Genomic DNA, 72,089 nt, shown 5'->3' on the forward strand with positions numbered 1-72,089 from the left:
TATATCTGATATATATAACTGAAAAACATCAGGTTGTCCTTTGTAGTGGTCTTTAGTTAATATTTAATAAAAACATAACAGACATAGTATAATTAAGACGCTCTTCCCTGAAAAGTTCTTCCACAGGTTTACGAAACTACCTATGACCGCCCCCACACCCAAAAGCTGCAAGCCTTCGGCTTTACAAAGCTGCAGTTACATGAGCCAGTGCGCAAACTGTTCAGTATCTATCTATTTGTCAAGCACACCGGGCTCATTCATTCTGACATCTGTTGTTAGCTCTCCTCCCAACAAATCTGGTGAAAAAACATGTAGCAACATGTAAGAATAAAGGAAAAAGGATATATAGAAAATGACTTACCGAAGGAGCTGAACTACACACTTAGAGCAAAGCTCAGTGGATGTCTCCCTCTCTTACTTCCATAAAAAGAGGAGGGATAATATGAGAGGAAAAATAAGGGAAAAAAGTGCCAACTTAGAAAAAACATCTTTTACCAAAATTTTAACCCTAATTCTTTTCTTGAAAAGAAGGGGGAAGAAATGGGTAAATGGGGAACTTCTTCAGAACTTTTCCAATTTTCTATAACTTCTGTATTTTTTTTCCCTTTTAATACTAATCAGCAACAACCCTTGTGAAGTTATTTACAGTTCCTTACCAGTTATGAATAAAAACTAAAAATGAAAGACTATGCTCTGAAATATCTTCCTATTTATATCAGTATCTCTGCAGTCAACATTGTTATTCTTTACTTGAGCTATTTCCAATTCAGATTAAAGTGAAAGTATATCCAGTCCTCACTAGTAATTTAAAAATCCTCCACTCGTGTGTGCCAGGTTTTATATATTTTGGAACACATGCCAAAAAGTGGCTGCTTAAGACAGTGTGTTTTAGGAGAGGGAATTGTGTGAGAAAGAAAATGAATAAAACAATCACAAAAATATTTTATTCTTCTGATTGAATTTTTATCTCATCTCATTATCATGCATTTGCTTTTTTTTTTCCTAAAGCCAGTGATACTGAATGCTGATAAGATTATGTTGGTGCAGCTCCAGCCCATCACATAATTTAAGAAACTTGCACACGTACATTTTAAATAAATAAATCTGTCCTGTCTTGAAAGTATTTCAGAACTGGGCTAAAGAATTAATCTGAATACTATAAAATACTATAGAAAAAGGTGATTGGTGGCAGATGATAAATTACCGAAATGATTCACTGTTGCTCTTGGAAAGCTCTACCTTAATCTGCTGCCATACCTGGATATTTGTTGGCCATGCTCCTATGGCAATGACCAGCAAAGTCAAAACCAGCACCTTAAAGGCAGTCATTGAAAATAAATTTACTGTAACAGTGGAACAGTGATACGAGAATTAGTGCAGGAAAAGGTTTTCCTACCATTTCATGACAAAACCTATCATGCATATAGTTAAGGTCATTGACAGTGTTCTGTGCTTCTAGGAAGTGAAGTTCACTGTCACTCAAGCATCTGAAAAACAAGGAGTGAAGAATTAGAGTACTTCAGATTTATATGTCTGAAAAGCTAGAAGATGTATTGTCAGGATAAAAACTGAAGCAACCTTAACTCTGCCCCTACAAGTGGCCACTTGAAAGAGTCACTGCATTCATTATTGCAGCTCTCGGCTGCAGCAGGTTCCCAGGGCTGCCTTGAGAAATGAGATCCAAGGACCAATGTGAGGACTGCAACTGTGATAGTGAGAATTCATCTAAAAACTCTGGTCACCATTTTACCTCACTAAAGTTGTCTGTGCTGAATGAAACATATATATTTAAATTAAATTAATGTAGTTGTATTTTGACATGGATATGCCAAATTCACTGCTTTTATAAATATTATGAAAGTGTAAATACTTAAGAAATATTTTTGGACCTATTACTATCCTGAGAAACATGTTAATCTATATATATAAACGCAAAATGACATTACTACAACTATATATCAATATCTAAGACATCGTATGATCTTTCATACTGCAGAAATCAACAGTGACATTAAAATGGATTGTATTGTTTCTGTTGGTGAACTGTAGTATCCAACACAGTAATCTGTTTTCAAAAACTTGTTTTAATGTAAATCACCAATTTAACCAGAAGTATAGCTATTAAAGTTAATACTATTGGGAATCCTCTGTAAGTAAATATAGGGAGAAATTCATTCAAATAAACAAGTTTACACCAAAACTTTGCACACAACTGTTCAAAATGGCTGGAAACTTATAAAAGTCGTGTATTGTTTTATTTAATAAGAACAGAAAAGGGTTTACTTCTTCAGCTAAAACATTCTCCCGCAATTAAAGCAGATCACTATGTGATACGGAAGCGACTTTATTTTCCACTCGTTCCATATTTTCATTTTTCCATTTAATTTTCATGAGCCCTTTAAAAACGTACAGTTTCTGTGTTTGAAAGGATTATAAATTTCATGGGTGAAGAACCCCTGACAAACATGCTGGGACGTATTATTGTCATGTCACTTCTCCTTATATTGACAAGACAGTGATGAAAGCCGGATGTTCTTTCGCCAATTCAGATCTACTGCAGTTTCTAAAACATGAAAGACAGCTCGATACGAGACTTAAGTCAAGGTGTGCCAAGACCTCTGAGAATTCAATGAACAAAGATTTCCTCTGATTCTTAGGTATCAGTATTTGTGAGACATTTCTTCTTTACGTTGAAACACACACTATATCACTCGATAGCTATATTACACAGAGCTAAATCCTGAAGCTTTTCTGAAAAAAATTTATGAGAACTTTATTTAGAATAATTTGAGGATACCATATAGTTTAGTTGAATTATGCTTGTCACAAAAATCAAGAGTTGCTCGAAAGACTAGATCCACATCTATTGGAAGATGGGCCGATTGCCATCACAAATAAAAGTGATCCAAAGGCTTCTCTATTTACAACTGTCTACCCCTGCTCGGGGCTATTCCATGAGCCTGAGATCGCAGGGATGTTGAAATGCAATCTCTTTTCACTGATCACAAGTTCCTGAACTGAGAGGTGCAGGAAATCACAATGGCTTTCACCTCAGGACCACTGGGATCGGCAAGGATTAGTAGAGAGCCATAACAATGATTAAAGAACTGGGAAACCAGCCTGAACAAAAGATTTAAAAGCTCAGACTGTTTATCTCAACAAGGAAAGTTTAAAAGACTCAACTAGAGCCTAAGTATCTAAAATATATCTGAGACCAAAGACGACAAATGCAGAGCTTTACATGTATGCAGGAATACCTAGCTGAAAAAATATAGCCTACAGGAGCAACCACAGTTCTTCAGAGCCAAAACTGGATTTTGTGTTACGTACAATTGGTTCAAAAAGGCAAGAAGTCAGATTGGGCATAAACAAGAATAAGTCTATACATAATGTGGAGCAATCCTCCTCTTTTTCTACTAGCTGATAAATCTCAGATAGAACACCACACATCAAGAAAAATGATAGGATTCCTGAAGAGACTAATGCAAGAATGAAGAGCATGAACGTGACTTTTCAATAGGCATGATAGCGGAAAGGATTTTCAAGTCTAATCCATTAAGTTTGTAAGTAATTTAAAAGGATACTTAAAACAAGCAAACAAGCAATATACTCAGTTGTAGGTATACTGCCACAAACATACATGAGCTTTCAAAGAACCGAGGGACATATGCCTGCAATTGCATCACTCAGTGACCAATGGTCTGCCATGCTGCTTCTTTCCCCTATCCCGTCTGACACCTGCAGCCTACACGGTGATGGGATACATTCAGGATTCCTAATAGGATGAGAGTCAACAGTGCTGGAAAATGATATTCACATGGTATTAATGTATCTTTAACTGGAATTCTTGCCTTCAGAGCAACTCCGAAGAAATGCCACCAAATGATAGCTTCTGCAGCAGGAAGATCTGTATTTCTGGATGACTTCCATTACTAGGGTCTCACCACTCAGGATCATTACAGGTTTCATTTTTCATAAATTTCATTTTGAGTTTGGCAGGAGATAATAACATCCAGTGAGCTGACCCAACCTTAGATAATTACTATCAAAATTGGTCCTGCAGCTTCAATTGGAAAAGTTTTCTTCTTCACTTCCTGCCTAAAACTACTGTGCTGCATGGGTGCATTTCAGCAGTGACTGAAATAACTGCAAAAAAGTGTAAGTCGAAGACTGAAGAATTAATTCTTTGCAGAGTTCTCAATTTTTTCTGATAGTGAAATATTCAGTGATTAAGCTGTGTTTGTATTTTTACTTGCATTCACTTTGACGACTAAGTTGCAATCCTCATTATTCAGAATGTAAATTACAGTGCTTAGTTGCAAGTGGACATAAGTCCACTTCCATAAGTCCATAAGTGGACATAAGTCCATGGTCTACTTCCACTGTTAGGGATTGGTCATCATCCCAAAGTTGATGCCATTGACTTAAGTTGATACTGAAACAACGTAAGTGCAGTCAACATGAGGACTTTAAAATACTGTATTTTGGTAGAGCTTGCAAACAGGTTCATATCTAAACAGAATTAGGGCATTTAAAAGAGATTTCTAGGCTTTACCCCACTGGACTGCCTGAGGCAGGATTTCCGGAAAAAAACAGGTGAAAAATTTCTTGAGATTGCTGGGTTAATTTAGCATACAAAGCATTCCTACATGGTCCAAGAAAAAGACGTGTCATTTCAGTAAACAATTTCAAAAGTATTTCCAGTATTTGAGGACTGCTAATAAGGAAATATTTGAATTCTGCAGGATGCGTAATGTTTCTATTTTCTGTTACCTGAGGTGATGAGACAGGTGGGGAACATTCATAAGCACAAATCAGATCGATTACGTTTTTCTCCCAAAGTTTGGATGACTATTTCTCTAAAATAAAAATCTTTAAAGACACAGAAGGATTTAAATATGCAAGAAGGAACATCAGAATACCACATGCTGTATCACAGCCATAGTATTTGATCTGTAGGTCAGAAAAGAAAACCTACAGAAAAAAGCTTGCTGACAGGACATTTTCTTATTCAGGCAAAAAGTGTGAACACATTATTAAAAATGTGCTTGCCATGGCCCAAAGAATCTTTTGCATGTCATAGTTCTTTCTGAACAGAATACTTTCAAAGCTCCATAGAAGAAATTGCTGAGTATCACTGAAGTTCCAGATGAAACTGCAGAAATAATTACTCAACAGATTCTGAAGATTGCTAAAAAAAATGGGTTGGAAACAAAAGTAATGAGTCAATGTGAAACATTAATACAAACTGGATAACTTTTAAAAAGAGGGACTGAAAACATCTTGACTAACATAAAAAATGGATGTAAGATAAAATAGTTCTTGGTCATAACATCCATACAATCCATAGCAGTGCAGAAACATCTTTTCAGAAAATACTGGAAGGCTTGCCACAAAAGTGTTCACGTGTACCCTTATTCAAGCAGACTCAAGATTTTCTGTCATTTCATCTGAATGGATACTGCATTACTAAAATCTTCTCTGGAACTCACTGGTGCCTGCTTTGAAGTGAATATTAAAACTGTTTTTAAAACTGCAGATAGTTTGCAATTGCTGTTGAATTTCAATTGTTATCCTATCCACGCATCCAGAGTCCAAGAGTACTAAGAAGGCTATTTGAAAATCCAGTACAGAAAAGCAGATTTCCATAGCTCATCCTCAGTGTTACCCCATGATGATTTCTTCATGATTCTATGAAGCTTGTAGAAGGTGATCAAAATATCACATAATGTTGTTTAGTTGTGCCAGAGCTTTTGAATAAACGAACTTTTGAAAGAGATTACAATTAGAGATACTCATTAGAGATGGCTAAGGAGTTGTTAAAGAAACTGGAAGGGACCCATAATACTATTTCCATATATCTAACTCTCTTACTTACACAGCTATGAATCATTTGATGTCATAGCACCAGGACACAAATGACCTTCAGGATTCAAACTACTTGCTTCTTAGAAGGAACTCAGCTATAGAGAAGCTACAGTGTATTATCAACAACATTAACAGAAATAGCTTTTTTTTATAAGTTCTCCTACTTCAGTGCATTTATCACTCAAATAATGGTAGGAAATTCATGGACAGAAAAGGGTGCGAAGTTTTAATTTTAAATCCAAAATGAAGATCATACAGGAACTTACAGTGTGTCAGCAGACAACAACAATGTAGCTAGAAGATGTTTTCCACTGAGAGATTTGTTTCTGGATAACAAAAAATCAGGATTGGAAAAATGTAAGCATGGCAAAATAGGCTCACACTGAAGAGAAAAGTTTTTAACAAACTCTGAAAATTTCAAAGGAAGACAGAAAACAGCCTTCTTTCTTATTGTCATAAATATTATGGTTACATTCCTCACTTTAAAATGAATAGCATTTCACTGTGTTCCTCCCAGAACTGGAAAAAATACCAGGAAACCAGAGTGACTTTCAAAACGTAGTCAGTCAGTGCAAGCTCCATGAACTGCCTCTCCCCTTTATATCAAAGCTTGCAGGTTGTACAAAAGCCATTTTTGCTGTGCTGCTAATTTAACTTTCAGTGCGTGATGTCTTGGGTATATTGATAATCCATATTTTCTTCTCTTTGTTGTTTTATAGAAATAAAGTATACAGTGCTTTCGAAATCCTTTTCCACATCAGTCCCAGCAAAGGATCTTCATATTCTTGTAAGATGGTTCTTCTCCTTTCAGGTAGCAGGACAGAATTGATGAGGTGCATGAGCAGCTATCAACACCCCAAGAAAGCTGTTAACAATTTTTGGCAGCAGTATCCATTAAATAGGTTCTATCTTGAATGAAGTATGGGCCAAGAAAGCTGAATTGTGCTGCTGGTAAGTCAGTCTATCCCACAATACAGACTCATTTTTTGGCTCTCAAGAAGATAAAGAACTGTTCGCTGGGACTTTTTTGGCAAGCTGTATTGGAATGGTATTTTGGCAAGGATACAAGATAGACTTGAATGCTCGTTCACTCTGAACATATCTGGAGATGAGCAGTATCCATCTCCCAAAGAAGTCTTTATTTATTACTATCAAAACTTACTTGGCCAAAGTTCCCAGTTCACTTTAAAGGTAAGGAGGGCTAGAACATATTTGAGACAGGAATAAATGAGCTCAGACACAGCATTTTTTTCTCAATTTTAAGCACTTCATTTATGAAGGTATACTTATCAACTGTAATTCTTTTCAAGGTTCTGGCTCTGTCATTGAGACAGGCAGAATGAAGACAAGAGACAGGAATTGCCTGCTTGCCCCAGTCAGGACTCCAGAAGAGAAATGAAGTTCACCCAGAAGATTTCTATGCCATAACTCATAAGATAGATATTTAAAAAAAAATTTTAAAAATCCTCAATAACAGAGGCTTAACTTTCCAGTTATTCAAGAAATGAAAAGGGAGTTCACTCCAAAGCCCTGACAACTGGTCAGAATATGAAGTATGGCCATGTTTTTAAGTCGATCTTGTGCAGAAACAATGTACACCATTTCAATTGAAACAGCCGGGTTGAATCTAAAGGGCAACATTTTAGTCTTAGCTTGTGTTTTTAACTAATTTGAAACCATTGTGTTGCAGCACGTGTGGTGCTGTGTTTTTAGTCTATTTATCTAAGCCAAAGAGTAACATACTTATAACCTTAGATCTAGTTACTGATTTATCCTCCTTGGTTTTTTGTGTCTTGAAATGTAGCTGACACTGGCGCTGCCCTGTGCAATACATTTCATATACATAAGAAGGGATGGGTCCTACTTCCAAGAGCTAGTGCTGCTGGCTAGGCAGAATGGGGGAAAGACAGACAGAGGAAGGAACCAAATTAACACACTGGGAAAAAGAAGCAGAATCCACCTCCTAGATTCTAACTTAGTGCTCTATGCACTCCAACGTATTTATTTACAGGGCTCTTCCTTCTTGGAATCAGTCTGCTTATCTAGAAAAATTTGCTTCGCTGACAATATATTTCAAGTAAAATGCTTATAATTAGCAGTCTCGTTTAATTTTAAAAAGTCTACACAGCTTCTCTTCCATTTTAAAATTTGGTCCCAAGAATGAAAGGGATGATGGGTATTTCTCTCCTGATTACTAGCAGAAAAATAAATAACTCCATTTGGAAGTAACATAAAGGAAGTAAAAGACAAATTTCTGTATCAGGCCAGAGATACACCAATCCTGCCTCATGGTGTTGCTTTGGGTTGGTCTGGCTCCTGGAGCAGCACACATTCCATGAATCAAAACAAAGGACCTCACGGTGCTTCACCACTTCCGTAACATTGTCCTTTTAAAGAAAGATTGGATGAATCTGTCCATTGGAACTAGACTCAGCACCATTATTTCATTTTCTAAATTTTTGACAACATATGCCATCTCCTTCCTTGAAAATACAGGTTTGTTTTTAAGGTGCTTTTGCAAAGACCATCTGACAGAGTCTGTAAAGAATTTAAATCTCTTATCTTGTTTTAAAATACACCTTTGATGCTTCAGTAATAAATTTTAAGAGAGTATTTAATTAGAACTATTTCAGGAAAACCTGATCAAAATGAAATATAAAAGATAAGGGCTTTTGCATTTTATGAAAAAAACATCCAGCTAAGATGAAAAGTGCTTTCCTTTGTACATTTGATAATAAAATAACCTTTCCTTCTTTCATTAGTAAACCATGACAGTGTACTTTTTCTTAACACCTTTTAACGTTAAATTTTTTATGAAAAGAATTTGATAAATGTCATGGACAGGTAGGACCAGCTGACAGCAGGTATAATGAGAGACTGGTGCTACTATAGAAGCTCTTGCATGTAGCATTCCTAGCGTATCTTTAGTATGACCTATGGCACCTCTACTACAGAGTTCTGGCTCTCCAAAATACAAGGCAACAAAAGAAAGTGTTATTTTCAATTTAAAATCTTTCTTCACAGTACTGACCACTACAAATACAAAAAGGGTGGTTGGTGACCTACGGATGTGCTGCAAAGCTAATCCGTCACCAGCAGAGATGAACAAAGCAATCAGCAGACCACAGCAAAAAATTATATCCTATGCTTTGTACACTGCTGCAGACACAATAACAGCTGTCCTTAATAGAATAAGACTGCTGGGAGAGATCGCCATTTGTTTCTTGATGTTAGTGTCTCCTTCAACAAAAATAAACAGTAATAACAGAGGCAGAAGCTTTGTTGCTGAAAAGTGCACAGGCTCTCAAGGGGATTTGGGAATTAAGATGTCTTTAGGAGGTCTTCCTAAAACATAGTGGCTCTTGAAACCTCAACAGTTTTTCAATATATGAGATCTCAAAAGAGAGGGAGAGAAATTCTTTCCAGATATCCTGTAAAAGCCCAAAATAAAATACTTATACTCAGTATTAAGAAGCAGTTGTTCTTGTTGTGTTTTTTAAAAACATTAGTTTGACTATTGTCATGATGAATCAACAGTCTTCAAGTTAAATAGTCAAATAGTCAGTAACCACTACGACAATCAAAACAGGAAATAATGCAGAAACCAATAAACACAAAATAAGACTTCTCAGGCAAGATAACAGACGTTCAGACATATATTCAAGGACTCTGGTGTGAGTGGTGGAGGAGTTTACTGATAGTGCTGGGTCTCCCTCTTGCAGCACAGAATAGCTCTATTGTTCAGAGATGGCAGTAAAAAGAAAACACTTTCACAAGATTGCCAGTCTGGATGAGTGCTCTCCCTAAGGAAAAAATGTCATATAGATTCATGTACTGCACCTGATTCACTTCTGATAAAATAGATTTTAGCCTGAAAAGCAAAGGAGGAAGCCAAATGCATAGACCTGTGGGTTGGTACACAGATGCCCCAAGAAAGCTTCATCTTCTGGAAAATGCCTCCCTGATTTCCAAAGGAGAGCAAAACAAACTCTCAATGCATAGTCATAGCAGTGAGGAAGCGGAAGTGGTTTGTTTTTTTCATTGACTTTTGATCAAGACAGCAACTTAAATTAAAACTATACTGTATTTATTACCTTTTCATCATGATAGAAATATATACACAATGTGATCTCAGTATTGACAATTTGTCTTTAGTGTCAACAGAGTATTCTTCACAAAATGATTGGTAAACGTGTTCAAAAAGGGTCCAGAGTGATGCAAATGTATTTGATCTGGGCATCTGTGTTATTTTGCCATCACTGGAAAACTAACAGTACTACAGCTCCCGATTGTTTGATCACTCTACCGGATACCATGAAGCGTAATTGATAAATGTCAGATCTGCTTTGTACATGAACAGTTTTTACTGTGAAACATTGCTCTTTGAGCTCAGGACAAGAGTTAATTAAAAAGTTGGTACCAAAGATAACATCCTTAGCAGGCAACATCTATTGATCTCTTCAGCAGAATAAGAGACAGAGAGACTGATACGAGATTATAAAATGTTCACATAGAACAAGGCTGATTGCCCCAACCTTTCCCCCATCTTACATGCTCAAGATTGGATACTACAAAATATTAAAAGTATAAAGAGTAGCAAATCATCAAGAAACAATACCAAGCCAACATTGCTGTTTCTCTGTGTTCTGCTATCCCTTTTCAAATTCTATAGAAAAATCTCAATTTCTTTAATGTGTTTATCTTCCTCTTTCCTCCTATGGCTAGTAGTTTCATGTAGAGATTGGAAATTTATTAAAAGCTTTCACTGCACTGTGAAGTCTTATACGTCTTCCCGCAGTTAATACTCGGAGTCCTGATGCATTATTGCATATCTTAGCTTTTCTTTACTTCCTTATCCTATTCTACTGTTTAGTATGGATCTGAAAAAGGTAAGTAGACATAATAGCAAATTCTTCCGTAGACTGTGCTATTTTATTTTCAGAAGCAATTTCTTGGCATTCGTCTGCTCATGAACATTTTTTGTAAAATTCGGAGTGTATAGGTTGCTCACCCAACACCTATGTTATTTAATTTGGGAACATCTTAGAGATACGAGAAAGCACTTGTATAAAAAAATTTTCTTTTTAAAAACAAAAATTAGATGTTGGTATCACTGTTTCTGTGCTTAAAAGTTTGAAAGACCTGCAGAACTACTCCAATGGACCTTTCAAAAGAATGGATCATATGATTAAGATCGATCTCTCCATTTTTAAATTGTTTTTAAAATCTTGCATGTTGTTCTGAGCAAGAAAGCTACTCTTGTCTTGTGTTCTCTTGCTGAACTCACTGCTTTTTCATTACACTTAGGAACATCCAGGACTACTGGTTAGTACACTGCATGCACCCTCATCATGGGCTACCAGTTTTAGCTCTCCTCTCCCTCGGTTCAGACAAAGGCTCTGTTCACTCCTGTTGAAACGCAGGGGTCTGCTCCCATTGAACAACCCACGGTTCAAAGACAATGCCACGTACATTTTTTTTTTTAAATACTTTAATCACACGCTGCCAGCTTATTCCATGCCCTTAGCCTCTTTAATAAAGCTCAATTTGAGAGCAGTCTTAGACCTTAGCTTTCAGATATTTTCTAATTTCATTTTATTATTATTATCCAGTTATAAACCACACATGCTAAGAGGATGTAAGGAAGACAGTTATTAGGTCTCTCAATTAAGACTGGCAAAGAAAGTCCTAGAGAAGGTCATTTGCTATGTGTGTTTGAATTTCCAGAGAGTTATAATGAATGCTTTTACTTTCTGGGTCAAGCAAGTAACAGTTGACGTTACTTGAATGAGGTGGATCAGGGTTCAAAATAAATCCTTCTTCACGGACAGCAAATAGTGCTTTCTGTTACTGTTCTATTATTCTCTTGTATTTTAAAGACATGTTGTTGGTATCTTTTCAAAAATAAGATGAGACCTTCCATTTGCGAGACCTTGTTTTCTGTACTGGCCCTTCTTGGTATGACCTGTGTGGTGCTCTGTTCTCTTCCCTAGACAAAAAATGCTGATAAAAGCCTATCTCTTTATAGGATATTGTAATTATTTTACGTTGCAGGATCTTGGAGCAGCACCATCACAGCTTAGTACTTATATTAATCTAAATTAAATTAGCTATTGAGCCTTCCAGCTGGAAATCCCTTATTATCATTGACTTCCTGTTGGAATTATGGCGTAATTTGGAAGAAAAACCAACCCAGAGCCCAGAGCATGAAGCCTGTTGGGTATTTCAAGGCCACGTCAGAATGGGGAAGAAGTGATCAGCCATGAACAACATGGCTAGAGGATAAAACGCAGCCAAATTGATCTTTCTTATAACTTAGTCATTGCGTATTCATGGAATCAGGGGACAAGGGATCGGCACTTTTTAGGATCAAGACTGTTACACAAGCTGACTTAACTATTTTTCATGAGCTATTTCAAACTGAATAAAAACCCAAAGATATAAACCATCATATATACAAAGAGAAGGAAATGGCCCGATTGCTGCATCACAAATAAGTAAACAAACCCATTTTTAGAACATTCAAAATATCGAGGGGTCTCTTAAGGTTTTCAGACAGGGTACAGTAGATGTTGCAAGGTATGTGAAGAGACAAGCGTGCAAAGCAGATAAGAGAGTTGCTTGGATAGCAGCAGAGGACTACAGAAACTTTGTTGGGGACAGTGTTTGTCTAGTTATGGCCTGAAAAACCTGACCATCTTTTTCTACATAGCATGCAAATATATTATTCAAAAAGAAAAACTATATCAGAATTTGTCTCATAGTTTTCTGTTATCTCTTGTTATTACTAAAAATGATGTTAAGTGATTTCAAAGGATTTTCACACGGATTCTCCATTACATGTCAACGTGGTGATCTTTCCTACATGTTTTCTATGTCCTCTCAGGCAACAGATTTTTTTCAGTGCTGTATCTCTTGGAAGAATTTCCAGAAAATGCAATCTTTGTGGAGTGTGTTAGGAATTTTCTGGTTCCCCTGTCAATGATCTCAATTAGAGACCATAAATAATTCCATTTTTATTATCTTCCTTGTGCACTTTTGAATTCCCTAAGGCTCTGTTTTGAGTTCTAAGTTTTTGTGTATTTACATGCATCCCAGGGGTGTTATTTTCCAACAATCTCACTTCAGTTTTCATTGTTATGCATATGATGTAAAAAAAATTTTTGGCATTTTCTCTGATCACTCGAAAGCGATCTGTGCTCACACTTTTGCTTTAAAGCTCTGCCATCCAGCACATCTTTTTTTTCCCCTTAATCAGTGATAAGACTAAAACCCTTTTTACCAGCTTTCTGCAGCTCATAAAGTCTGTTTCCTTCTCTCCTATTTATATTTCTTATGATTTAATATCAACTTAAAGAGCACCTCTGCCTACGAATGTTGGATTTTCTGGTTCCAGTTCACCTTTTAAGTGATCAGATCAAATATATATTGCATAGCACCATCTCAGCAACATCTTTAAATAACTGTCTGACACACATTTGAAGATGCTGTTGCCCTCATGACTTTGCAAGATACAAAATTAAAGTGATTACTTTTACTTGCAGGTCTTGGTAGCAGAACAGATCCATGGATTACAACAGATCAACTGTGCATATTAGGCATACTGAAATCCATTGATATGACTTCAGTATATGCTATCAAAAATTCCATCAGCCCATACCTTTGCTTTGACTTAATATTTGGCTAGATACATGAAGAGGTCATGGAAATAAGTAATTTCTATTTGTCACAAAAACCCTAGTTAATCATTTTACCCCCTCACTAAAGGTGTAATCCAGTCCTGCCTACCAGAGATAATGTAAAACCATCAGAAATGGTAAACATGTTATCACTAATAATATGCATAGTTTCATTTTCATCTATCCACAAAAACAAATCTATCTACATAGATTCTATATCAAAACCTAGCCCTAATCAATACATATAGTACTTTTCATTAAACAAAGGATGTACAAATATTTTTATGTACAAATTTCTAATAATAAAGGGCTAGATCCAGCGTTATGGAAAAAACCCAATCAAACAAAAAAACTAGCATAGTATTACTGACTTCAAATTCTAACACACACTGAGAAACCAAGTATTAATATTTACTTGCATGATATGCAGCTCTATTCTTAAGGAGGATACCAAGAAAGCACAAAACCAGGTACAAGCATATTGAAGCTGAAGATGATTATTCAACCTTAGTGGCTAACTGAGGTAGCAGGTATGTTGACTGGTAATATCATGGTTATATTATCTATTAATTTATAACAGAAAATAGCACCTTCAGCTCTGTAGAACAGATAATCCAAAGAAAAATGGAAAGACGTTATACACAGCCATCTTCAGTTTCCTTTTTTTGCACTGTACATTGGACACACCTTGATTTTACTTCTGTACTGTGGCTATAGTGAAATTGGGCTAAATGATGAGTTTTTCTATGAAAATAGACATGACTGCATATATCACTGCCTTCTACACATGAAAGAAAAATATTTGTTACTTTTGGTACAAACTGCTCATTTCATAAAGCACAAAAACCCTTGATGCTGAACTGCAGAATCAATCTTTTGTGCTCTTCTCAGTGATTGTGCTGCATCAGTTTGATACCTGACATACACATCCTACTCAAGGTGTTGCATAAAAATAACTCTTTTTATTTCCAACACTGGAAAAATATTTGAATTCTGGAAATAAATAATTTTTGTTTAATTGCTTTTCGGATTTCCATAAAAGGTAATTTTTTGCCAATGAAATCTGCCAGGTTAAGAACAGCAGAATATGAATGGCACTTCTAAAAGTGACTATACAAAAGTGACATGCTCTTACATATGTGTACCTCATTGTTTTTACTGGATTTTATTCCTGTTAGCTTTGCAAAGCCAATATACCGATGGGAAAAAGGAGCTGGATTCCGGTTAAGACATTTACAGAACTGTTAATTACACTCTGAAAGCAAAATTTTTATTATTTATGAACTGTGAGCCAGAGAGAACCTATCTGACTTCGGGTTTGCAAGACTGCCAATTAGAAACAATTTTTTTTTTTTTTTTCTTTTCAGATGAGAAAATGTGATCTGGAAATTACTGAGTTACCATAAATTTGGAACACAATGGCACAGTTTTTCAGAGTGATTCCTTCATAGTATCATTTAAATTTATTTCTTTACCTAGGAAACAAGGTAGGCACTGCGTCTGTAAACCAGTACTTCTTGAACTGTGAGCATACTTCACCCTGTATGCCCTCTCAGTTGTGAAATTCTGACCCGAGACAGGAAAGTCATTCCGGCACTTACTGAGAAGATCAAAATGTAAAGTTAGCTATCCTAACTCTATACAGACATCAAAATAAGATATTTTAATTCACAATCTAATTGTTTAGATAACCACCTTGCCAGCAAAAAGACCACACAAGCTTACACAAGCAGGCCAAACTCTCAGAGCACTCAGAGTGTAAAACAGAGCAACTCCCACACATGCTGTGAAGTTATATGCCTATTTTTCACTTGCTGAAACCCCTATTCAGCTTGTAGAACCATCCACATGGACTAAAAGATTTTTTTTTAAAATATGTTTTGTTTTAAAATGACGTTATAATTTGGATGCAGACATATTTATTACTGCTAAGTCTTGGATGTATTTTGCTTATCTCATAAAAGACTTGCAGTAATTGCCATTCAGAGAACGACATGGAAAATATAGCACTTTCCTCATTTCCTCTATCTGTTGCACAATATTTTCATCTGTCTACCACTGACGATGTACTAATGATAAAAGAAAAAGCTTAACACAATAAAAAAGTAGAGGTGCCTATTCTGAGCTGTGCATGGATTTGAAAAGAACACAAAAGAATAATACGTAAATGCATCTGTTATGGCAAATCCATTTCATAGACTAAAATTCTGTACCAGAAACTATTACAAGGGGTATTCAGAGATGCAATAACATTTTAAACACCAGGATACACCATAAAGTATTTAAGAGAAATTTAATCCAGCCATAATACATAACCGGATAAGAAAAGCTAACTGTGCATATATAATCAATAATGTGGTGTGTGCCAGTTTAATAAGATATATAAAAGCTTTATATTCTCTTCCAAAGTCTCACTTTAAAAAAAACTCAGCCACTCTTTTGCTAAGCTTACCAGTGATCATTAAACATTCTGAACTTAGAAAGATGCCACCTTTTACATAATGTAAAATAATTACTGAATTACTCTATTTTTCAGAACTCTCCCTCCACATAATTTGATTAAGCATTATTATAAAATGAGTTTTGCAATTAAACTTACTGCAACAAAGAAATAATTTGTAAAGGCTGACAAAAATTTGCAAGCATTTTTCTTTTGCCCCTAAATTGCGCTCATTACACAGTTCTAGTTATCATCTGGGAAAACCTCAAAACTGTCCACCTCTTAGTATGTATAAATTATTACATGGTAAAGCTAAGTATTTAAAATACTGTCTTACAGGACCTCTGCCCCAAAGAGGCACACCTACAGAGTTCTACAGGAGCAAAAGTAAAGGAAGAAAGACTGCTAAGTTCCCCTGGAGCCAGCAGTGCTACACCTCCATGCTGTTACCTATTGAGATTAAGAACTCCATCAGCAGGCTCCATCCCTACAGGTCTGCGATGCAGGTGAAGCACTTCAAAGACCATGAGATTCACAAGCGCCATTCCTAAGAGAAATAGTGGCCAACAGCTTCCTTCTCTTGAGGACTCCACTCCTGCCTGATAACTTCCTCGGAGATATGATGCTTCTACAAGTATGTTGATCAGAAAAGGAAGATAAATAAGACAGGAGACCTAGTGGGTCTCTTCCAACCCAAACCATTCTATGGTTCTATGATCCTCCCAAGGAACCCAAATCAGAGATGTCACTGAATGGTTGTGATGCTCATCTGTCCTGCTGACCCCAACTGTCCCCTACTGCTCTATGGATATGCCTATATGAAGACTAATCATAGTTTAGGAATGGCCCCAAGACACAAAAAAACATTTACAGTATTCTGGTAAGAGGGCTTAGGGGATTTAAAAATCAGGGCAATTTTTGTCAATTCTTTTCGATTTCTGTAGCTAACAGTTCATGCCATGTGCCTGCTGGACAAGAATGAAGTCTACCACACAAAAAAGCAAAGAACACCACTATGCAACACTCCACTATAAAGAGAACTGATGGTCGATTTTCTGACTACCTTTGACACTTGCATCATCATCATCATCACCACCACCACCACGATCATCATCATCATCATACCTATGAAAGTGTTAGTAGTGGTTGTCAATTAAGAAGTTTAAAGATGTAATACCTTTTGGTATCAGTCCACTATTAAAAGCTTGAATAGAATGGTTACCTTTGCAAGTGGCAAAGAAAGGAGAGCTCAGCTTCATCTTAAATTGGACGTAACAAGTTCACTTCTCTAAACTGAGGGAAAAAAAAAAGCCTCTAATTAGATACTACGTTTTTGGTGGTAAGGACAAGTTAAGCATGGGAACAGATGGGCTCTCCATCTCAGGTTTGAAAACTGACAGGCAATCATCCAGGCTGTTAATTGTCAGCACACCCCAACACAGTTTGGCCAAGGCCAAGTAGGATGCTCCCACAAAATGTCTGGGCATGGTTTAGAGGATTGCAAGGACTAAGAACCATTCACAGTTGGTAATACCAGTCAGGCAATCCTGTGTCGAGAGGAAGAGAGTTTAGCCATCTGGACGTAAGCCATGCAGTACTGTTTCATCTCAGGGCCAGACAACAGAGCCTGGCTTATTTTACATATTAGTACAAATGCAGTTTCTAGAGTCCTTCATAGCCCGATTTTCCAACAGTTCTGTAACATGTTCTATGCTGTTCACTAAGATGCAGTCATAAAGCAACAGTAAAAAGAAACCCATTACATGAGAGAAAGACCCATTACATTGAGAAGAAATTATTCACTTGCTCAAAGGAGCAGAAATTGTTAAAGACAATTAGGCAGAACAAGTAGTAGAGTAACTTCTTTCACCTTTAGGTCACCAATTTAAACCTGATTCAGCTCAGTGGTGACTGGAACTCATTACCTTCTGAAAGGTTTGCAAGATAAATCACATGTCTTTGTCAAGAGCTTCTCATGGAGAAATGTCAGCATCACTAGACTTGGTATTCTCTGGACTTATTAATGTTAGTGTAATCAGGACAGTGGCCAAAGATTTCATTTTCTACTCAGGACTAAACTGCTGTTTGCACCTGCAATTAGAACCCCAACATCTTTTGATGGCAAAATAACTTGGGGTCATCTCTAATGAGGTGAGGTCACCTCGCCTTACTTACAGTAACAGTTTATGCATACAGAAAGGAAATTGTCACACTTTATTTTGAAACTGAACTACTGTGCTCATTTAGGGCTAGTCCCTCCAAGTTCCAAGATACAGGAGTATCTTGAACTATGACTATGACTACGAAAAGTCAACAGCATTGCTATTTTTCTGCTACTATTTATTTTCACCGAATTCACTTTAAAATTAGCCTATCTTAAGCAGCCATTTAGAACTGAAGGAGATCAAATTAGGAATGTTGCATTGTGAACGTCAGGGAATAACAGTAGTAGCAAAGACTTCAAGAACTGGAAGACAGCTCAAGAGGTGTGAAATGAAGGGTAAGGTAAAATAGTGAGATTTCAATTCTTGAATAGGGAGAACAGTCTGGCTATCTGAATATTCTTTAATCAGTTAGCACAATTTCAAGAACATAAAAAAGAGAATATCAATAACTTGAGACGGTAAGCAGTTCAGCCAAGAAGAAAGATCTGAACAGAGAAAGAGTTAAGGGAAATACAATGCAAATTTGTTTGGGTTTGAAAGGAGTTAATATTATGAAGTAGGATTTATTTATAAAAATATCTTGATTTCTCCTGAATTTCTTCCTTCCTCCCTCTATAGCTCAACCAAAGTTCCTGTTGTTGCTGTTTGTTCAGAACCAAAGTACATTACACAATTTCCTTCTGTATATGTTGAGGTTTTGTAGATATATTATAAGCAAATATACTGCTAAATGGAAAATAATAACAAAAGATGAAATCTATATCTAGCACTGATTGTACCATGTGAGTCTAATATTGTTATAAATGAAATAATGGGAACAGCAGATCATGGAATCTTTAACATGGGGTGCTTAAAATCTGGATTTTTATTCTCTTAATTATCTGTAACTTTTTCTGTTAATTGTGCCTGCAGTTATGGACAAATTATACCATCAAACCTAATAATGAAAAAAAATGTCATCAGTCTGAGAAGTTTAGTTTAAAACAGAAGACGAAATAAAGAAAACTCAAGATTTATGCTCTCCTTTGAGGGGGGCCTGTGAACTACATCGTATCATTGAAGCTATATCAGAGTCACTTTTCCTTCTAACATCCTAAGTGACTGGCTGAAAGAAGGGCAGCTGGAATTAAATCTCCTTGCTTTTGTTCAGTTGGGCCAGGCTGTCATGTCACTGCAGAGTAACTCTGAGTGATCCATGAGCATATTTCCTGATGCTATGAACAGCAACATGGCAGCAATGAATTCTTCTCACTCAGTTTATTCTGAGTTGCACACTTTAAAGGCTTATAAAGTAATAAGCTGTGTTTAGCTGAACGTCCTGGGACAGCCTGTCCTCCTGAAACTCCTACGCTGAGGTACAAAGTGCAGGTTTGTAGGTTTCAGTGGAGTATGAGGATAAGAAGGCACCAAGAACAAGGGCATAAGTGATGCTGTAGAAAAAGCAGCCTCAGGCAAAAGTCCTGCAGTGAGAAAGACACAGCTGCTTGGAGTCCAAAGTATTATCCCTAAAATAGTATAGAAAAATGCAAAATCTCCCATTAAATCAGAGCTAGAAACATTGCTTTTGTTAATGGCTTTTCCCTGAAAGGGACTTGCACAATTTGTACCCTTTGTTTGGGACAAGAATTAATCCTGTGTAAGTGTACTCAGTAGGAAGCACATTACAGTTTAAGTTCCTGAGTATCCCGGCAAGTTAACCTCCAGTGATGGCACTGACTGGGGGGCTGAACTTCTCAAGAGGACTCTGAAAGACTGGAATCCCGCTCAGCTACCTCTCCACTGACAAACTATTTAACAAGAACAGAGACCACCTTTGACTAAAGATTAGTGGTGCACGTAATCTCCATCTAAGGGGGACCAAAGGTGAGCTGGGCAATTGCATGGCAATGCAGTTGACACAGGAGCCACAGGCCAACAATAAAGGCTGTGATAAAAGCCTACTTCTGTTTTCACACCATCAAACTAAGGGCTGCTGGAGTAAATTTTAAGTACGATACTTCCTGGTATGACTACCTGACAGGTAAGCTTCTCCTCTTCTTTCAACTAGAGCACTGGTCAATACACTGTATTCAAGCCAGAAATCTGCGCTGTTACCTTTTCTTGGAATCAGACTCAACACAGACTTTTAGAAGCAAATGCCACATTCTTCTTCAGGAGATTATTTTCTTTCATATATAATCTCTCTTAATTAATCATATATAATCTCTTCATCTTGATTTCCAGTTATTAAAAAAAAAAAAAAAGTAGTGACAAATCAGTAAAATACTGTAAAATCGTGCTGCGAAGTGCCAAGGTCTCCAAATATTCTTGATATTGCTTGTGTATTATAAAAGAAAGATGTGTCTATGGTTAACAAGAGGAAGATGTCTTACAGATTTTTTGATGTATTTCCACCTATTCAAACATTCTAAATTCACAGTTAGTCAGAAGCAGCATGGCAAAGAGCAGTAAATTTATTTTTCCTTTCAAGATCACAAACATGGATGTCCTGGTTTCGGCTGGAATAGGGTTAAATTTCTTCCTAGTGCTGTGTTTTGGATTTAGTACGAGGAGAATGTTGATAACACACTGATGTTTTCAGTTGTTGCTAAGTGCCCTCCTAGTCCAAGGACAGCTCCCGTGCCTACTGACTGAGCTAGGTGCACAAGATGGGAGGGAACATAATCAGGACAGCCAGCCCAGCTGGCTAATGGGGTATTCCATACCATGTGACGTCATGCTCAGTATATGAAGGGTAGGCGTGATCCAGGAAGTACCGATCGCTACTTGGTTATCGGTCAGCGCGGGTGGTGAGCAATTGCATTGTGCATCACTCATTTTGTATATTTTATCATTATCATTATTATTTTCCCTTTTTCTGTTCTATTAAACTGTCTTTATCTCAACCCACGAGTTTTTCTCACCCTTACCCTTCCGATTCTCTCCCCGTCCCACTGGGGGTGGAGGGGAGTGAGTGAGCGGCTGCGTGGTATTTGGCTGCCTGCCAGGTTAAACCACGACAAGTGACAATGTTCCATTATCAACATATTGCTAAATCTGCACTACCAAAAATGAGTGAGGACATCAAATATTTCTCTTCTGCATGATTATCTGTATCTTCCTTACAGATGAATCGCTACTGTACTTAGTATTGTGCTCTCCAACAGATTGCAGTTCATCTTCCAAACAAACATAGCAAGATTTATTTAATCTTCTTGTTCTCCTCAGAATCAAGAAAAAGTACAAACCTTTACACACTTCATTGTTTAAGTTGTATCCAAATAAAGACTAAATTTTTATTCCTGTTAACATAATAAATTGTTTTACTTTCATTCACTCCATTAAAGGTTTTGGGTTTGTTATATCAGTTTCAGAGTCTAGTCGGAACACCATGAAGGGTGCTTCATAATGTAAAATGAAAACTGGTCTACTGTCAGATGGAGCTACCAAGGTGCTGGATATGATCTCCTGTAGAAGATGAAACACAGAGAAAGTTGAAATAAAAAGCCAGTGTGGTCACTGGTAATTCTGCAAACTTTGAAATACAAGGTTTTCTTCTCCAAAAAATTCTCCCGTAAGAGTCTTAAGCTCCAGCAAAGACTTCAGATCTGTGCAGCCAATACAGTCTTTAGGGAGATCAGTTGAGAACTACAGAAAGCAAAAGGTCTGATGTATCATTTATGAACTACAGCAAACACAAAGAAGAGCACTAAATTCTTGTCACCTGCAAATGGACTAGATGACTGTCCTAGATAATCTGACTAACAGGAAAGGACACAAAATAAGATTTATCATTTCCATGGATGAATTTAATACTTATGAATTGAGACTGTAATGTCTGGGCAGATCAAGGCAAAAATGGAGCCAGACACGAAGTCAAGTTCTTCACAGCTCCTTGCTCCTACACACACTCCTACACAAGCTCCTGACGTACTCACACCTACTCTTCCAGACCAGCACCCCTTTCCAGCAAACTGCTGCTTGAACTGAGCGATGTAAAACAATTTGACAATTCTGCAGATTAAACCAAACTACAATGGGACTAAATTAATTTTCAGTTGCGTCTCTGTTTTGAGCAAGGATTTGATAATAGCTTTTCAGAAATAAAAAGCCAGAACCCACCCCACCCATTTTATAGCCTGTGCTGAAACAAAACAGAATAAAGTAAGAAGGAAAAAAAAGAACAACAAACCCAAAGCATAATGAAGAGCAGGAAAAGCTATGTTATATCCTAATGTTCTGAAATCAGAGGTTGCCTTTACAGGAAATTTGATGGGCTCTTGCTGGTATCGCTCACCTCACCTGTGAGGCTTAATTACTATCTTACTATACAGCAAAACTGTATCCACTACCCATTCAAGTAGAGAGCAGCAAGCTATGCCTTAGTCTAATCTAAAAAGAAAAATTACACTAACATAGCTCAATCTGCATCCTATAATTTGCTTTTTTCCAGTACAGCCACAAGAGTCGGACAGGTAATTCCAAATACCCTTATAAGCAAACTACACTTACAAAGAGACTTGCATACAATTAAACAAAAAGCCAATCAAGCTTAATGACTAACAGCTTACAGTGGTTGTGTAATATACAACAAGATTATATATAACTTGCAGTGAACTGCTAACATACTTGTTTCTTTACTTAATAACAAGGAGAAACTGTCTTCAAGGAGTCAAATACCCACTGGAAGGCAACCACATAAGCATGCCTGCATGCACACGTGTATGTTGGTGAACCTGGTAATCAAGTGTGATATGATTACCTATACGTTTCCGAGTTAGGTATCTGCAAATCAAAAGGGCCTAGTCTGCACATACAGATACTCACCTTGTCCTGGCTTCCAAAGAGAGGCTGGCTTGCAGCTGGGAGACATATTATTACCCTCAAATCACATCACTACAGGACTACGATAAAAGTACTTACTTCTATGCTCACAAAGCCCACATGTATTTCTTGTTCTGTCCTCTCCTAGACTTTATATTTCTCATGTCTACTTTCTTTTGCTTCCCTTGTGTCTTCCATCACATTTTTCCTTTGTGATCTTTCTCATACATCAGCTAAGGTTTTTCAGGCAGAAGCGTAAACTCAGTAAGGTTGTTTTCTAAGTCTAGACACTTAGAAGAAAAAAAAATAAAGGGTGAAATCCTGATCGCACAGAAGTCAATGTCAAAATCCCAATCCTTTCAATAGTTCTTCATCATCTTCAATGTCTTTTTCATACTCCTTTTCATGCTTTTTCATGAATTAATGCAATGTCACATTGCAGTGTTCCATCTCAAAAGACTGTCCTTTCATTCAAATGATAATGTGCAAAACTTGCAAACTATTGTAGAAAAAAAGTGTTTCTTTTTGGCATACACCATATCTTTTATATTGCAGTAAGGTAACACTGATATCATGTTAAAGGTTATACCACAGTGAACAGCAGTGGATGATTCTAGCTGCAATTGCAAAAAGATTTTGAGCATTTTTTTTGTTAATCTTAAAATACGATACATATAGCTTGTGCCTTTTAACAGCTTATAAGCTTTCAACGTGATACCATACCACAGTATATCAAAATCCAACGCTCACCATTATATTTTTCATACTGAATTAATCTGTTGGATTAACCATAAACTGGAAAAAAGTCCTATGAAGGTTCAGTTTCCTAAATACCAGTTGAATGTTATTCTTCCCATGTTCAGGTAAAACATGATATTGCTCTTTGTAGAGAAATATTGCAAATTTAAATAAAGCATTACTTAAAACAATGTTCCTTTTAAATTTAAGTGAGTCTTCATTCTGAAGTTTAATTGTCAGGTTTTCTGCTGGGATTATGCAACTTTCATTCCAACCTTCTAAATTATGTTTACTACAATTACTATTCGTATACAGTTTTTCATAGCACATAACTTTTTCCCCATCACAACAGAATTTAATAGTTTATATTAACTTGTTTATGATAGTGTTCATTAAAGATTTAAATGAGCACTCTTAAATTAGAAGTCTAATATACAGAAAGCTTAGAAACAATTATAACCTGCACCAAAAAATTAGCAGTAACTATGTTCTTTATATAAAGCAATTATTTAAAAAAATAAAGCACACATCATTAACATATTGCCTATGTCATGTCTTAACAAAAGCTAACTTAAACCAATACATTAAAAAAAAAAGTCACTTAGACACTTCTCTGATAATTCGAACTCTTTTTCAATTCAGCCAAGCTCACACGTATTTTTACTGAAGTTAAATATTCATTCATGTCCCTCACTCAAAATGAACATGTGAAAATAGGATTCTCAGAGCCATAGAATGTTTTCTATAATAGCTTCTCCTTTTCAGCAGGAAAGATACTTAAACCTAGTCCTCGTAAACCTAGTCCAAAAGTGGTATTTGCAACCCCCAAACCAGAAAGGGAATATGCACCATACTGAACTTAAGGGTGGAACATCAGGGCACCCAAAACCGAAATCTCTTTCCCCTGAACACTGCCGTGTACAAGTCCCTTTAAAATTTTAGCACTTAGTCTCCTAATTTTCTAAAGATCTTTTTTTGTGTTTTATACTGAAAGAAATACTATTACACTGAAGTGGAAGAATTATTATTAAAGTATGCTTCTTGTGTCTTTCCCATGGCTTAATGCTATTGGCTAAGCTGGTGCATCCTACACAGACTTAAGTATACTATAATAATGATGTTAATCAGTGTGATATAATAAAGATGCATATATATCAATTTCCATACAATATGTAACAGGATCACCACATTCATTGTGGGAATATTCCTAACAAGAGAAGCAGACCTGTGCTATGTTTAGAGACCAGATACAAAAATAAAAATAATTACAAGTAGAATGCCAGTAGCCGTCTTCAGGATTGGGGGGGAGAGTGTACATCATTCATTTAACTTCATCCATTAATGAGTCTGCTTCTTTATTTTCTTAGGGTTGTCTCCTGAACTTTACTTACAAAACCCACAGGCTACAGCCTGACATTGATTTATAAGTAGAACTCCCCCGTGAAAGCAAAGAGGAACTTTTTTTATAAACGTATGGTGCAGTATCTTCGAAAATGTAGGAAAAGCTTCTGAATTTTGTAAAAACAATGGACTTTCTTATCCAGACAGGATTCACTTCTGTAGTAGAAAATATACTCAGAACATTAAAGGATGCTGCAGAGTTCTTTAAACCTTTTTGTCACACATTCCTGATACCTCCAGTAAAACAGATTTTTCGAGTGCTTTGATTAAGTCTACTTCTTATCAGTTTCACACAAAGCTGCACATGGATGAGATACTCTTCTAGCCAAAGGGCTGGGGAAACTCACAGTCAAACCAGACGTTCCCATTTCTTTTTCCTTCCAGTTCCAAAACTCGTAATGGTAGGGCAACGGGGAACACAGGAAACGTCAGAATTAGCAGAGAAAATATACAGCTATATGCTTTGCTGTATCTCACACATATAAGAGAAAAAGTACAAGTAGGTCGATCAAAAACAAAACAAAGAGATGGAGCTACAATCAACTGAAGTGCAAAATCCTGCTGTAATCAAAATGCAGGTGAAATCACATTGATTGCACTACAGCGTCATACAGGAAGAAATAACTAATACATTCATTCCTGCAAAATCAACTACCTCATTCCAACGCTGTTTAATAAATAAATTTTTCTGTCAGCCAACATCTACATTATGTATTAGCTGCTAATCCAATCAGTCAATAAATACAAAATTTTTAAGCTTGATAAAATGTTTTTTTAAAAAAACATTAAAAAAAAAAAACTGGAATTAAATCGTTTTTTCAATAGCAAGAAAACCTTTGAGATTTTGTATTTCGTAAGGGTCCAGAAGAAAGGTTAATTTCCAGAAGAAAGGTGAACTGATAAGAGAATCTCAGAAAATAAGAGACTTGGCACCCACTGAATGCACACTGTACCATTTAAATCTTTGCTGAATTCTGTGCATTATAGCATGTTGCTGTCCTTAACAGGGAAGGAAACTCACATCAAGCCTCATCTGGGACCACTACAACCTAGAGGTTCACTACAAGTTCTGGGGAAGAAAGGGCAAACCAGCATTAATCACATTTGCTCCTTTCCTGAAATTTATAGTTTGAAACTTCCTCCTGACACTGAAAATAGTAATACATCTAGGAAGAAGAAGAGGAGGCAGGAAAGGGAAGAAAAACAGCCTTCAATATTCTATACTGAGGAAAAAGCAACTATATAAATCAAAAGGCTGACTTATCAGTATAGAGATTTTTAATAGAAAAAGTATCAAGGGGAGCATACCATATGGATCAAAGTGCTCTCCACATATGTTAGTTTTTTCATTTGAAAAGTAACATATGTGAGGAGATGCATAAGAAGTGATTTCTGAAGATCTCATCTACGTTATTTTTAATTGGAATAATATTAGATTTTCTACATAACTGAGTAACAAATGGCTGCTGTTGCTTCACTAAATATTACTGTCAATTATAGATTGATCGATTTGGATTCTATTTTCTCTCAAGATGAAAGCTGGACTCACGAGCAGCTAAAATAACTGCAAAAAAAGGCGAATGAAGACTACACGGTATGAAATACACATAAGCCATAGAAGGTTATAAATTTGTATATCATATTTATATAATTATGATTTTTCTGGGCCTTTAGATTCAAAGGATTTCACAACTTCAGCACGGCCAAAAGATGTATAATCAAAGATACCCATTTAGAAAGTCACAACCGTACATCTCCAAACACAGTTGCTTGAAGTAGTTTTTTGATACCATTTTATTTCTCCATTATAGATTTCATTATAATGTGTCAGAACTTGGAAAACTATAGCTTGATTTTGCGATGACTGAGTTCACTTACTCAGTGGAATAAATATCTCCAGGACTGAATTTCAGACACTGTTGGTATTATTTTGACAGAACTCAGAAATACAGCTATATACTTGTCGTGGTTTAACCCCAGCCAGCAACTAAGCCCCACACAGCCGCTCACTCACTCCCCTCCAGTGGGATGGGGGAAAGAATCAGAAGATTGAAAGTGAGAAAACTCGTGGGTTGAGATAAAGACAGTTTAATAGGTAAAGCAAAAGCCACACACGCAAGCAAAGCAAAGCAAGGAATTCATTCACTCCTTCCCATCGGCAGGCAGGTGTTCAGCCATCTCCAGGAAAGCAGGGCTCCATCATGCGTATACGTTACTTGGGAACACAAACGCCATCACTCCAAACGTCCCCCCCTTCCTTCTTCTTCCCCCAGCTTTATATGCCGAGCATGACGTCACATGGTATGGAATATCTCTTTGGTCAGTTGGGGTCAGCTGTCCCGGCTGTGTCCCCTCCCAACTCCTTGTGCACCCCCAGCCTCCTTGCTGGTGGGGTGGGGTGAGAAGCAGAAAAGGCCTTGACTCTGTGTAAGCACTGCTCAGCAGGAACGGAAACATCCCTGTGTTATCAACACCGTTTTCAGCACAAATCCAAACCATGGCCCCATACTAGCTACTATGAAGAAAATTAACTCCACCCCAGCCAAAACACAATACTACCTCTCTGGAATGTATATGCTTTCTCTGTGGTGGCTTCTACTATAAAAAGTGATTACAAGGCTAAACACGTATAAGATAAAACAACCAATTTACTGATAAACAAATAAGAGAGCAAACATATTATCAAATTGTGTTTGCTTTAATTATACGTAGCTTTTAGATATTTTATGTGACTACTCTGAAATGAATGAAATCCTATTGCTAATGAATCTACCAGCAGAATCCTTCAGCCTCTAGACCTGCAAGTAGGTGCCCCTTTGTCATGCATGTAAGAAACTGGAAGTGTTGCCCACACATCTTCTATCTTTATTTCACTCATATCTGCAAAAAACTTTATTCTCCTTACAAGCTAATAGTTCTCATTTACAAGTGCATAATCCTGTAATTTCTGCAAGGGAAGGGTACTCTTTTCAGGTCAAATTATACCAAAGATCATACTGCTGCTGCTAATCAACTTGAAAAAGTCCTGTATGTATCAGTATGGTTTGTCCATCTCAATATGTCATGGGCTTCTATAAAAAGAGTCGGGTGCTTATGGGGAAGTCTCAGAGATATGACTCAGGTAGCTGTAAAAATCTATCATAAGCCACGAATTATTTTGTTTTCTGAAGAAAAAGAAAGATTCATTTTTAAACAAAACAATACACATAAGCATTATGATATATGGAACTTCTGAAGATCCTAAGTCAGGCACTCAGCTGAAACCTTAACTAGGACTGACATGGCGCTAAGAATGATGCCAAGCCACTGCATAACAAGTGGCTGGTTTCTATGAGTAAATGTCTGGGCCAGCTCAGTTCCATTAACGTTTTACTCCATTATCTGAGAGCTGACATCTTTTCAGTAATTACTGCAGATGATACCACCTCTAGTGTAATTAAAGAACGATTATTTAGAGTGAAGTGAGCCAAGATCATCCCCATTCTCTGTTTAGGCCAAAGCCAAAGGAGGGCTTGTCAAATAAAATTGATGTTTTGCATTAGAGAGCAAAAAAAGGGTGATGTAAAGAGTCAAGTAATTTGATGGGCAACGCTGCAGTGGAATTAATTCAATATGTTCAATATGGTCAGTTCCATGTGTAGTAATATTGGACAGATGGGTATGATAGCCATGTACTTTCACTGCCTCTGCATTAGTGATTCAGTACTTACAAAGCAAACCTCAGACAGTTCCTGGCTTGTTGCCCAGTGAGAGAAAGACTGGAAGCAAAACACATTAAATGCTCCTGCAAATCTACATACTCTGCAACCCTTCTGAAATGAGCCTCTTTCAAAATGACCCTTTGGACACCAACCAAAAAATAATCATCATCGTAACATGAGCCTATAAACTTTTTGGATTAACGGTTAAATAATAATGAACGAGAACTGAAAGGAGCAATTACTTTGGATGAATACTAATGAGAGAGGGTTTGACGCATTCTTTGGTTTTGACGGTAACTAGGTATAAGGACTAATTATGTCTCTTACTTAAAACATAAATTGCATGTTTTAAGAAATTACTTAACAGAAGAATGGAGTTAATGAATGCATTTTATCAGACCCAGGAGGCTAAAAGATCACAGCTGACCAAAACATACGTTTCCTAATGCATCGGAGTTCAGTGTTTATACAGCAAACGTCATGTTTGGTCAATTGGACATAACAAGTTTTCCCTTCAGGAGCCAATGGAAAGACAGAGATTGTCAAATATGTAGGGAATTATTTAGAAACAATCACAATAAGTTTAGCTCCTTGGACAGTACAGTCACCTTTTCAGGTGTTTGCACATGACTCCTATAAATACCACCCACAAAAGACAGTTAGGTTCCCTTATTCTGAAAACGAACATGTCATCATTAACATTTAAAAAACAGATGTAAGAAGAAATATGATATTGTCCAGAATCCTGAATGATGGTGGCCTTGCTAGAATAGTAAGATGCACACTGAATGACTGGGCTCAAATAATTTGTGTTTTTAGCCTGTTTAATTCAGCTATCCGTAACTTCGAGAGAGAAACAACAGCTCAGAAACATTGTCACCATTTGACCATTTCATTTTGGAGTTTGTTAAATTCCAGACTCAATTCTATAATAACTTACTATTTTTTAGTGGATTAATTTTTGTCTCTTGTGAGAGACACTGTGAAAGGGAGTGTGATATTAAGCTATCAAAGTTGTCTCTTTCTTGTAACAAAATATTGAAAAAGTGGGGTTTGCTTTGCAATTAAGCTTCCTGAATAGAAGGCTGGGCTTCTGCTTTAGTTATGGGACAAAGTATTTTAGAAGTTGAGGGAAAAACTTAAAATTATGAAGAACTGGCAGATATCAAAGACAGAAGGTGGTGCAGTCAAATGAAAAAATATTGACACTGAATGATAGTTCTGAATATGGAGAAGTATCTGGCTGATTATTAACAGGTTTTCTTTACTTCCTGAGAAACATCCTCCCTTCAACAATATGACAAACTGCAATTCCAAATCTGAGAAAGCCTTGAGATTTGAGGCTGACAAACCACAGAAACTTTTTCCTGAATGAAAATTGAGCAACCATGTCTGTCCATTTATCAGGCTGAGATAAAAGCACTAAGAAACACTGGAACGTCCTCCGTGAACAGAGAATACTAGAATTCTCAGAGCTGAGACCTAAACACATCCTCTACCTGCTCTCCTCAAACCACAGCATGACCACTCCACCTTTTTTTTCTGGTCCTATGACTATGCAATAGTTTCACACAAGTAGATCACTACAGCAGGACTGACAGAAAGCAGCATACCCAGACGGCCCTCCAGCTTTGTGGCTGGAGCAGGCACAGAGGAGATGCTAGCTCCTCTCTCTCTCAGGCAGAGGGAAGAACTGAACCAGTGCAGCCTCCCACGTCACTTTAATCTCTCAGCTATTTCACAATGAGACTGAGAGGCGTCTTTTATCTGAAGTTTATTCTGCTTCGTTTGCTTCAGGAATGGGCATCAGATTACGAAAACTGATAGAAGAGCATCTAGACTATAGATCCCCACGAGACAGGGCCCCAGCTTTTTAACTGTGTTGATACTCAAACTCTTGTGGCAGTCTTACAGGCAAGTAAAGCACTTAATAGTGAAACTGAAGGTAACTATAGAGTGTATGCAACAGCTGAAGATTATACATTTCTAAATGTGGCCTGTAGAAGTATGTGTTCTGTCTGGGTAACGTCGTAGACCTTGAATGTGTCCTTCAAACTGCCTAACACAAAGATTGGGCCATACATTCTAACAAAAATCTGAGCTAAGCTAGGACAACCTATAGAGGACCACCACTTGTGGACTTGTAGAGTATACTTTTTCTTAAATAACATTTATCTATCGCTGCTGCTTTCAGTGAGTAAACAACAGAACATGGAAGGCAAATGAGAACCTCTGGATGAAGAACAGGCAACAACAGAGCTGAAGTAAGCAGTTCAACCTGTACATGCATTTTGTCTTACAGCCAAGGTAGACACAGATATAGTTTGTATGAGAATGTCTCAGAGCAACATTTGCAACCATTCAGCACCCTACGTATATGCTCTACTTAACATAGATCAAAGTCTAGTGTCAAAGTTCTCTGCATAATACATATAAACAGAACGCAGCATCTTCAGAAATAACACCCAATACATGTTTCTCTTGCACTTAATATGATTTTAGTGCATGATTTACATTTGTTTATTTAGAGAAACATCATATATCTGATTTGTAACAGTACTCAGCAGCTCTCAGTAGCCAAGAAAAAAATGTATGACCTCAGAGAAGAAACAAACATTCACAATATTTTTAGCAAATAATGCCTTAAATGCATAAGGAAATTATACTATCCTGCACAAGAAATTATTTTGGAGTTCATTACTAAGTTTAGGTATCACTAAAGTTTAGGATTACAGTACGGAAACAAAGATGTGACATTTCTGACATGTTCTCATAAAGGCATCACTGTGTTTCAAATATAAAAATGTAGACTTTAGGGACCCTAATCTAAAAGCCTGATCTTTTTTGCCAATTCCATTCCCAAAAATTACCATGATAAATAAATTATAGCATATATTATAAATATAAGTTTGAAATGGAATGTCAAATCTGAATATTGTTAAAATTGAGAAAGTTAAAATGTTACACTGTAATTATACATAAATTTTGAATTACAATAATCAAATGAAACAAATTTTGATAAAACTCGGTATGAGAGCTCTTCCAATAATCTATACTGAATTAAGCAAAATCTCACATATATCCTTCAAAGCTCTCAAGATATGCAGTTCTCTAGCCTTTAAATATGGCAACTGTACAAGAATCATAAAGCTTCATTTGGAGTATTCACTTTCTTGATTTTTTTTTTCTAGATGAATATCCCCTGTGATTATCATGGAAATGATTGACATGAACAATTATTTGCTGGGAATACTGCTGGAATAGGATTTATAACAGAATTATTATCACCCTCATTTTACACATTGAGAACTCGTGTATAAGGGATTAAGCAATATAAGTCACACAGAAGACTCTGCAGTTGAAAACAGGTTGTTCATTGATGTGTTTTTCCACTTAATGCAAAGACCCTTCAACATCTGCCTTCCACTTTTCATTTACAGAGTCTCTGGTAGGGTTTGTATCCCAGTTGATGCCACTGCTTGCTATTGTAATACAAATACTTTTAATATCCCTAGTAAGCTGTTACACAATATTTTAAATCTTTGCTTTATGCCATTTTAAATTGCTAATTTGCTGAATTGTTGATTTCATGCTTATGGTATTTTAAAACCATAAATTGGTTTAAAACCAATATTCTAATTGCTTATTTTGAGAAGGGTTTGGTTTTGGTTTTAAATTAGGAAACTGTTATGTATATGCAGAGAAGTACCTGCATTCTGACAGGAGGCTGCTTGCTAGAACTCTATGATAAAATAATTCTTCTCTGAGGTCACTCAGAGACCAAATACCACCAATATCACTGCCATATATCCATCACTTGCAGGATATCTATGATGACAACAGATGACACAGTAGAAAACTTACTGCAGTGAATGTGTAGGATAGCAAACAAACCACTGACTATTTTTCTTTCTAGTAGTGTATAATATATCTCTCCCCTTTGTCTCCTTATTGAAAAAATATTTTGCCAATTTTTCATTCTTCTAACTCTCCTCAACACATTTTTGAGCCACCTTTTTTCCAATCTTCCATTCTACAGTTATCTATGACAGTTATTTACCTGTGATTGTACTTTTGGTACTGCAAAGAAATCAGGTAATATGGAGAAAGCTATACCAACTAAAAGCCCATCATGAAAGATCTGCATGGACATTTGGAACAGAACAATAACGACAATGCTTTCGGGAGTGGTGGACCTACTGGGGCCTTTGTACTACCTTTCTCCCTATACTACCTGCCGTCAACAGGTGACAAAGACCTCCACAGGGCATTCTAGTATACCTAGGCATCTCTCCGGGGACCTCCTTTGCCATTTTGTAGTCAGTTAACTGATTACCATTACAAAGTTTGAGAAATATTTCTTATTATTAATTATGAAGTTTTGATTTTCAGATGTTTTAATTTCATCCAATCTGCAAGTTAAAAGTCACATCCAAACCTGGTTAAATCCTGACCTAGAGTTTTCTAGGGATGGGGATTAGAAAGCTTATTTACAGCCTTCTTTTAAGGTTATGAAACCCCTAAAACACTAGCATTTTAAATATGAGCCTTCAACAGCAATATTATCTTCCACAAGCAAATTTCTGCTTTATGTAATGTGAAAAGTGGATGTTACCTTAGGCTGTGCTTCTCATTTAAGTTCATACAGGGCTACACCCTAGAAGGAAGTTCCTTTTCTGAAATGTCAGAATAAGAATAGGATAAAGGGATGACTTATTTTCTGCCTGATGCCATCTGATTTTGAATTTAAATGAGCAAAACCTCAGAAGACTGGTATTTTTCCTAGAGAATCATATGGTGCTTCCAATGGGAAAATATTTACGAGTGAAATGCAGTTGGAAAAGACTGATGTTAAATGCTAGGGTCAGTGGAAAGGCTTAGATTTGTTCAAACAGTTGTGCAAGTCTAAAATCATTATTTCTCTTTGTTGATCTTTTTTGCATACTATATGAGGAAGTTTATACATTGTTTTAATATATAGTAACAGAAGCATAACTCTGGCTTATAAAAATAATTTCAGTATTTTAAAATCTTTATCAGAATCAATGCAATCACTAGAAAAGAAAACACAACTGACTCACAGTCATTTCACGCCATTTTAGGAGTCTGGAATTGCCCTCTGTGGTCACTTGAAGCCAAACTCAAGGAAAGTTGCCTCTTGGGACAGGATTTGTCACTGTCAATATTAAAACCTTGTGCACTAGGAAGTCCCTGTCTGTCCACCACATTCTCTAGAGTGTGTCCTGGTGAAAGGTGCACAGGTAGAGGGGTTGGTAGCGCAGATGTCAGGAGATGAGTCTTTCTGTGACTGGTGATGACAAGGAAGGCGCTCTGGCTTGTAGCCCGATATGGGAGAGCTTGCCTGAATGCCCTGTCTCAATGTGGAGCCCTCGTAAATTATGAGATATATCACATATCACTTGTCACTAACTCTTTCTCATATAATTCTATATTATATTCACATTCCGTTTGGGTAAAGTCATGGAAGAATTAATGGAAGATAGTCTTAAAAAAAGAGATCATTGTCAGGCTTTAGAAAATAGCGGAAGGAAAACATTCTGATCAGTATACTCTCAAAACCATTAGTTCCCCCCAAAACAACATATTTGTACATAAATATTATTGCTTGTGCAGTATTAAAAAGAAAAGAAGAAATATTTCCAGTATTTTGTGTGCAATGCAACATCACTTAATAAATGCAAGGTATTTATAAGGAGCTGAACTGCAGTGGCGGTCAGATAATTTTCAGGTGAAAAATAATTTTTTTTTCCCTATGTTTCAGTTGTGCTTATGTAAAAGCTGCTGCCTCCCATTGCTACAGCACATTTGCTCTAAAGCCTAACAGTGACAATTTAGTAAGTGCTTCTCTGACTACTAACTTAAGAGAAATACCAACTGTTTTGGGGAACCATTTGTGATTGTGGAATACTACAGCATTTCATCTTCAGTCTGATAATCATCTTCATACTTTGCATGTTTGTTAAATGCTAGCTGAAGAAAGCAGTAGATTTCCATTTCAATGAAAAGTAAAATCTTTAACATTTAACTGCAAACCAGCTGCAGTGAGTGAGAAAGCTATGCAAAGTTTTTTGTTTCCCATTGGAAACTGTCTACTATCCAGAACAGTGGTCTTAATTCCTAGTAGATTTAAAATTCTATTATAGCAACCAACCATAACTATACTTTGCAAGAAGCTTCAGAGCAGTTTCAACCATTAAATACATATTTTATTTTTTTCCCAGTTGTGCAACTTTTCCAACTATTAAATATTAAAACATTACTTTGCCACTCAGGTCAGTTCAAGAAATCAAGTAAACTTCATAGAAAGTATCCTAGTGGCTTTTCTGGTAAAGCAAAAGTCTAATATGAGAACCGAATAGGAGGCAAGGGGTCAGGACCATAAAGATTTTACTTGGATAGTGTTTCAGTTTGTTTACTGACTACTAACACAGTATATACATGGGCCTACAGCATTCTGGATGCACCTTAGCATAACCAAGGAACTCTACAAAGAAAAATCACAGCAAATAGGTAGTAGAGGCACTACGATAACAAAAATTAGTCATACTAATGATAGACTTATCCTGAATATCAACATCTGAAATTGGCCAGCAACTGGCCATAGGAATGATTATGGTTGTTTTACATCTCTCATCAGAGGACATAAGCTCAAGCACAGTGTCATATTAACACAGCTATACAGTTTCTGGACTGGATTAACCCAGAGCATGAGATGAGCAGAATGTAGATCTATCTGCAGCTCTTTGCTCCAATATACCTTACCAGGGTATAGAAGGTGGATCTGGACTCTCTGTTATGAAGACCTACATTTGAAAGTTCAGAAATGTGCCAATTTGCATTGCAGAAGTTTTTAAAGACAACGTCATAGCACTTAAAAAATGAACTTTTAATAGTCAGTGTAAAATTCTACTTGTTTTATGTACAATAATTAGATACAATAAAAAGTTACAAAATAGTGACCAGTTACCTTTATTTTTCACCATTTAAGTTCTAACTTCTTTTATTCATTCTGACATATTTCTTGTAATTATTCTCAGTTAAATGATCATATTAATGAAATGAAAGCTACTAAATAGTATAACTTGTGTGTCCATAAATTGATTTTAAGAAAAAATTTTAAAAGTTACTTATTTAAACTTATTTTTTTAAATAAAACAGCCTATCTCTATGTATTTCAATTTTCTTTCTATCCTTCTGTTGATAGGATATTTCTACTTCGTATGTATAAGAAAAATACATAATAGTATCAGTGATTCACAAGAACAGTAAAGTAGCGGTACAACTATGGGGTTCTGCTGTTATTAACAAAATACTTAGTTCCTCTGTCGTGCTCTCCAAATCCTGGCTCAATTATAGTCCAATATTCAAATGCCTAGTCCTTCTGTATAATATATTTTTTTTATTTTGTTTTTTTGGTCATCTTCAAGGTTATACGAATACTGTTTTAAACAAGATATCACAGCTTTGGTGTCCTCTATGAGTTCCAATGCAAAGATAAGCAGTATGACTTTCTTCTGGAATACATTTCCAGTATATAATCTGGATTGATACCAACTTCAAAAAATAAATCAATGGAAAAGCATCAAAGGGGCCCTGTGTCAGATATAATTAAAATTATGCCACTTCAGAGCTAGAACCGCCATCTATATTTCACTAATATATACAAATGTATTATTCCACATCTGATACTGTACAAATAAGCTAATTGAGTGAGAACCTAATGAGTAGAAAGAGTCTCTCAATTTAATTATTTTTAAAATTGTAGTTGTTTTCAAGTGAAATACGATGATCAAGATGTTATACCGAGGTATTTTCAATATTGCTATTTAAAAGCAAATTCCAAAATACATTGCTCTGAATAGATAAAGAAAGGGCCATTCATAATTTCTGTAATACTACTTTGACTTTTTAAATCAAAATGAAAAGTTTAACCATTCCCAAATCAAAACACTTCATTACAATTCAATTTAGCATTAACCTCTCTTGACAAGCAGCCACCGTGCCTTGTAAGAGCTATAATTTATTTGCCTTATCCTCCTGTACGAAATGGGTTCTTTGGCCTTTGATAATGAACTGTGGCGATCCTTTGACTCTCTCAGGGTATCATTTGGTTCAACAACAATAGCAACAAAATCAGCAGCACATCATGGGAATTCAGCTCAGAACAAAGTTCAATACAGAGAAGAGATCAAAGGATGAGGAAAGAATATGTCTAAATCCAAGAATTAAGGACCCATTGGAAAAGCTATCAACTCCCATAAGACTTAGGCACAACAAATACAGCAGAACAGTGAAAGATACATTCAGATTATTAAAACCCAAACTGCTGAGCGATTCTGATCAATGTGATGTACAAAAAGTGAATCGCAAATAGTCTAGTAGTCATTCAGTCAAAAGAGAAGAAATTTTCTGAATATATTTTAAGCAAGTCTCAAGAAGAGAAAAGAAGTGGTCAGAAACATACAAATCATCTGAAAGATCATTAAAAATCACTAACAATTTAATCTTACTGAGTTATTCTAATTTTACTTTAAGTTGTACACCTGAAAAGATCTGGTAGAAGTAAGATAGCAAGGTATAATTCTAAAAAGTCAATAGATGATATCTGATTATATCAAATCCAAAATAAGATCCAAAAAAGGCCTAATCAAATTGAATGAATGAAAGAGCACCAGTTAAAAAGTAAACTGAAGACATATTTATCATTCAGTCCACCAGGAATTGCATTATGCATTGTGGCATACACAAAATATAAACTAGTTCTTTCCTGAATAAAGGTGTTTCTCTATGACTGTGTCTCATCTGTGATGATTGTCTGCCAGTTCCAATTAACTTCGACACAGAAAAATGCTAAACTGAGGTTGTTAAAATGCATAGCTACAGGTACATAAAACCCTATCCTTGGATAACAGGTTACAGTCACTCACATTCTGTTAGATTACAATAGCTCTGTGGGTACAAGATAGATTCTAGGGAGACATCATGCATGACAGATCCACGTCTAATAAGATCTAATCCCAAACAAAATTATGGAATAGCTGATATGCAACCCAGTGGATTATTAAATTTAGGGAAATACAATTAATCCTGCATACTGAAGCAACTAGAAAGAATAATACAACATAAAGAAGGCATAAGCTAAATCAAATAGAAGTAACTAATTGAAGGGTCTTTAGCGATAGTAGAATGCTCATCAATATGTCCTTCTAGCAAGAGCCCGAAAAGACACATTCTTGGCCTTACATTGTTCCACTTTTATTTGGTTAATTGGAAAAAAAACCACCTAATCTGCTCTCTGGTAAATGTCACAGATCCACAAGGATCAAAAAGCATTGAACTATAAAGTGGATAGTCCCTAAAACCAAAGCAATCTGGATAGCTTGGTAAGGTGCATACGATGATGTAACGTTTACTTTGATACACCAAATATAGTCATACCTTTAGTATCAAAAGAATGATGATTATACCACAATAGCTATTGTCCTGCAAAGCAATGGTTCTTGAAAAAGCTATTGAAATTACAGTGGATAATCAGCCAGGATGTGAGATTTCAACATAATCCAAAAGGTCTAATACTCACAAATAAACAGAAAAAAACTCAAATAAGCAAAGACATTCAGAATGTGGTATCCAAATTTTGACCAACCATTAAAAAAACCCTTAAACACAAGAGGGTTCGGATATATTCCATGAGAATCGTTAAATGCCGGGACAATATGCATGGAAGAATGTAGTAGCTCACTATGCTTTATTTATCAAAAAGCTTAAGGTCAAGCCTTTGAGATCAACTATTGCTCTGTAGATGAAAAATCTGGCAAATGGCTCAGTCTACCAGACAGAAATATGAGATTAAATGGCTGGAAGATAAATTAGAAACAGTCAGAAATAAGGTTCAGTTTTGTAACAGTGCCAGCATAGGGGCAAATAGAAGATTTTTCAACACTAATCATCTTAAGGATGAGGTGGTTTCTTTTTTTCTCTAAGGTCTGCACCAATACAAACAAAAATGAATTCACGAAGTCAGACTAGATAACAATAATACTCCCTTCTGGCTGCATAATCTATTACCTAGGTACTCATGGCCATCAGTCTTGGCATCTTACATAAACAAATATTTCATTTAATGATATTTTCAAAAGTGAGTGTTAGCTTTGGAAAAGTAACTTAAAATAATTGTTTCTCCTTTAATAAAAAAGAATTTTTGCCTGTATTGTAACTTACTTGGAAATTTTTTCTTATATATTTCTTTTGTTTCAGTTTACAAAATTAAATGTAAGTTACTATTACAAATGTAATACTTTCTAAATTTATTTTTAGTGCTAAAGTCATCTTTTCATGCTTACATTTTTCATCAAAATATCACCTATCATTTTTGACACGACTTATAAAATATCAGCAATACAAACACTCATTCACAAACACAATTTCTTATTGTGATCTGATTTTTATTTTATCTAAATGAAAAATAAATTATTAAAAATTAAATAAAAGTGATATAGTAAGAATATTTCAGGCAGCATTAGTCTGATCATAACATTCTTAGACTTAATTACATGCTGTTCTTCCATGTCACTTTCACATATTATACTGCCTTATCCTCTCCATTTTTTATATGCTACTATTAATATTTAACTACCAAATGTCTTTTACTAGCAGATGTTTAAAGATTAGACGAGTAGGAAATAACCATTAATGTAGCTACTACAGACTAAATCACATTCCAAATTGGAAAGCCTTTCTATCAAAATAGTAAACCTACATACATCTTTGCTGGATATAACATTTATTAACATTTGGGTTTAGGTATTCTCTGAAACAGCTCAATTCAGTACCTTGTAATACTACTTAAAATGTTAGATATAAGTAGTCCTATCAATTTCACAAGTATAGCATTAAACATGTGCTTGAATACTGTGTTGAAATCTAAACTTAAGCCTGCTGTCATCTTACATATCACAAGATTTTGGCCAGTTATGAAAATTACATTTATAGACTTCAAAAAATAGTAGTATCTTTAAAAAAGACTGTGATTCACACAGGATTAGCTTCTCTGTAAGTATAAGGTGAACCGACATACCTACAGTACCTTAAGTGAGGAGGATCATAGCATCATTTTCAGCTCTGTAAATGTTACGTCCTAGTTATTCCGTTTATTTAAAATGCTATTGGAGTATTTCAATTTTTCTGACTAAACGACATGTAGTAACATTCCTCCACTTTTGCAGAGGCTGTATTGCTTGTTTGTGCGGTGAGGGAGATACTGCCATCAGCCTGATTTACTCTTTGGTGTCTTTCCAATTCATATTAAACAAATAAATACTAATGAACCCACCACCCTCACCCTAAACATCCCTTCTGCTTTAAATGATGAAAGCATTTTCATTTGTTTCATTCTACTATAAATGTTTGTAGCTCCACTGTGAAGTTATGGCTTTGTATGCCAGTCCTACAGTGCCAATGCTGCAATGGTGACAGAAGTTAAATGGAAGCCAGAGATAGAGCTCGAAATTCTGTTAAGTAAGTTGGAAGCTTCCAAAAGTGTTAAATCAATCAATAAAAACAACAGGACCATAATCTAATTTCAGCAAGATCTCTTTTTTTTTCCTTCAGAAAGTCTGTATTTGAAATTACCATCTTCTCAAAAGTTGCTTTTAAAAATTTTAGTACCTTGTGAACATGTTGTTACTTGGCATTTAGACCTGTTGGCCTTTCTAAAGTGTCCGTTCAATCATTCATCTAGCTCTTCCTCTAGCAATTCCAAGCATAATTTACATTTGCTACAATACTGGCAATCAAAAATGAAGCCAATTTTCTCATGGTAGTATTTACAGCACAAGTAATGGCTGATCATATACAAAATCATATCTTTAACCAACCATACAGTAGCAGGTGATAAAAAATTCCTCAGAAAAAAAAAGAAAACGTAGGATACAAGACACAAAATTCAAAGGGAATCCATCCTAATTCTGAGAATAGAGCTTTGGATTCAAAGGACTAAATCTAAAGGTAGCTAAAAAGACAAAGGAAAAACCTTTCAGCAAAACTAACACTGAAGTAGTCACATGATAAAAAGTGTATTTGGGAAATACTTTATTGTCATTTGGCTATTTTGTTTTAAATTGAGTTCTTTTTACAATACCAGGCATAAATACTTGTACTTGGCCTAAAATTGGTGGAAAAGCATATTGCCTAAAGGTTTTCAGAACCATCTGCTCCCCAGATTTTAAAACCATTTACGTTTCCTATCCATGCAATACCGTAACAGATTCATGCTGTAGAAATATAGTACTAAAAAGGTTTTCCTTTCTTCTCTCAAATAAACATTTAAACCAATCACCATGACAGAAGGTGCACATTAGACAATGTTTCCACCACTGAGGAAAAGCTATTGAAATAACAAGATCCAGATGTTAGACCAAAAAGAAGTTTATCATCCTCAGAAAACCCCAAATTGTGTCTGATGTTTCATGCAAAGATTGCCTAATTTGCTAATGTGCATTTTCTTGCTATGTGAGAGAAAAAAGCACACCTGTCAAGAAACCTGTTTTCCACATGCATTGGAATGACATCTGTAGCAGCTAAACATCAGGGAAATCCAGATACCATTAAATTATTTTGAACGTGTCTTGCTTTGTACAACTTTCTCTGGAAATCATCAAGGTGCACAGAACCAATATGCCTAATTTATTTACTTTTTTACAGCATCTATAGTTAGACTGAGGGAAGAGAATTGCTGAGGAAGCTTTTTGAATAATAAATTCATAGATTGTTTTACATACTTTAAATTTTAATCTCTGGGAGTTTAGAAGAAACTAAATTCCTAGGTAGAGCCACAGGGCTGGATAGTCTGCTTCAACAATTAAGTTCAGTATCACTTATGGTCATCTACAACATATATGGAATGGCACCTTCAGAATTTTCCTGGTGAAATACTTTTTTGTTATCATTGTATAAAGTCCTGCAATAGAAATCTAATTCTCTATTAACTCTGACAGTGTAATTCTGAGAATCTACTGATGAGTCCTATTTTCTCTACCAAAATCTGTCTTATTTCAGGTGAACTTTTCCAGTGATGTTTTGCAATTTGCAATCTTCAGTTTTAAGGCTTGAGGAGGAGGAGAAGGGGAAGAGAAAATACCAGGCTCAGTAATGATTAGTCAAAAGCATACTTGGCAGTCAACTGGACTACCATGTATAGAAAGTACAGCAAAATCTGGCTCTAATAAATCTTTTTATGAATGTATTATACTTTTAATCAATTATTTTTATCACATCTTCTACACATTGCAATTAAAACCATGACCACTACAGACAGTAATAAACATGACTGCAGCTGCTAAGAGCTTATGCTCCAAGCAAATGGACAATAGAAGAAAGAAAATGACCCAGACACAGATTGATGAAGGCCCTGATTTAAAAAAAAATCGTGATTGCTACAAGTAGATGCAACAGTAAAAAAAAAAAAAGGTAGAAGCAGGGTCTTTCTCTTACCAAGTGACACTTCTAGTTGTGAGTGATGGTGCTCTGCAACTTTCAGAACTTCCTTCTCACAGTGGCTACATTATAGGATTATTTTTCACTGTAACATAACAGAGACTATTTCCACTAAGATTGTATCTGACGACTGCCATCTGCTTTTGTTAAGATCTTCTCAGCAAGATTCATAGGGTCTTTCTGTCACTGACATCTGAACAGACCTTAATTTTTTTCATCCAACACAAAAGTTTGGAGTATGAGGCTTCTTTAGAAGAAAGGTGATATAATGCTGGAGTTAAGCACATCTTCTAATTATTATAGGGTATGTGACTTGTCATATTAATACTTTTCTTCTCATAAAAACTGCTGAGATGTTAAACTTTAAAATGCAATGCAGGTATTACACAAGTGAATTACTTTACTTATTTTCCATATATTACAGCTGAATAGCAGTTCACTATAGTTGCGGTTGAAAATTGTTTACTATTTAATATAGGGCTATTCTAAACTCTCCACCTGCTGAGTCAAATGCTTTAAAATAATTATGTTTCAAGGTGGTAGCCAAAATATTGGGTAGTTTGGAAAACAGGTTCTTAAGACACAGGTCAGCTCCCTCCTCAAATGAGTTTGTATCACCTTTTTCTAATGCTTATTAGACAAACAACACCCCCCCCCCCCGCCAGTTCAGAATTTAAATGATGGTAAATGATGTGCATTTTCCTTATATTGGAAGAAATACTATAAAATAGTTGAGGTGAACATTTAGAATCAAGGCATGAAAAAATGATGCAAAAAGTGAAATGTACCTTTAAGTTAAGCTAGGAACTGTTCAACTGAGGTTTACAACTTTTCAAAGTGGCAGAGTAGGTCTTGGTGATGTATCCTGGGTGATAGGATGTTGCAGTCTATCGGTTTTCTGGGAGTATTGTGCACATACCTTGCTCTTAGCCTGAATCCAGAAATGTTTTGTCTGAAACTCAAATTTATGACTCTGGTGTAATATTTTAAACATGTGATTTACCTCAGAACTATTGTAATGAACATTAATTAGTTATGGAGAAGATAAGGAAATGCAGCCATGCGTTTTGCATGATTGAATTGAGTCTGGCTAAGAGAAAGAAAACACTGAGTCGCTTGGTTAAGTTATCTATAAAACCCAAACTCCCTTGCTCATATGAACTGCTTGGCTTTTGTTAGCTCTTTAACAGCTTGATGGCAGAGCTCAGATATGGAGAACGAGGAATAGAATAAAACAATTCAAGGATAATACGCGATGAAGCAATAAGAGGCCTGAAGTGTTACAGCTCCTTTCGCAAAGAATATGCATAGGCTCTACAGTGTGATGGCTCAAGCAATTCCAGGTAACAATTTCTTCTTGTTGTGAATATTCCCTGCATTTTTGCAAATTCAATTCAACAAGACTTGATAAAAAACAGAATCAACCTGTAGCTTTTCTTCATGATTTCTCGATGAATCAAAGATCACCCTTAAAAAGACATCTAGTCTAAAGGAATTCGCAGGTGTGAACACATAGCCATTGTGCGCATGCAGTCAAGCACTGAGCTATCTATGACCTTCCTGCCTTTTATGGCAATGGCATCCATCTTCAGATGTCCCCCTCAGAGCTACCACTTTAACGATACTACAGAGATGAAAGGGACAATGAAGGTTTGCTGATTCCAGAACTCAGATGCAATACACAGCTGTGGCACATAATACCAGAGGTCTACCAGAGATACAGAAATCAGAGATCAGGGGGAGGAGCTGAGGACAGGCATCCTTGGTACACTCCATATTCCCTCCAAACAGGATGTGGGAGGTACTGAACTTCCCGCTTTAAGGTTTTAACATGGCTGAGGTTGTGTTAAAAAGTGTAACACTTCCCCTCACTGATCTTAATACTACATTATCAAAGTTTTGGGGCTTAATTTGTTTAGGACTTTTTTTAACATCTTTTCAAACCCTACACAACACAGATCAACAACCAACCAGAAAGCAAAATATCAACAGAAACAATTCTTACACATTTACACTTAATTGCAGCAATACAATAATAAAGACATCAGTTACACAAAATGTGACAATTCACAGCTAACTATGAGGAGAGTCAAGACCCCACGCCAAGGTCAAGAAAAAGTGGCAACTTACTAATATTCCACTCTGAACTGCTGTGGCTTGGTAGAAGAATGCAATCCCTAGAAGGTAATTTTCTTGCTCTACTAGTCTTAAATTAAACCTTTAATGCAATTTTAATGTATTTTTGTGATGTGAGAAAAAGAAGTGTCTTACGTCTGAATAGAAAAAATGGCTTAACTCACTGTCTGAGCCAATACCTTATTTGATAAGGTTTATCTTGTTTCTAGTATCTCATATAGAATGTGAAAAAAAAAACAGAACAGAAAAGGCCTTTAAGTTAAAAAAGGATTTGAATAGACAACTGCTTTTTATCTTTGTTAATGATGCTATAGTCAGTTACAGTTGCTGAATTACTTGTTTTTATAATACTACAAACCAATTCTGCTTTGTTGGCCTATAAGTCTGCACTCAGAAAATACTCACAAATCTCAGAAGATACAGAATCTGTATTATTACCAAAAAATCCATATGCAAGTGACTAGACATGATTTTTTTTCTGTATAAGAAAAAATACTTCCCAACTCTGCTTTCAAGGTGCAACAGTATCACTGAAATAAAAAAACAATGGAACAAGATAAAAACCATGAAAGAAAATGTTATACATGTTTCAGGATCCTTTTTATCCAAAATACAAGGGGAAAAAAGCAAAAAAAAGGCATTACCAAAAGAACAAAATGCAGATTTTACAAAACAAACTCCTGAAAAAAATTCTAAATCTATTTTTAATAGGCAATGGCTTTTTCTGACAGCACATCCGAACCAGCATAACGAAGACCATACTAGAATATTGTATTGCTCTTTTTAGAAACTTTTTCAAAATCACCCTGGCATATAATAAACAGTAGGAGTTTTTAAATGGAATCTCCTACAGAAAACAGTGAAAAGAAAAATTAATTTGCTACAGCTATAGGACTATTTTCATCTTGGCTTTTTTCTTTGTTCTTAAATCACTGAAAAACATTTGAGCATACAGCAGATAAGACGAGACAAAAGGGGATGAAAATAGAGGTAGATTTGCTATTATAAACTAAAACTCCGTTACAATTCTACAATATTCCATAATATATTTTTTAATAAATCAATGTCTATACCTTAAATCCCTAACCGTAATGGAGCACTATTTCAGAAAGTCTTCTGTACGGGAATTCACATTTATCTGTTTAGTTAGACCCTCCCACTATTTATGGTATTACTGTTTGCTTGATCAGCCAATGCAGTTAAATTAACGATTATTATCTGATAAGGGCCTTACAGGTATACATACAGGATAGTGATACCTTAGGTTTATTGATTTGCTTTCCTTAATCTTCAGGATTCTTCTTCTATCATACATCATGATGTTCAAGAACACATAATATGAAAACATAAGATCTGCACTGAAGAATGTAAGAACTTAAGAACGTAGCTGCACTGGATCAAAGCAGAGGTCCTATCCAGCCCAGGGTCCTGTCTTTGTCAATGGACGAAAAAGGCAGTGCTTGTCCATTGTGCTAATTACTAGAAAAAAACAGTGCTAACTACTAGAATATTCCTTCTGCCTTCACAAACATCTACTGAATTATCGCAAGTTAAGCCTAGATTATCATCTGGCTGCTTTGGAAGCTCGCAAGAGTAGTTCAGTGTTACTGCCCTTGCTGCCAGTACGGGCAGTCTCTCAGGATAGTGTTCTATTCTAGGCATCATGCCCTTGGTCCTTCCACAAAGTAAACCTCAAACATTACAAAGTACTCTACCACATTATTTATCCCCAGCGCCCATGGTGAAACCACTTCTACTTCATTTGCATTTCTTGATACTTCTTTCTCTAATTAGGAGATTTCTAGAAGAGAGACAGGTATCAGCCTGGTGTGATTCTTTAGGGGAGACATGAGCTCCACGTTCTCAGTAAAACGTAACGGTGCTCTGGATTCCCCTTCTCTGGGACTCACTGGTAATTACTTAGCTAAAAAGGTGTTTTGAAAGCTAGAGATGGACATTCCAAGTTTGCAGTTTTATGACTAATGTTTTGAGAGATTTTAGATTTAAACACTCAGATTTTTTCTTCAAGATCTATATCTCTACCTTGTTAGTTACTGTAATTGTAGCTGCATATTTTAAAGCTATAGTACTGAGAGGAACTAAATGCTCAGCATCACCCAAGAAAGCTACGCAAAATTTGCTTGCTGCTTTTGTTGTCACCACATGAAAAAATAAAATATTACAATAATTATTAAAGCAGTGTCTTACTTGTACGATAGTAAAAACACTACTGAGTACTTTCGCATTCCCAATATTCTAATTTGAAATTCCTAGACCAGATTCTTAGCTACTATGTACTAATATTGAGCTCCATAAAGATTCATCATTTTATATCATCTAAGAATTTGGAGAAAGAATCCTTCTTCAAGATAGCATAAGATCTCACAGGATTTTATTTCCTTTTAATTTCTACAGGAAAATCCATTATTGATGTGATCACCTGCTGCCTCGAGAGCAATTGTATGAGTAAATGACAATTATCTGTCAACGTCTGCATATTATTTAGGTAATGACAATCGCAGTATTCCAGTCAAGGGGCAGTAATCCAATTGTATTATATACTTTCTCAGTTAACTATTCTACCTGTTTTTGCAAAACTACTAGTAGAAGCATTAAATTGCACACTGCAGAGCAAAAGGTTAAGTATTACAGAACAAAGGGATAAATTTCTCCACCTCAGCACGTATAAGCAGTAAGTGGAGAGGGGGTGAAAAAGCATCTTTCATCCTGTTATACTGAAAAAAACACTTGATTGTGCTGTTCATTTCCAACAGTTGCTTAAAAAAATAAAGGAGCATGTTTTTCTGATTGAATTAAATCTGAAGAATTTATTACGGAAAGCATCTATGTAAGACCCAATCTTGTATCTTTATTCATATTGTTTAGTTTCCTAAACTGCAAAACATGGTATGAAAATAGTACTGCAACTAAATGTCATAATGCATGTGGCAAATAAGCCGTAACAATTTGGTACTTTTAGTGAATGCATTGTATTCCATAGCACGTTCACTTAATTAAAAAAAAAAACAAAACATCACCACAAACCTTAGATCATGTCCTGATATTTAAAATTTCTGAACAGTTATTGTTAGCTGACCGTCCTCTGAGCAGGAGATTGGACTAGAGGACCTCTGGAGATCTCTTTCAATTTGATGATCTTATGATTTAGTAGCTGTTAGGAAAAAATTATTTCTCCTAAGAAGCAATATAATATCAAATGAATTTATAAGACTGAGCAGCAAAATAGAATATAATACTAATGGCTAGCTCCTGGAGAATGAAGTGACAGAAATAAATAGAATTAATATAGCGTAATGCATTAGGACTACAGAAACTTTATAACCATTAAGCTGAGAAATGTTCATTTACAGGTTCCACAGCACTACAATAGAACCATGACTGTACTTCAGCAACCTTGTGAAAGAGGATGATGATTTCTAAAGGTGTTTAAAATAATGGAAACTGATAACATTTATAGATCATTATGATTATTTATAATCATGTTTTAGAATGATTTATTATGATATTCTATGATTATTTAGATGTGTTCATGTTTATTTTGAGTTCAAGTACTTGAAAAGTTGCCTTGGTTTCTCCGTAGACACTCAATTGGCTAAACGAACTTAACAGCAACTATTTTAAATTATTCATTTGGCTTTAATCTTTCATTACTTTGGAGAATAAACCAGAAATAGAAGGCTTCAACTTACGATGATCCTCTAAATGATACACAACATGAATTAATGCCGCTGGCAATAAAGTCTTTTTCTCTACCATGAGCACCTTGAGAGGACAAAGAATCAGCAGCTCATGTCATCAGAGAAACATGAAGAAATTAGACTAAAAAGTGTTGAGTTAAAAGGAACATCGTAACTGAAAGTTCAGACCAGATATTATCATCTTTGAGAATGGCATAATTGGAAGAAAGATGTCAAAGTACAAATGTCTCAAAACCCTGTTGGTACTAGAAAACTCCAGATGAAGTTTATTTCACCGGAGAATGTAGTATATTCAATACTTCCACCATGGAAATGTATTGCATTTAGTGGCTGACTGCAACGAAGCTTCTCTGAGACTTAAAAATCTATAATTGCGAGTCAGTAGCACTCATTACCCTGTTCTTGGTAAAATCCCACCCCAGCTCTCTTAACTAGCAAATAAGAGAACAGTGACATTAGCAAAATGAAGACTTTAAAATAAATCACCATCTGTCCCTGCCAGTACTATAGATATTTTTTTGCTTAGGTCCAATATTTTCTGCTAAAAACATACATTTTCCCCTGTTGACTGCCGGTGCAGCAGTCATACTTGTGGGACCGACTCTGGGCTCTTCCACTGAGAGCACTGGGCAGCTCTCACCCACTTCACATCTGTCTCAGCACTAGGGGCCAAGCGACCATCCTCAACTACACCCACAACATGAATGGCAGAATCTTCCACAGAATAGTCAAAGAATTCAAAAATGTATCATACCTGATGAGTTCTAGAAAATTACATTCTTCAAACTTTGTGTCTGTAGGTGAGAACATCAGAAACTTCACGATGTTGTTCGGTTACTCTGCTGAACATATTCAGGTGTGAAACTAGTACTGTGATTTGAGATGAAACTAATAACTAGAAAGGCTGCCTGACAAAGGAAAAGTCAGGACTGTTCTACTTTTGCTCAGGCCTTCAATGTGATTTACATCTAAGAGTATCTATTAAAAACCCTGTTGCTTTTCTCTTTGATCTAAAGGTGTCAAAGAAGCATCCGTTATAACACACTGCTTATTATTTCAAAAATCTGAATTTCCTTTGAATGGAAAATCAGATAGAATGACATCTTTTTTTAATGTATGACAAAAATGCTGTATATTAGGAATTAAAAAGATCAAGACAATTGACAGTAAGACTACAAAGGACTGGTAAATCAACAGAATGAATGAAATATATTGAAAAGGAAAAAAAATACCCACCATTCTGCCTAAAAAAATGTGGCAGACAATACAGTAGGGAAGAACAGAATAAGCCAAAACACAATAAAAAAGTGACTGCACTATTAAAGAATGAAAAACTTTGTGAGTATCAATTAATGGGCTAGGATCGCTATCCAAAACCAAATCACAGTATTTATTTTACTTGTAGGAGTCTAGAGAACAAAAGAAACCCAAACATATCCAAAGATCAAGAGAGTAAGTTCTTGTAGAACTAGATTATGGGACTGAGTGAAGGTTTATTGATGAAACTAAATGAAGAACAGAATGCAAGTACACACACATCACCATCACTTGCAAATATGCCGTGGAGAGAATACATCATTACAAGCAGTGATAGTGTATAAGGCTTAACTATTATAACATAAGAACACTCATTAGACTAAATTTTAAACAAAAGGCTTAAACTAGAGTTCAAAAAATACCATCAAAACCAGCTTAAAATTCTTCCCTGACATCCTTCAATGTCCAACAGTTTTTTCCAAAGAACCTTAAATGACTCAAAAGTTTAAATTCCATTAAGAGTCACTGGAGAAGTGTCACTGTGAAAGGTCTCCGTCTCAAAAGCGTATTTCTAACCCACTAAAATTAGTGCAATTTTGTCACCGATGCCACCTAGAAATGAAAACAAGCACTGAAGGTGACACTTATGTTCTTCATGGTGCCTTGCATATATATCCTTACACAGGGTCCAGTACTGAGATGATGACAATTAGGATTTGAATGTTGAGGTGTTCACACCACTTCCGTCATGCAACGGAGTAAATCTGGAATATTTTCAGCTCTCCTTCAGTTGAAAAAAAAAGAACAAAACCAAAAAAACCCGAAACAAAACATAGGAATTCACCTTCCTAAATTGGAACCAATTTAATTTGGAGGGCAGAGGGGAAAGACAAGTGGAAACAGCCCAGTGCAAACATTTTTTATTATTGTCATATTTTTCTATTTGTATATGCAACTATTAAGATGAGTCCACTTGAAAACGTGTCTTCATTCCATTGCCATGGCTGCTTGACATAAACGACAGATATGTCTGTTTTCTGCTCATCCTTCCTCCACTCACTTGATACACATGCTACCTGTCCTCCACGGCTGATCAGTCATTTGCAATATGACCTAAAATTGAACAACCTTCTTTGAAAAAAGCCTCCCCTAAAGCACAGTCATGCAAGTATAAGGAAGATACGTTTTTCTTTCATTGCATCAAGATCTGGGTAGTTCACCTACAAACTAATAACCATTCTTTCCCATGGCAAAATAAATAAACCTGGAGATACCAGGCAGAACATTCCCAGAATAATTGAAGATTTTTTTCCCTTTTGAACATTTGTCAACAAGCAGGATTATAGAACAAAATAAGTTTCCTTGACAGAATGATTTCAGCTTTTGAGAAAATGTATTCTGTCAACAAGACAGAGTAAGGACTTGACAAAATAATATGTCTGAACCATTGAAGTGTCCTGAGTTTTCTTCTCAAGCATAACAATGAGAGGTTGTGTGCGCGCACAACGTCAAAAGTAACTCTTTTGACATTATATGCATGTTTTCTCCTCAGGTGTCAAAGTCAAAGGCAAGGTCTGGCAACCTCTCTAACGTCTTCATATAATGAGCCACAGCCAGAAACCAACATCATTTACAGAGACTGACCTCAGGACCCTTAGAGAAAGTCCTTTCTAAGCCAAACAATTAGCAAAGAATTAAGCAGCAAAAATGAAGGACAGCAACAGTCACAGTATATAAAAAATTAATCCAAAACAAAGCAGAAATATCTGAACATTGCCCAGGAAGAGTCTTTAGGCTGAGAAAGTTAGAGTGAAGCCCTTGTCCTAAAAATTGTCTGGAGGTAATGGCAGTCTTGTCTTATCCACAACTCCGTACTCTGTATCAGAACCTCTGCTCCTCCAAAACAGCTGGTAAGCTTTCGCATCAGTCATAAAATTTCTACTAAAGCTGAATTGCCTTTTATGAAAATATTTTCTGGAAAAGCTATGGGGGAAGAGAGAGAAAGGGGAAGACTCCAAGCATAGGGTTTCTAGTCTTACTGTTTTTTACTGAATTCAGCTTCTCAGTAAGGGAATTCTGGCAGTAAAAACATCCAGCACGAACTTTTAAATCAAAGCTGAGATTTAAATACTTCATTCTTGTCCTCACTATCAGATCAATAGTGGATGTTGATAATTTATAGATACCAATATAAAAGTGCACTGATAGAGTCAGCACTGGAGAGAAGCTAATAAAGAGGTGGGGAAAAAAAGGAAGAACATTATTTACAGTATACTTTGCCTGCACTGGAATGCAGTCACCATCAGCATTTTTCATTGGGATTTGTGCTGCTGGATATACTGTATTTCCTCAGAAGTTCTAGTGAGGGGAGGAAAAGAATAAATAAATAAAATCGAAAAGCAGGTATTACATCTGTCAGCTCTAAACAGGATATCCTCCATTTTCCTACTATTTTTATAAACAACTTTCCAGGAAATTACCTTTCATGATTGAATTACCCAAAATAATTTTGATATTTACTGTGGAAGTTTTTCATGTTTCTTTGTGGTGCTACAATGACCAACAACGTATTTTAAGAGCCTCTTTCCAGACTATCAGTTACTTATCAAAGGTTATTGATTTTTCTGTTTCTGCCTTTGTTTTGATGTTAACTATGCATTTCCTATTGGCCACATGTAAACCTGGCTTTAGATTTTGTTTAAGGTCTGACCTTTTTTGGCAAGTTCTGTACTTACTAATGAAACAGTCAAAAGCAAAATGAACTATGTCTTTCCAGAGATAATCTGGCTGTGGTGCAAGGCCCATCTATGGAGTCCTCAGTGTATTTTTCACGTCTCTTGTTCTGCTGAAATAACTGGATCAAATAATAAAATTATGACAGGAACATGTGGCATCAAAATCCAGGTACAGCGTGTTTTACCACTGGGGCACAAAGTCTTGATATTAATTTTTGCTTTCAGCAATCTTAGCAAAGCCTACTACTTGATAAAGCAAGTACTGGGACACCATTTTCAAAGTCAGGCACTGGCATAAGTGTCTCAACTTTAACAGTTGACTACAATGAAATTAGAAATCTCCCTTTTTGGAGCAAATCCATGACAGACTTAAGAATTCTCCAATGCAGCTAGTGTTAAAAAAATGTTGATAGCAGTAAAAGAAGGCCTGACAATATCGTAATACTGGGAAATCAATGTAAGATGTGTCAAGCTATATTTTTACAATTACATATATGATACACTGGAGTAAATTCAATATGTGCAACTTGAATGCTTGGCTATATGAAGCACTAGTGACTGTGCAGTAACTACTGTTGTGAGGTAATTAAACAATGAATGTATTCTGTATACTAAAGCAATTTGCTTTTTCTTGTTTTCCCTCTTTAGCTGTCTTTCTTACAGGGTGACAATTAAGTGGTGTGTGTGTGCACACGTGTGAGTATCAGTTTCAAGGTTTTCAGTGTTACTTGTAAGAATCTCTATGCATGGGGTTCTTTTGTTGTTCTGTGTTTTCCTTTGTTCTGCTGGAATTGGTAATTGGACCAAAACCAATGCTAAAACAAGAATGTTGCACCAGTGCTTACAGAAGTAAAAAGTCATGGTTGTCATATAATATAAATAAAATGTAAATGACTTCCTGGAATTACTTCTTCTATACTGGACTTTCTTCTAACAAAATGTTGTAGTTAGAGTTGCTTTGATGACAAAGTGTTCAATAATAACTTGCATTTTCTGTTGAAAGGCTAATAAACCTTCATGTCTCATGTTTCTCTGTTCCCATATGGCTTACTGAAAATTCTGCTCATACATCTGGAAGAACGTAAGTCAAACACCTCTAACACCCACATTTCAACACAAATAGAATGTGAGCAGAGAAAAGTTACATTGTCAGCAATGAATGACTGAAATGGTCAAAATGCAAGAAAAACATAGGCAAAATAATACAGGCAAAGAAATCAGTGAGGGAAACTTCAACAGTTCACCAAGCTATTTTTCAGACACTTGAAAGCCTCATGGAGCTAAGCAGAACAAAAAGACTGGAGGGTGTGGGGGTGGTGTGAAGCCACCAACAAATTAGAAACCAGAAAACAACTGGTCTTTACTGAACACAACACTTTTGGTCTGATTTCTGCTCTATTGTTTGAAAAAGGTTCTTCAGTCTCAACTCTTACAAACAAATCCAATTCAGCTTTTCAATGTGAGACAAAATATTACTCCCAGTTAAACACAAATCTGAATTACCAAAGATGCTACAAGTTCTTCAAAACCAGAGTGTGCAAATGTATGTAAATATATACATACACACTCACCAACCTACATACAAAATAAGTGTATATATGGAATACGTGTTTGAGTGTGTATGTACATATATATATACACACACACACAGAGCCTCCTAAAGCAAACATATATTTCTGTCTTAGAAAGAACATGTATAGGTAGATGGATGTATATCCAGAAAGGTCCTTTTCATGACTTCATAATTCTTCCTGAAGTTCAGCATTCTGCATCCACTTACTTGAAGGAAAAAGACCTGATGAATTGCAAATTCAGTAAAAGCATGTTATACACTATTCTTTCATACAGGATGTGACATCTGAACAAAAATAAAAAAACTTTTAAAAAGGTTTGTAACTTTTTACAGAAATATTTTGAAGCTTGTTAAAATATTAAAGAAATAAACGCCATAGCGGAACACTAGACTCCTGTGCCAATTTTTTGTGTTTGTAAATTTCCCTTGAGGTCCTGTAAGTGGCACTTCAGCAGCCTATGTTCTTAAAGCCCCCAGGATCCTAGAATTTAAGATCAAAAGATCTTTTAAACAAAAGCAGGTGCTAGAAGCTTTTAATATATAAGATGCTGCAGACATTTTTTAAAAAAAAAAAAAGCGAGCTGCTTTTCACCCTATCCAGCTATATATCTCATGAATCCCGTGAGCAGGTTAATCTTTGACACCGCCTCGAGCTAATTTTATTGTTAAGAAGTTAAGCAAAGAACAGTGTACAACCTGCCACATACCGGTCTGGGGTGTAGAGTGGTTTGAACTACAGCAAGCTACAGCACACATTAGGATTTCTATTAAAAATAAATAAGGGCTTCTCAACATTTTTCTCCTTAAGAGGGAACAACAAAGGATACAGACACAAAAGTGAATATTAATCTTCCAGTTTAGCTTTGTACTAGGGTATGCCACAAAGCAAAGGGAAATAACAAGAGCTAGTGCAATCAAATAAGTTTATATTGGCACATGGTTGGCTTCTAATCATTCAAATCAAAGGATGCGCCTTACTGGATCAGACCATCGGTGTGCGTGTGATCCTCCCTAGGAGGCTGACTGCCATATAATATACATCTAACCAATTGTGTGCTTTCACACAGAAGCCCTTTGAAAAGTCCATTCTGATTGACTGAATGCTTCTAGCTATACATTCCACAGTCTGAATATATAGTGTGGCACTTCTGAGTCTCCTTCTATTTGTTTTCAATTTATTCCTTTTGTAGTCATAGCACAGCCCTTCGTTTTCAAACTACAGGACAAAAATTCTCCCCTGGCATAGCACCCATTAAAAAACAAAACAAAACAAAACAAAACAGAACAAAAAACCCCTCCGAGTATTATCAATTTAAAAAAAACAAACAAACAAGCAAGCAAGCAAAAAACAGAGTAATTGGAAATCCAATGCCACAAAACCAAAACAGCTTAACAGTTATCTATGAAAGTCTTAACAGACACACTCCAGATGGACTGAATCATTTTACATAAAGCATTCTCTTCATACCATTGCCCTGCAGGGTAGGCGAAACCATGTATTAATAAATAAATAAGGTATAATTTCTCCAATATGTACAACAATCCCTATGCTAACAGTAACTGCTTAATGTACTTTTTACTTCAGTCTGACATTTTATAGTATCTATTACATGTCTATGCTGCACAGAGACTAACACCTAGTGAGGATGAGTACATCTGAAGGAGTATTTTTCATGACCTGTAAGGAATAAAATAACTGACAGAACAGTAAATAATAAAAATGCTCTCCAATAAAAGAGTGTTTCTCTGAGGTACTACCAACATGCAACTCAAAACAGCAAAAAATAGGACATTCATTCGATAAAGGAAAAGAGTTACCTGTCCTGGATTATACAAAATCTCTAACTTTATGTTTCCAAAATCCCTACATATAGTAGACATAAATGCTACGCTTTTATTCCAAGGAGAGGAATGCTTGCATGCAAAGATCCTCTCCACAGTCTCAACATGACATCCAAAGAAACCTGTCGCTATTTTGGTAATACCTCTTCCTCTAGAAGAGAATTTTTTTTTCTTCTCTAGAAGTTGGGAAAACATCTGAGCTAAGAGCAAGCACTAAAATCCTCTGAATTGACTTTAAAAAAAAACAGTATTATTTTAGAAAGTCTACAGAATATGAAGAAAATATATTTTACTTCAGTCTTTCTGTTTGACAGCTTTTCTGAGCTGGCCATCTGCATTAGTTCTGCATGCCTGCCAGCTGACAAGTTCTATTTGTTGAGCAGATAATTGTAGCTGTTTTATTTTCCCAGTAACACACTATCTCAAAACACAAGAACGTTCAAGCTTACTTTAGATATGTTCTTCAATATACAGAGGGCAGTGAATAATAGTGAAAACTGTTTTGCCTGACAAGCAAAGCATGAATGTGTCACATCAAATACTTTGTCTTGCTCAGTGTTCCTTCAGAACAGATAGCATTTAGCTTTCACATTTTACAAGACAGACTTGCAAAGATAGCTATGAATAGGTTGTATTTCAGGTACATCTTTTTAAAAAGTTTTCTTCAGGTTTTTAAAACTTTATTTCATAAGTCTCTAAATCTATAATAAAATAGATAAACATCATAAACTGCAACTTTTAAATAAAGAAAAGAAATTTGAAAATTCAAGGCATTATATTACATCACAAGCAGGTTATGGTTTTCTGGTCATATATATTATCCTTTTACAAATACAGCTATATTTTAAATGAGCTATTTCAGTATCAGTATCCCTGGGGATGAATTTTAATTACATTCTGTTTAAGTTATATTGCTTTCCAAAAGATTTGATTGTTTTGCCATGTAACTTAGAAGAGGGGGTAACTATGGCAAATTCACAGTCTAGATTTTATTCAGATAAACAGCCAGCTAGTGAGTTATTCAGTCACCAATTTTCAGAATTGAGGTCTAGAAGTCTTTTGAGTGCTGTTCCACAGTCACTAAGCTAAAGCTAAAGCCAGGCTTACTACTGACCTTTCCCTTGCCCTTTCTTAGGCATTTCAGAGCCTTTGCTTGTGCCTTACTAGTACTTGTACAAGTCCAGATAAACCATTTTAGGAAGTTAAATTAACCCCCAAAAGGTATCTTTTTCCATAGGGTTAGTTTTTAAATAATCAGCTTCCTGAGCCCTCTTACCACAGGATGGCATAAATGCCGGTGCAGCACGAGGCAGGAACACACGGTTGGCAGCAGATGGGAGGACTGGACCCTCCAAACTAGATTTAGATCAGTTTACATTTCCATTTACAACAAAATCTGATAAAATGATTTCCCATCAGGCTGTGAAGTGAAAAATCGTTTTTTAAAATGTTTTGAAACTTACTGTAGAAGTATTTAAGTTGAAACAGAAAAGTGTCTATATTTGCAGAGTACTGAAAAAAGTCAGTCTCCTATTTGCTTCTGGTATTGCCTGAGGACCATGATAGAAATATGCCAGTTTCAGGCAGGAAGGGTGCAGATTCTATTATTTCAAGGTAGTTCAATTGTGCAATTTAAGATACAGGAGGCAAAAATAGAAAAAAAAATTACATACCAGTACACACGTAGACTGAAACATCATGGTTTTGTTCATCAGAACAGGAATACAACCAATACTGCATATGAAAAAGTTACACTACTTCACAGAATGGATTTAAAGATCGTCCTCAATTTGGGCAGCTCATTATGATGGTCACTTCTAACGCTGTGTAAAGCAATTCTTCTTCCTTCAGTTTTGGTTACATGTGCTATATAATCAACATTGGCAGGGATGCCAAGGGGGCATATACTAGATATTCAAATACTAGAACTGAAAAAGAATTTGTAAAAGATGGAGCTGCAAATGTGCAGGGGCATTAAAAATTACAATGGCTTGTCACTTAAATGTGGAAATCAATAATTATTCGATAACAATTCCATACTCATGGGAATGCAAGTCCTGACCAAAATGCTGTATCTCACAATTTCTTAAAAAGAGAAAGAGGATCTGAGCTGTGGGCACTTAATGTGGAGATAAAAGTTAAGAGGAACTACAAGAATCAGAATAAACTGTTGTACATAAATGGTTTAGGGCAAGGAAACAAAACAATACCTACTTTTGGCTAAACTACATCTCACCAACCTGAGCTACTAAGTCTACCACAATGCTAAAGATGCTGCCTAAAGCAGCACACTGCAGATAAAAGACTTCATTTGACAGTGTACTCACCTACTTTATACCAGTTCTATTCCAGTACAACTTGAAGAATCAATAGGTATGACTCACTGCTGCTTGACTTCCATTTTGCACTAGGGTAATTTTATTTGCTAAAACGATGCGACAGCACCATTAAAACAGAAATAAGATTCATTATGTATAAGCATTTAGGCTTATGACTCCCCCCCTTTCTAAAATCAATGGCAAAATTCATCCACATCCTTCTGTCAAATCCTGTTCCACTCAAACTCAGAATTCAATTTAAGAAAATACCTTTTAAGTCTGTATTTTCTTATTTTTCCTATGTTAATCAATCATTTACACACCAGTGCTATGCCTTTATTATCCTGTTATTTCATCTCCACTGATTAGCAAAGAAAAGTTCTACTTTAGCTGCAAAGAATAATTGTTGGCATTTATTATGCAAAACTTTTAATACATAGTTTAGATTTTATTTTTATTAAAATCAAACCTATTATGGGTTAGCACATCAAATTCCAGATATTACCAGTTTAACACTTTAAGGCGGAATCTTGAAGTGACTAAAATACACGTACACGCAGCAATAGACATGCGTATTTATCACCTGCATATTGGATAGGTCATGAGCCTTCTAAAAAAGTGTAAATAGAATTGCATTCAGTAATATAACTTTTAAAAAAAAAAGCCTGTTGAGTAAACAGTGCCATACTATACATACACACATGCATAAGCACATATCACAACAGAAACCCTTTTATTACTTTTTTTTTCTTTTTAATTACTTACTGTAACTTCTCTTTTCGTCTATTAAGGCAGAAATAAAATAATTACATTGGCTATTATGATATCTGGAGTGAGATACCAAAAGGAATGAAAAGCCTCCCTTAAGGGCAACAAATACAGGGTTAAGATCATGATGATTCTCTTTCCCCTTCTGTGTCTCTCCTCCCATTCTTTGCAAAGCGGGTTACTCCTAGTGCAGTTAGAAGCTAATAAATTAAGCCAGTGAATTTTAGAAAAGGTGTCTTCTTTCCAGGAAAAAAACAGGTTTATCTGAATTCTAGAAAGTAACAGGTGAAACAGTTGAAGGTACAACGTATCAGGGAAAAATCCCAAGCATTTATTCAGTCTTTCAAGATCCTTTTTTGACTGCATATCTAAACAAGATGATGTCCTTCTCCTTACTCAGACTTTTTGTCAGGTCAATATCTTTTATGTTTAATACATCTCCATTGTAAACAGCATTAATTGAAAGGAAAATAGACTGAGATTCTGGAATATCAATGAGATTTTTAAGAACTGTATCTTTAGATTTAGCAGGGTCAATGGTATATTTAATGAGCTAACACCTTGGATAAGGACCACTATGAGGCAGAAATGGAACAGAAACATAGATGATGAAAGCCTACAGGGAATTGACAGTTGTCTGGAACTTCTGTGGAACAAAAATCGTTTCCCTAAGGAAGGGAAACATGCAAAACCGCTTAATTTTTAATCTTATTTTTAATATTTAAAATCAGACTGTCTCAGCCACTTCTAACGAGAAGAGGCCTAATATAATATAAGTACATCATCAGCTTAAGACAACAAACTGTCAGTTAAATGCTTGGCTCATAAATAGTCTACATTTATTCTCTTTACATACAAGAAGTCAAGTATAAAGGAGAAAGATGACCTTTCCAAGTAATTAAGATAGTACACTGTAATTGCAGAGACATGTACAAAATTACAGCCATGGTTTTGTAAATTACTGTGTGTAATTTAATTGATAAAGATTAGCATTTACTGCTTTAAAAAAATACAGTAATGTACATAAGCAATAAAATGTACTTATACAAATAGAACTACCATAATACTGCAGCAAAATGAACTTACAAACTAGAACACCATGCAACTGGAGAGGGACTCTGCCCAACTTTGACAATGGTAGAGACAGAAAAGGACTTTTATCTCCCTCTTCCACAGTTGTGTAAAAGGTCAATGTTGTTACAAGCACTAGACTACCCAAGGGGGATAAGCTAAAAAGGAACTGCAATCACACTTTTAGCTCCACCCATTTTCTGAGACCAGAGGAAAGTCTACGAAGCTATTTTCCAAACTATTTCTATGAATACTACTGTATTAGATGCTCCTGATCTTTTCACACTGTAAGAGAAAGCAAGCAGAGATATGCGGACACGGAGGTGGGCACCAGTTTGTGCAACATATTTCACCCATTTCAGCAAACACAAGAAACTCAGCTCCCACTCAAAGTACAAGACTGTACTAGAAGAACTGTAAAATTCTTCTGTAATAAAACCGATTTATTAAGAACATTCAGCCAGCCGTAGAAGAAATAAATCTACTAGTACATATGCAAAAAAGAGACACAATTACATTATTAAGTATCAGTAATTATTATTCAGAAGCAGCTTTTCTAAAGTTAAAATTTCAGACAAATTTCTCTTTCTTCTTTGGCTGTCAGCTTGGAAATATATTTAAAATTTCTTTGCATTTATCTGGTGCTTGAAGGGCTGGAAATATAAATATTTGTTTTAAAGATGATGCATATTAATAGATATTTAACTTAAATCAACAAACACCAGAATGATAGGCCAGCTTTGATTTAAAGCAATACCATAAATAATCATCAGGACAGAGAATGAGGGCCACGTATTTTCCTAGTAGCGTGACTAAAACTTTGAGAGAAAAATACTGTGTTGCAGTTTAAGGGTACTTCAGGGTATAGTCACGCTTACCTTAGACTCACATGTTAAAATCCCAATTTATCTGGAAAAAGTCTCTTGCAAACCAAATGTCAAACAAAAACACAGGAGAAAGACCAGAATTCCCTTTTTTACCATATGAATTGAGAATGGAGTCTGTGATTTAAGGATGTCTTGCTTGCATGATGCTTTCACAGGTTAATATATGAAATCTATGATACTTAGAATTCTCATGCCTCTTACATACAAAAGTGCCACAGTAATACTATAAACTTAGTTTTGCCTTATTTCTTAAATTCTTTTAGCCTCCATACAGACTGCAATTGCTGTTGTATAGAAATTCTGACATATTTCTATTTTGCACACTCTCAAAAGTTTTCAGGAATACAGTCGGCAGGTATAAACAGGGTCAGTTTTTGTTCACGTATCTGTCACACATTTCAGTAGAAAGCTGACAAAGATTTTCCTTCAGACCTTTCTTAGGCACTTGAACACATGGCAGGGTCTAGTATTTTAAGCTCCCTGGAAGATTTTGCTTGCTATGTGAGTTAATGTAGTAAGTTGGACACATCAAATATGTACGTAAAGGAATGTGTATCTGTATTCGCAGCCCTAAAAATGGAAAATGTCCATTCATATTAATATAGTTCCTACAAAAGACTTTCTGTAAGTATAGCAAAATGGAGATAAGCTGTTGTAAAGAACATGGGATCTGTGCTGTTTTCTTTCTCTTAGGCTGCACTTTGTCACTGACTTCTGGAATCAAAGGAAAGATTAGCAACACGTAGAAGGGCATGTACAAAGTAAGCCAAGAGAGAGAGCCAAGAACTGGGTCATCTGCTGTCAGCTGTGAAAACTGCTACACGCTACAGAAAGGACAGGGAAAAAAATACTGGTAAGATATTTTCCTGGGTTTAGAACAGCTGACAAATTTGCCACACGGAAAAAACTCGTTACTAGATTCTCACCGAAAGCAACATATGATCTGATTCAACTCTGCACAGAAGATGCCAAATTAGGACTTCATTTAAAATTAAGATCAATATTTGTAAAAGATTTTTTTTTTCTTTTTTGTTAACTCTTAACAGCTGTTTCTTCTGTATGATTCTATCAGTAAGGTTTATGAGATACAGGAAAAGTTTTGTAGTAAATTGCCCCAAATCACATACATTAAGGGCTGGGCTGAAGAGAATTTTCAATCTTTCAGTATTTTTCTCCATTTCACATATTCCCTCCTACTAGTGATGGCCTTAAAACTTATTGAAACTTATCTCGAAATAAACTAAGACACAAGGAGTAGACAGTAAAGCAGAGATTAAAAACCTTGGGATGTTTCCAAATCAGACAGAATATAGAGCTTGAAACGAGCTGGTCAGCACTATTCTGACAAATTGTTTCATTGAAAAATACTGTCTCAATGAAAAGTCAAAATTGCCCTCACAACATCTTGATTCTTTAAATGCCCACTATTATTAAAAGCAGGTTTTCCAAGGAAAGCCTGTTCTAATTCAAAGCAACTAGTTTTTATCCCAGACTTCAAATACCCAGTAAGAGGCACAGCACAGGTGTACTGGCCAAGGCTGAGGATGCTAGGAGTTTGTAGTTCCCCGGAACGAGGGACTGTGAATTCTGCCAGTGACTGAAAGCATCGCTGATTTTTCTAAATGTCTTCTTGATTTTCCTAAATTTTTTTGCATTTTAAAAAAAAGCGTTACTATGCTGCATTAAAAAAAAAAAAAGTGATACATTAGTATTCCAGTAAAATCAGGAAATTGTGCACTAACCCTTTATATTTTTTATATAACCAAATATACATGGTTAGCAACACTTTAAACAATCCACAAGACCTAGAGTTAAGCAACAGACCTGGTATATGAATGACTAAAGCCCTTCTATTTGTTTTGTGTCATGGAGTAGAATGAGAGAAAGAACTTGAAATCCTTTTAAAAAATCATTTTACAATATTGTTTTTGGGGGTAATTCTGTGCTAGCAAAGGAGAACGTGTTCAATAGCTTGGATGCCCTAACACATTCTTTACTGCTGAAATGAAAATTACAATTTTTTGTTTGTGTTGTATCAGTTTAAAGCATCTGTTAAGCACTTTCAAATTAATTACACTGTACATTGATTTTTTTCAGGCATAATTATTAACCCTTGAAAAGGCTTCTAATAATCAATTTATACTTAATTAAGCTCTCTCCAACATGCCCTCTAGTATTTCAGTAGACACACTTTTTAAAAGTCACTTCCAACACGTATAGATATCTCAACTTCTTGTTTTAGAAATCCATACTGGTTTTTTTCCAGACTGCATCACCCACATTTATAGGTCCTCTTCACCAACTAATTGGGTCATGTGAGCGACAATCTGCAGGTTCAAGGGACATTATATGTATTCTACTGCCTAGCAATATGCTAGGAAACAAGCAGTTATCAGATCCAGTACAACAGCACTGGGATTAGCAGGTTTAGCCATGACAGCCAGTGCTCTTGCATAGCGCCTAGCACAGGAACGGCTAACGCCGAGGTGGTTCTTTAAGGCAGCCACTGTGAGTGAGAATATGTGACTTTGTATGCACTCACTTTTATTTTAAAACAAAATTTCTTTGGCTTTAATGACAAAATCCAGGGATTACAGTAAATACAAGTCTGCTATCCTTAATCTTTTAAGTCAACTATTATGCTATTCGAAAACACTTTCAATGGAATTCAAACCAACCTTTAAATAAAGTAAGCTCTGGTTGTAAACAGATCTGTTAGCTTCTTTGTTTGATTCTGCCTTTTGTTAAGATTAAACAGAAAATGCAATTCTCCGCTATACAAGACAAGGCATGGACTCCCATGAGAAAATGGGGGAGAAGGCAATGTAACCTTCTCTCTGTAAGCTTGACATAGTTTGGCTTTTTTACTTTTACATAAAGTAGTATTATTTTATCATTAGATATTGTCTGTGCTTAAAACTGACTCTCAATTTTTTGAGAAACAAACTGGCTTTTAATGTGATTTATTGTTATTGATTTTTAAAACTCTCACAGTACATTTCACTGCAACACAGATTGAGATTTCTCAAAGGCTAGGAGGGTGCTATTTTACTAAGCTTCATGGTCCAGACTGGGAGATGTTAATGCAACAGTCTGTGTACAAGCAGTATCTTTTGCTGACTAGGCTTCATCACAAGCTCTTTGTTGTGCAGCAGAATAATGAAGACCAGAATAAAGGATAAAATCATGATGGTGACACAAGACATAGTAGGCAAACTCTTCATAGGCTATGTAACACAGCTCTCGATTCTTATGATTTGTCACTTTTTGTGGTCCAGACAGATGTTTAACAAGATGATCATGGTTCAAGTCTCTCCACCTTGTATTAGCTTAATCAAAGAGATTGTACTTCATCCAAGTATTATATTGTATAATAGATAGTGTATATAAATTATGTACAACTATAATAGCATATATTAATTTAACTATCCATTGATAAGTAACAGATTAGCTTGAAATTACATGCATGAGAAGAAGAGTGTTTCCTCATGACAAACACCAAGAAACCATTCAACTGAGGATGAAATGCAGCAGTGATGTGCGGGAGTCCAATTTTATCTGTGACCAGGTTATGTCATCTCCCTCTCCATGCTGAACAAAAAAATCTTTGGCTACATTTTCTCATATGATGTCCTTGGCTCTACTGCATGCCTCCTCTCAGAAGACTGCAGGGCAGCAGAGAGCACTGGATGCAACTAGAGTCTCTGTACCAGTAAGAGAAAAGGCTGCAGCAAAAGCAGGAGAGCGGAAACACTATTGACTGAATGCTTTCAATGATCATATGTCCTCAGCACCCTGCACAGGAGCTGCCATCGATTACTAGAGCCTGAAGGCTGGAACAGCTTTGTGACCCGACTATTAATTTCCTGAGCTTCATGTATTCCACTTGCATAAAACCATTCTGTAGGAGGGATGCCGAGTTCTACTTGCATGCATTTTCTGCCCAACACACTGCGTATTTCAGAAATGCAATGACTTCCACAGGTAGACCAGGAAACATTGCAAGCTTCTGTTACTCACACATTAAGCTACAGTTAATGCAAACTATTCTGCGTTCAGAGAGGATGGGATCTATACTGATATGGTTCTTTCACTTTGTATAAGTGTGTACAGTATTTTCTACTTTTACATACATTGAAACGAGGAGCACACCTCATCACTTTCCACTTTAAGAGTTACCTGGTATTTTATCATTAGTACTTTTGATATTTGAAAATGTAGGCTACTTAACAAAACTGGTGTTTATGAAAAGGTTACAAAGTCTTGTCAAAACACATTTGATGAATTATTTGTCACAGTGTTTTCTAAGAACGGCATCAGAAATTATGTGCAAATGGCTTTTCTGAAGATCATGAGAATCACTAAAACAGATGTAACTAAATGCACTTGATAGTTATTACTATGCTTGTGCTTATTATTAATTAGCCTGTGGAGTCCCAATTTTTACCACTAGGAGTTACTATAAAAGAGGAAAAAATGAAAGCACAATTTATTAACAGCAGTGAATGAAATCAGCCACAGCCCTATCCCATTAGAAGCGGAGATGTGTAGGACAACACTTTAATAAGTAACAGCACTAGATACCCTTATTGAAGGCCTTAGTGGTCATGCACAGCCAATGTCTGAAGGAAAGCACACTGCACTGCAGTTTTATCAGCATGTTGGTTTCTCATTGTGTATTACCGGGGAGACCAAAGAAACTGGTATTGAAGCAAAGAAGAATTTCACTAACAAACAGAGCTCGAGTCACTTGGAAAATCCTCTCACAAATGTCCTCCTTCCTTTCTGAAAAATTTCGCAAGGGCTCAACAAGCCCTGCACGTCAAAAGCTGCTCCTAGCTGCAGACTGGCAGATTAGGAACGTCAGGGCTGCACACCCCCAAGCCCAAGAGTCTGGCCCAGGCTGTTTGTTACGCTCCCTTCACATGGCACGTGTTGCTCTAATCTGACTAGCACCACAGCCATATCAGCTCACTTACTCCCAGTTTATTTCCCAGTGACACCGGGACACTCCTTCTGGTGACACTCCTATTGCCATTTACTTCAAATATCTCTTACCTTCTATTGCTGAGGTACTATATGACAACTCCATCCAAATGTCATGTCATTGCACTTGGCATTGCAGTTAAACACACAAACAAAAAAAGCATTTTGGCCAAATTAATGTGTTCTCTTTCTGCACATAATAGTGGCAAACAGAGCATCCCACATAATCTCTACAGAGCTTGATTTCAATGATTTTAAAATTGTAATATCGATGTCAATATCCAACTCTAAGGATACCATTTTAAGAGCTGAAGTATCCACAGTACCTAAGTCATTTGTATAAACCAGCAAACTATACCCTTCTGTACCCATATAACGCTTCACATTTTCAAGAGTCAAACTCCAAATTCATTATAGAGTCCTACATGTTCAGATATTGGTGTAATTTTATTAAGAAGAGTAAAATAATCAAAATAGATAGCACGCCTTTAATTTCATCTAACAGACCGGGATCACAGTTCAAAAAGTAAAATTATTTATAATGGCTATCCAGCTGCATGTTTTACTTCATACTTTTAATTCGCAAACTTCACACTGAAATTTTGTGGCAGGCCTCTACTGATTAATGTTGTCCTGATAAATTGTACATACTACAAACCTTTGGCAAAAGTGATATTCGCAATAATTACTCACCGTCTCTCTCTTCGTAGAGAACTTCTACGCACTAGTCTCCAGAAAGAGCTTGTTTGCAGGTTAAGATTTATCTCACAAATAACAGCTTCCCCTGAACCTGTGAGGAAAAAAATTCAGATATATGGATGTTTTTACCAAAATTCATCTTAGAATGATATCCTTGGAAAAATTAGTTTTGGCTATATTAAATTCTATGCCGAGATCCCCCCTGCCTGTACTGCTACATTTATTTTAAAAACAACAACAACAACAACAAAACCCCCACAACACGCTGTGGTAAAATGCAAGAGTAGTGCCTTTTATTTAATTTTAATCTGAAATCTATTCTTATTGAAGATGCCTATAAAATTTAATTTGCAAACTATAACTTAAATCTACCAATTTTAAAGCAATCTAAAGAATTTTACAACAGATACAGAATTTGCATGGATTTTTAAAGTTTTATAGATTCCTATTCAAACTCTAGAGAAGACTATTACAAAAATGTTAAAGTGTTTTTACATAAAAAGTGAGACTGTAGAAATTAAATTTCAGTATGTTTTTGATTCTTCAAAGACTTTCTCTTGCATATCATTTGAACATGAGCTAGTCCCTTCCAACATAAATTCTGATCCCGTGGAAAAAAAGAAAAATCTAAGGCAAACACTTGGTAGCACAGATTTTATTTTATTATCTTTTTTAGCTACAATGACGATCAAGGTCAGTTGGGGGAAATGCTGGCTATATGGTCATACAAGTAGCTGAATCGCTGTTACAATGGAAGAGAGTTTGTTACTACAAAATCATAGTCAATGGAACTAAGCTTATAACTGAGATGACTTATGCTATTATAATAGCTGAAATGAAAGAAAATTACTGTAGCACATTTGCAACACAAAAGTACACTTTTAAGTGAACAAAACATTGATGATGACATTTTCCAGACAGTAATTTAGTGAGCTCTTCCGTTGCAGTTATGTTACTGACAATCATTTTTTAAAATAAGGTAATATTTGGGGAATAAACACACAGCTACAGTTTCCACACAGAGCAGAAGGAACAAAAACAAATAAAGTGCAACTTCCAGAAAATCTGCACCAAGGTCATGTAAGCACATGTCACTATTATTATAACTTTTTTTTCTTTTTGACTGGAGCAGCATTAATCCATGCTAAGGCACTAAGGATTATCAGACAATTTTGCTGACCAGTGCTATTGCTTCTAGTGTGCAAGCATCTACTTTAAAAATATTTAATCAGCATAAGTACTTTTTCTGCAACCTAATTCTATTGAGAAAATAAGAAGGTTGCACTATATCTATTCTAATCCTAGTCATTTTAACAAACATCTGTCCTGCATGATTTCGGTAGTGTAACAGCTGGACACATACAGTTACTTTTTCAAATGCCCAGTTGAAATGAAAGCATTTACTCTCAAAATGCATGTTCGAGTACTGTAAAATCCTGTGAAGAACAATTATTCCTGAAGTAAATCATAGTATAAATTCCACAAGGAGGAAGATGAATGTACTTCTACTTAAAAAACCAAACAACACAGTGGCCACCCCCACCCTCCCCAAACTCAGTGATAGTTTAGTACAGCTGGAGAGAATATGCATGTTACCTGCTTTTTCAGTTAAAAGAACAGTCCGCTGAAAGACAGTTTATTAAAGTAAATAATAAATGCAGATTTCTATTTTATTTTAAGCTAACATGTCTGTCAGACATGAGACACATACATTGTGTGTATGCACCACGTATATGCACCAACATATACAAACTTAGATGTAACACATTTAAACATCTATATGTATGTGTGCATGTTAATCTATGTAGGTAGGTAGACACGTGTATTAGGGTTAAGTTCTAAGGGTGACTCCAGAATGTGGTAGCTATATTAAACAAATAGTGTCAAGACTGATGAGCCTTAGAATTAACCTAATCAAACTATTTTCTATATTGTAGGAAATAGTCGCTGGATAACAATACCACAGAATTTTAAAACGAAATAAATTTCTTTCATGCTGTATTTAAAATATTACCAAAATTTTATTTTGCAGCTCACAACCAACCTTTGTTTCAGTGTTCTTTTCTGCTGCATTCATTGCGCCTGTCTTCACCTAATTGAATCTTTTTTCTCTTTCCATCCAGGAAAGGCAGCACTCCTTTATTTCTTCTCAAGATCCGGCAAATTTTCCATGATATTTATTCAGTAGTTAGGCTACTTGGTGCTGTACTAAACCAGTTGATAGGATGAACAGAACTAACACTTATGCCTCTGAGAATAGAACGGAGAGTTTTTCTAAATTTCAGTTTCTGTTTGATTGCAGATTAAAATCAATTGCCGAGCTGTTGGGTTCCTCAGAAAAGAGGAGTGAAGAAAAAGGACAACATTTTTTTGGGATTCACAGAAGGAAGCAGAGATTTCCTAAATGAAACCACAGAGAAAAGGAAACCTAAATCTCATTAAGACCAGCTATCATAATTTAGGCAGCCAAAAAAGATGGCAAGTATCCTAATACTTTTTAATTTAGGGTGAGTGGTGGTCATACTTCTAGCTTTTTGAAGCTAGTAGAAGAGTCTAGAAAATTAGCCTGTTTGAAAATTAATCTTGCATCAGTTGACTGCAGGAACTTCAGCCATTAGATGTACATAAAATGTGGCCAAACATGATGGAACTCTGGGATGTGGCCATTCTGCAATGCAGTTCAGCCATGCCCCGACAAGACAACTTCCCCTCATTCCAAAGATCTCTTCACCTTCAGAGATGGTATCAGGATTTCATATCTGAAAACCAACCAAGCAAACAAAAAATTGGGGCTTAGGAGAGATAGGTATCTCTTGGTTACTAATGTTAAGAAGTTATTTAGTAGGAATCGGCAAGATCCAGAGAAGATATGACTTAGCGTGTTTGATCTTTCTAGAACAGAACAGGTACATCTATTAACTTCTGATCAAATCATTCATGGGAATGAGAAATGAAGGATAAGGGAGAAGATATATTACATAGGATACCTTGTACAACTGTCAGAAAAAGCAATATTCACAAACTTAAAAGTTACCTCTAACCAGCAAACCTAAAGTGCATTTTCTTTCACAACAAATGAGATGAAGTGGGCTTAAAAAATGCAATTTTGCACTTTTTTGGCACTAAAGAAATTATTTGGAAGGAACAGCAACTTCTAAGCCTGTGAACCTGAATATGCTTGATGATACAAGGACCCTACACACCTGAATAATACAGAAGGAGATTTTATCTTGGGTATTTCAGAATTAGCTACAGGTCAATTAATGGATCCGTTGAACTTCAACATGCACTGTCCAACCAACACTAAAAAAAAAATCTCCAATGAATGGTACGTGGGAGATAAGAGTTTTAATATTGTTGATCAAGTAATTTGTCACTAGAGGTCTATCATAACATTTTTTCTGTCTTTTATTCTTTTTCTCCCTTACCTACAATATACTCCCAAAATAGCTAAGACCCTCGCTGTGATTTGAACCTCAGTCATTCATTTATAGTTCATAAGCTACTTTCCCTATCTTACTAAGATGTTGTAAAACATGAGGTGAAGTCTGCAAAAGCACTTGGATGGGAAATCTGGGCGCTTGGCATTCCTTCAAGAAACAAAGACCGAAAGACAGACAGTGTACCTAAAAATTACCATAAATTACAAATTTAATAATAAGTTACCATGTAGCAACACACTCATTTTTGTTTAGAAGAAAATCTTTTCAGAAGAAAACAGAATTATACTGAGGTGCATTCTCTGGAGAATAACAGATCTCCCCCTCACTACACACAAGGGCATTTGGCACATAATTACCATGTTATTCTCAGATAATTGTCACTGCAGAAGCAGCATGCAACCCAATAGGTGTTCATTTGTTTTTGCCTACATCGTCAATAGTAGGAAAAATACATCACAAATTGTCTAAATGTTCTGACAGAGAGCAAGGGCAGGACAGATGTTTAGAAGAGGTTTAAAAATGACAGGAGCTCTTTCAAAAGAGAAACTGCAAAGCTCAGGTTTTAATTATTTTATGTAGCAAGCTGTTAAGATGGTTACAGGGGGAGTAGGGTGTAAATAAAACCTTCAATTTTTAAGCCAACATAGAGTTGGCTATATATCTATAGAAAACAATCTGACATCTCATTTGAGACTAATGCTAATTGAAAAATGTGAAGAGAGGAAATAAACAAACAAACAAAAAAAACCCACAAACCAAAAATCTACCTACCTTTGTGCTAGGGGCTCATATATTGCAAAAATTAAGAGTATCCAAAAATCCATGGCTGCCGTCATACATCTGCTCAGCTTAAAACGTGAAATGAGTCAGCAATTTCAACCTAACATGTACTTATCTAGTATACCCATCACAACTGGCACTAATTCACCTTGCAAAGAAGTGGAAGATATTAATTCAAGTGGATTGCCACGCTAAAACAACTCTGCCGCTTTTCCATTAGTATATTACAGCCTTAATTGCCTCTGTAAGCCCTAATCGGGTGTACAGACTGAAGATTCCAGGGAGAAACACCAACTTCCCTTTCCATTCAGAAACACTACTCTCAGCAAGACTTTGAAGCTGTGAGTACATATATTTGTTCTACTCATGATTAATATGCTTTCGCAATATTGGAAAGCTTTTTTTCTCTACGAATATTATCTAACAACATTTAGAAGCACTACGTCCAACTCGGAGGTTTCTCATGTCTTCCAAACAAACAACTGGCCATTGGGTTATGATATCTTTTTATAAGTAGTGTATTAATTCAAGCAGGAGGGGAATGGGGATGAAGGGGATACACTTTCTAATTTAACTTTTTCTTTTGTCCTGGTAGAGAGTGGCTGAAAAGCAAAAATCTCATCATTATCAAAACTGAGTCCCTCACTCTTTCCTTCGGAAGGCACAAGTTTTGTTGCATCTGCAACATCTTTCATTCTGATAAATTTTCTCATCTTTCAAGAACTACCAGAGAGAACATGAACAAATCTCCAGACTCATCTCCACACTCTGAAGAGGTAACACGGTCCCTGGTTCTCCTCCACTGCTTACGTTAAAGTCGAATGTACATTTTATGTTGTAGCCCAAAATGCTGAGTCTAATAAAAGCAGCACCTGAGACCACAGATTTGTCAGGCATACAACTTCACCGCACCCCTGCACCCCGGTGAACCCGTACACGACATTATCCGATCGGCACCCATTGCTGTGAAGCTGTCTACTCAACACATCCTGTACTTGAACCATCATCAAATGAAAATTTTAACACACATTTTTAAAACATTGGACGCAAAACTGTTTTTGACAAGCCCTATTAATATCTACTGTTAAACACAAGAGTATAAATTAACTGACAAGCTTTTACCATTCTGGGTGTACGTGTCCAGGTGCTGGCAGCGGGGGCTGCAGGGGCCGCCTGTGTGAGGAGAGGCCAGGGCTGCCCCGTGCCGGACGCAGCCGGTTCCAGCCGGTTCTGGCCGGCTCCGTAATGGAGCCGCCGCAGCCGAGCCCAGCAGCAAAGCTGGTTGTCTGGGGGAAAGGTGGTTTAGTTTGTGGCTTTGCTTCTCACCAGCCATTTTTAACTGGCAATAAATTACATCAATTTTCTGCAAGTTGAGTCTGTTTTGCCCACGATAGCCATTAGCAGGCGATCTCCCTGTCTTCATCTCAACCCATGAGCTTTTTTACCTTATCTTCTCCCCCTGTCCTGTTGAGGAGGTGGAGTGAGAGAGTGGCTGGAAGGGCAGCAGGACAACCCATCACAGAAAGACAGCGAAACTGTTATAAATAAAAAGAGTACTGTGCTGT

This window comes from Calonectris borealis, chromosome 13 (genome assembly GCF_964195595.1).
Source record: "Calonectris borealis chromosome 13, bCalBor7.hap1.2, whole genome shotgun sequence".
In the NCBI taxonomy this organism is placed as follows: domain Eukaryota; kingdom Metazoa; phylum Chordata; class Aves; order Procellariiformes; family Procellariidae; genus Calonectris; species Calonectris borealis.